This window comes from Ictidomys tridecemlineatus, chromosome 3 (assembly GCF_052094955.1).
Source record: "Ictidomys tridecemlineatus isolate mIctTri1 chromosome 3, mIctTri1.hap1, whole genome shotgun sequence".
NCBI lineage: Eukaryota > Metazoa > Chordata > Mammalia > Rodentia > Sciuridae > Ictidomys > Ictidomys tridecemlineatus.
The window spans coordinates 57,848,251-57,920,339 of record NC_135479.1 but is presented as its reverse complement, the minus strand read 5'-3'; the positions used below and the strand labels follow the sequence as shown (position 1 = coordinate 57,920,339).

General features: G+C 43.0%; 1 protein-coding gene across 1 annotated transcript; it reads right to left on the bottom strand.

The window, feature by feature from the left end:
- Positions 1-24,933: 24,933 nt before the first annotated feature.
- LOC101968186 (heparan sulfate glucosamine 3-O-sulfotransferase 3B1) lies at positions 24,934-66,104 on the bottom strand. Its single transcript, XM_005338857.5, has 2 exons — positions 65,072-66,104; positions 24,934-28,397 (listed from the first exon to the last, which is right to left on the bottom strand). The coding sequence occupies exons 1-2, from the start codon at positions 65,623-65,625 to the stop codon at positions 27,779-27,781; spliced, it is 1,173 nt and encodes a 390-aa protein (XP_005338914.2). The 5' UTR covers positions 65,626-66,104; the 3' UTR covers positions 24,934-27,778.
- Positions 66,105-72,089: the final 5,985 nt, after the last annotated feature.

The following is a 72,089-nucleotide window of genomic DNA, read 5'->3' as shown; positions in this document are numbered from 1 at the left end:
CTCTGGGCTGATATAGAACAATCTTCTAGATATAAAATGAAATTTTAAAAAAATCAAAGTTAAAACAATATTTATAGTCTATTTATTTATTTCTAAAGGTAAAATGTATCTATGCATTTGCTTTTCTGTATATGTCGCAGCTCCAGAAAAATGCACAGAGAAGTAATGGTGCTTCAAAAAAGAAGAGAGAAGGGGGGGGGGGAACTGGTAGCAATAAATAAAAGATTGATATCTGAGTTAAGCCAAAAATATGAAATATCACACTAGAACAACAAATGTAATTTCTGGGTGTTGTTTAAATGTGATATACTTTCCCCGCTTCCCCCTGTTTGTTGTTGTTCCGTGTCTGCATGGTTTGATTATGTGACCACCACAGACATTGTCCTGTCCCTTACCAGCTCCTAGCTCTAGAGGATGCTAGAAGGGTAAGTGTGACTGACCCCTTCACACGTCTGTGGCTTCTCTACAAGAGTCATCAGAAGACAGGAAGGAGCTGTCTTCTGATGCCATTTTCTTCTGGCAAAAAGCTGGTTATGAAAACATCTGATCATCGAACCCATTTTCTGGGTTCTTAGCTGTTTCTGCTGAAGGATCTCTAAGTTCAAAAACTGTGCTGGAATTATCTCAGTGTTGGTCATTAGAGCTGATATTCTCAGGAATGTGATGACTCTCAACACGTAGTTTTCAATCTATTTTTCTTGATTTTGGGGAGACTCGTTTTGAGTTGTAGTTCTGAGCTCCATTCCACTGCTTTACTTTGTGGGCTCAGATGGTTTATCTGAGTGTCATTGAATGGCCAAGTGGCTTGTGCCCTTCTCTCCTTTTTTGTGCTTTCTGGATCAGAAAGGAGGAAATGTTGGGTGCCCCTCACTCAACACATACCTGTCAAATGGAGGAATGTGATGCTCTCAGGTATGCTGATGTTAAACCCACTCACACGACACCTCTGTCTTGTGTCCACCTGACTCATACCTCACTTATGTAGCTCCTACTGAATATAGTCCTCACTTCTCAATTTCCTCAGTTTCTCTCTCTCTCTCTCTCTCTCTCTCTCTCTCTCTCTCTCTCGCTCTCGCTCTCTCTCTCTCCTTTCTCTTGATAACATGTTTTTTGGTCTCCTCTCCCTAAAATCACCAAAACCTCTTGAAAAACTGGCACATGACCCTACCCACCATTTCTATTTCTCTACACTGTCCCCACACATCACAGCTCTGAGCTCCTTGTAGACATATATTTACCAACTATTCTTGCAATTGAATTGGGTAACCTCTTTGCCCTGAGGCCCCTCTGATTGGCTCCCACGAGATTGTAATAATCCTCCTCTTGCAGTGAAGTAGAGAATGTGATATGGGGTCTAAAAGCAGAAAGCGCCTTTAAATTTGCAGTGGGTATCTGGGGACCACGTCACTGGTTGTCTCCTCCTGCAGGCCTGGCCTAATTCACTGCCACAATCCTGGATGAAATGCACTTAGCATTTATTCTGCTAAAAATTTCATTGTTTAGTTTAAAAAGTAGTGTGTCGCTTCACCTATCAGGAGGAAGGGCCATTAATTTCTTCTACTCACACTTGCTGGGTATATGGTCATTCATGTCCCCTTGCCTAATTTGTATATTCAATATGTTTAGCATTTTTCTCACAATATAGTTGTTCCTGATTCTGTTCCATAAAACGAGTATGTTTTATTTAATATGATTGAAAACAGTCTCTTATTCTGCCTTTGATTAACATTGCATTGATCTCAAGTAATTAAAGTGATTTTTGAGGTAGTATTTTTCACCTATCAGATTTAAATAACTTTTTTTTGTCATTGGAAATGGGGAATTACAGAGAACAAAATGTTTTAAATTGTCTTGCAAGTCCTCTAATTTTGTGTGCTAGAGCTCCTTCGAAAATGATTCAAAATCTAATAAAAATTTAAAGACAATTAATATAACCATCATGGAGTACTAATACAACTTGTAAAAAAGAGCAATGAAAATACAGATTTCCAAGACATGTTCTAAGTGAATAAATAAGAGTGAAAAAAAATTGAAATAATTTTTATCATTTCTCATTTAGAGCTCAAATTAGATTGTTAGAATCATTTTCTTCGAAAATTGTCGTGAACAATAATAGGGTTTTCAAACAGTTTTACTTGCATAGCCCCAAACAGTACTTTCATAAAACATTTATTAAAAAAACTTTCATGCTATGTTTATACAATAGCAATGAATATCATTTCCAGAGCTTTGTATTTTATGCATATTAAAATAAAACTGTTACAGCAGTTTTTCATTTTATTAGAGCATTATAGTTATATATAGTAGCTGGGCTCATTTGACAAAATCATACATGCATAGAATTTGATTTTGATTCCTGCTTTCCACTTTTTCCCTTCCTTCCCATACTCTACTGATCTTCCTTTGCTCCTTTATTTATTTATTTTTGATTGGTACTTTATACATATACATAAAAGTGAAATTCCATGTGGTACATAAATATACATGTAACATGATTTTTTAAAATTTGTTCCATATTTCCTCCCTTTTTTCATCCTTCTTCCCTCCCTCTTGATCTCATTCTATTCTACTGCTCTTCCCTATGTATTTGATATCCCAATCCTCTGTCCCAGCACCTTCTTTCCCTCATTTTGCTCTAGCTTCCACAAATGAAAGAAAACATTCTACTCTTGATTTTCTGAATCTGGTTTATTTCACTTAGTATGATACTCTCTATTCCCATCCATTTACCCACAAATTCCATCATTTCATTCTTCTTTATAGCTGAGTTATATATATATATATATATATATATATATTTCTTGATTCATTCATCTATTGAGAGGCATCTGGGCTGATTCTATAATTTGGCAATTGTGAACTGTGTTGCTATAAACACCGAGGTGGCTGTATCACTATAGTTCGATGACTTTTGTTCTTTTGGATAAATATCAAGGAGTTGGATGGTTGGGTCATATGGTGGTTCCATTTGTAATGTTTTGAAGATTCTTCATCCTGCTTTCCAAAGTGGTTGTACTTATTTGTCATCCCCCCAGCAATGTATCGGAGTGCCTGTTTCCCCATATTCTCACCAACATTTGTTACCATTTGTGTTCATGATAACTGCCATTCTGACTGCAGTGAGATGAAATCTTAGTGTAGTAGTTTTAATTTCCTTGATTGCTAGAGATGTTGAACTTCTTTTCATACATTTGTTGGCCATTTTTGTTTATTCTTTCAAGAAATGTCAGTTACTCCTGCTATGAAGGCAGACTCCCTTAAATACACAATTTCAACTTCTACACAGCAAACTCTGAGCATTCGGAGTCTTTGGACTCTCTTCATAGCTTTAATTAATTTTAATAAGGAAGTAGGATGCCATTGACCAAGTGCTCGGGGGCATGAGTACTTGTTGTACACTTGAATTTCTCCAAACTCCATCCTGCCAACATTCTACCCAAACAAGAATAGTTGTCTAGCCAAAGAAAATGAGGAGTCCCTCAGCTTTACAAGGAATGTAAAAAACAATGACATCGAGAGACTCAAAATCCTTCTGATCCAGGATGATGTGCTCCTCGTCACAGAAATGGCAAGAAAGCACCAGCCTGAAATCCGGGTTTGGTCATTGTTTCAATGGACATTCATTGAACATCTCATGAACAGTTATGCTGTACCATTTCTTCTGAAAACCTATTAAGAAAAAGTATCCCTTTTGAGAGTAAGAACGCTGTTTACACATCCCTTTGTCCTGACCAGATTTACTCAGGAACGTGGAAATCCTGATGTGATCCATTTGTAAACACAGTGCAATCAACCCATCCTGGTGCTGTCCATCAGAGGCCCCTGGGAGTAGGTTCTCGAAATCAGTGAGCATTCTACGCTGGTGAAGTACATCAGTCACAAATAGACAAACAGTGTATGATTCCACTTACGTGAGGTACCTGGAGTAAAGAGAGGAAGCCGACTAGAGATTACCAGGGGCTGGGGGAGGAAGCAATTGGAGTTATTGTTTAATGGGGTGTAGTTTGTTCTGCAGGTGAAAAGCTCCTACAGATGGTGGTGGTGGCAGCTGCCTAGCACTGTGAGTACTTAACACTGTAGAACTCTATGCTAAAAAATGGTTGAGTTAGACAATTTTATACTATGTATCTTATACCAAAATTTTTAAAATGATAATACTGGTAAAGCATACATGGGAAGAGAAGAGTTTCAGATTTCAGATTCTTTTCAGACTGGGGAGCGTGTGCATACCCATAATGAGATATTTTGGGGGATGGGGCCCCATTCTAAACATGACATTCATTTATGTTTTATGTATACCTTATACATAGGTGGCAGGTGATTTTATAGAATATCTTTAATAATTTCACACATGTAAAAAAAGTTTCCTGGTAGGGAATTTTTCACTTGTGTCATTTGAGCATTCAAAAACTTTAGATTTGGGAGCAGTTTGGATTGTGGATTTTCCCATGGGGGATGTTCAACCTGTAATTTAAAAAAGCAAAACAAAAACATAAATCTATAGTGTACTCCATTTTCCTCTCTACAAATTTGGAATACAAATAAATGCTCAAGCCCAAAGAAGTGAGAGAAAGTTAGCCAGAATTTTTCTATCTTCAAGAAGAATGCAGGCATTTGTCCTATGCACTCAGTTATTACTCAGAAAAACCCAAGGACTATGGAGAGCTGAAAAGCAAAGCTCTGGCCTGTGGATTGTTCTCAGAGTGGAGAGAGGAAGAGATTCTAAAGTTGAGGAAGAGAATCTAAAGTCATACCTGCTGGGGAATTTTAGTCTTCTGTGCCTCTCATCAGTTTACAGTGCCAGAAACTCAGACTTCGGAAGGAGAAGAAGGCATTTCAGCAACACAGAATGAACCCTTGAACTTCTGAAGGTTATCTGGAGGATGTGCTCTTTGACTTGGCTGTCATCTGGCGAGCACCATGCGTACATGTATACACAAGTGTACTAAAGAGGTATTACACAATTGGACGGAGAATGGGCAAAGGGCAAACACAGTCAGAACAGATCCTCCTTCTCAGAAGACAGGCTAAAACAAACATCCCAAATAAGGACCCCAGCACTTCTCCGAAGCAGAGGTCAAAGAACGGCATTTGACAACTGGGCGTTCTCGTACACTTCGATGGGGGAGTAGATAGATACAACATTTAGGGGACCATTAGACACACTTTTTTTTTTTCTAAATACATGACAACCGTGGAATGCATCATACTCACTATTACCTATACACAGCACAATTTTTTGTAACTCTGTATATAAAGTATGTTCACGCCAAATCTACCAAATCTACTTCCAAGAATTTACAGTAAGGAAAAAAATGCAAAAATGTATCTAATAACTAATGTATAGTAAAAGTGGGTACAGAATCTTATAATAGGTAGCCTAAACCAATGGAGTCATCTGATCTTGGATGGGAACCTCCAGAACCATGACAAAATAAATCTGTCTTTTTACTTCCTAAGTATCCTGTGCTGAGTATTTCATTATAATGATGGAAAACTAATACGGGCGACCATTAGGCTTGATTAAAATAAGTTTGGATATGACCAATCGACGCAACACAAAGTGCTTGCTTAAAAACTATTTACATTTGTATAAAATACTTACTAATATGGAAAACTATTATCCCATATTGTATACAAAAAAGCATGTTATGCAATAATTTGTTTAATAGGATTCTATTTTTTTATAAGATAAATATAAAGCCTGGGCTGTAGCTCATGGGAGAAAATGTGCTTAGCATGTACCAGGCACTGGGTTAGCTCTCCAGTGGGGGGAAAAAAAAGTAAATAGTTAGATGTAGATATAGGTATTTACCTGAAAGAATAGATAGTAAAATATTACTAGTAGTTATTTTATAGACAATAAAATTATTGATGATTTATTGTCATTTTTTGCTTTAGTTATGTTTCTTTATAGGTCTATGTTATTTTTGAGCAACAAAAATAAATCTTTTTAGCTGGGCATGGTGTAATCCCAGCTACTTGGGAGGCCAAGGTGAGAGGATGACTCGAGCCCAGGAGTTCGAGGCCAGCCTGGGCAACATGGCAAGATCCTGTTAATCAATCAATCAATCAATTTTTTTTAATTTTTTTTTTTTAGTACCTAGGAGTGAACTCAGGAGCACTTTACCACTGAACCACATCCTGGCCCTTTTTATTTTTCTGAAGGATCTTGCTAAGTTGCTTGCAGCCTCACTAAGTTGCTAAGGCTGGCTCTGAACTCGTGATCCTCCTGCCTCAGCCTCCCAAGCTGCTGGGATTATGGGCATGCAGCACCGTGCCTGGCTCAATCAACTTTTCTTAAACAAGTAGAGAAAACACATGCATGTTCTACACATATTTGAATTTTTCAGCCAAGCGGTATTGCATTTGCATTGCTTCTCAAATGATAGCCCACACACCCTCGGCATCCCCAAGATAACTTTCCAGATGTTTGTGAAATCCAAACTATTCTCAAAAGTACTAAGTTGTTTTTGGCATTTTTTCCTGTGGCAATACCTCCACAGATGGTATAAAAGCAACCATAGATAAAATGCTGGTGTCTCATCACAGGTAGAGACAGTAGCCAAACTTAACAGGTAGACATTACATTTTTCATTTCCAGATTTATGAGTGTACTCGATAAAATAATAGCAATTATTAATTTTATTAAATCCTGACTGATGCTGGAACACCTGTGTTTTGAGTAATGTGTGTAATGAATTGGGGGCACACTCGAGACACTTCTGCTGCTTACTGAAAAACAGTGGCTGTCTTCAGGAAAAATATTAAAGGCAATATTGAATCTTGAATCTCTCATGGAACTAGTAGCTCCCCTCCCCCATGCAATATTCTTATTACATGGAAAACTACAAAAAAAAAATCCATGCTTTGGACTTGGGTATTTGGTAGACATGTCCTTGGAAACAAACAAAGGAATCTTGTCACTTCAAGAGAAACAATTGACAGTGTTTGTTGCCAATGATAAAACACAAGCTTTCAAGTGAAAATTAGAATTTTAAAAATGTATCAGTCCCCATGAACTTGACAGTTTCACAATGCTTTAAAGACTTCTCTGCTGAATATATCAGCAGTGATATTAATGAGTGGGATTGTTTTATACTGTATTAAAAATGAATCTTTATTTGAAATAGCTGCATAACCCGGTAACCAATATTTTCCAAATGACCCCTACATACTGTTTTAAGAATCATGCATGGGTTAAAAACTAATCAGAGTGCAAGACAGACCGATAAATAATAATGCAGCAGCAGATCACAAGAATCAATTCATATGATTTCTGATTTCATATTGTTAGTAAATTTTCTTTAAAAATTATTACTTAACCGTGTGACATTTACTCAAAGAAAAATTAAAATAGAACAATCTAGCAATTCTACTTCTGAGTATATATCCAAAAGAACTGGAAGCAGAGACTCAATTGTCCAGCCAAGTTCATAGCAGCAAAATTTACAATAGCCAAAAAATGGGAGCAACCCAAGTATCCATCAACTAATGAATAGATAAACAAAACATGGTATATACAAGCAACGGGCTGTCACTCAACTTTAAAAAGCAAGGAGAACACCTGGTGTAGTGGCTCATGCCTGTAATCCCAGTGAATTCAGGAGGCTGAAGCAAGAGTGTCTCAATTTGGCCAGCCTCAATAATTCACAGAGACCCTGTCTCAAAATAAAAAAAAATGAAAAGTGCTGAGGCTGTTGCTCACTGGTAGAGTGCCCCAGGCTTAAATCTTCAGTAGTGGGAAAGGTAGGGGGCGAGGAGGAGAAAATCCTGGTATATGCCCTAACATGATGAACTCTGACTATATGATGCTAAGTGAAGTCAGCTAGTCACAATGACAAACACTGCAGGAAGTCACTTACTCCAAGTACGGAGAGCTGTCAAATTCAGAGACACAGAAAGTGGAGTGATGGTTGCCAGGGACTCTGGGGGGTGGAGCAGGGAGCTAGTGTTTAATGAATACAGTTTTCATTTTACAAGATGGTGAAGCTCTGGAGATGGATGGGGTGATGGTTGTATAACAATGTGAATGTGCACTTTAAAACAGTTAAAATGGTAGGGAGGGAGGGAGGGAGGCAGGCAGGCAGTCCTTGTCAAGATGGGTACCACATCAAAGGAGAAGATCCATAATTATCAGGAAGCTTGCTAAAATACTCTTCCTTTGCCCAACCATTTATCTGTGCAAGACCAGATTTTCTTCGTATACTTCAACCACATCAACATACTACAACAAATTAAATGCAGAAGTGGAGATGAGAATCCAGCTGCCAGACATAAGACATCTGTGAAAAGGTAAAGCAATGCCACTCTTCCTGCTATGTATTCTTTTTTGGAGGGAGAAAATACAATAATTTTTCCTAAAAACATGTTTCGATATTTAACATGTAATGGTCTTACTATGATTATTTTTGAATGGATTCATAATAAATCTTAACATCCTTCTCAGTTCTAATTTCTAAAATGATTAATACCAATACAGAGAGCCCACTTAAACAAAAGCACTGTGTGATCTTCAACAATTTTCAAGAGTGCAAGGGTGCCTGAGACCAAAACAACCACTGGTTTGGTACATTAACATATTCTCAATAAACTTTTGATGAATGGTCCTCTTCTCCCCATTGGACAAGTCAGGACTTCTTAGTCAATGGAATAGTCCCTACCAGAGTAGGCACAGGTAGATAGGAGAAATACCTTCTAATGTTCAGTTGACAAAAAAATAATTGAACATTTCAAAATAGCCAGTAGAGAGCTGATAGATGTCTGAGATGATAGATAAGTCAACTATCTGACCATTTCACATTGCAAACATGTATTGAAATATCACTTGTACTTCATAAATATGTACAATTACTATGTGTCTATTAAAAACATATTTTTTAAAAAAAAAAAAAGAAGTCAGGGCTTCTCAGTCTCCATGCTAATCAATAATTTCTTTTCTTGAGAAATCTGCAAAGGCTTTTCTCTGATCCAGAATCCCCTCCCCTTGATACCTGTTGGAAATCTGCTCTGTCCTGCTGCCTGTCAAAAACCTCAGCTCCTACTCTTTCAATAACCATTTGCCAAAAGTGTTGTCAAACAACTAACTGCACGTAATTGAGCTTCTGAAAGAACATGCCCTCGGGTGAGTTTCAAAGAAATGTTACAAATTAAGATAATAGATGATTATGTGAAGCATACATCAAAATTGTCAGAAGACTGCAATCTCAAAAATTGATGCACTTGGCAAATGGATAGATGTGGTTGCACTTGATGGCCACTGAGCCCTCTCCTGATTTCTCCAGATTTTTTTTTTTTTGCTGCTGCAGAAGTTATGAATCACGCTGCTTTGCGATTTGTACTAAGGAGTGGTTAACACAGAAAAAGGGGCGGGGGGAAACCTCATTATTAGAGACTCCTTCCTGAAACTTACAACAAAATTGGATGGAAGGGCTGGAGATCAAGACGCCAGAGGAAGAATGTTCTTGTCTCTTCTGATGAATGAAATCCATGAGATGATCATCAGAGGGGAGGGCTCCCATGGCTGAATTTTGAATATCTCTGGGAGCCGGATGTCAGATTTTCTTCATGACTCAGAATATATGAATGGTTCCCACCACCTGCACCTGCACTCTGGCTCTTTGCCTTTGAGCTCTGCCTGGTCACCGAAGTTCCCTTGTCCAAAATAAGGACAGACCAGGGAGATTTCCTTCTGGGGAAAAAAAAATCCCTCTACCAATGGCTCACAACATCTGATGGACAAATGGCTCCGTTTCCTTTCCCCTTGGGTGGGGTGAGTCCAGAACTTGCTCTGTACTGTCCCTCAGAGTTCCCCAAGGATTTTGAGCCTAGTCACCCAGGGTGGTCATCTGCTCCAAAAGGCATACTTTTTTTGATTTTCTTGGGGACTGATTCTAGGACACTCAAGTTCAGCACTTGGTATGGAGAAGCACATGTCCAAAGCGGAATCTTCAATTTGTTCTACGAGGTCTCTCTCTTGCAGATTCCACTTAGGTATGGCCAACTATGAATGAGTCCAGTTCTGACAAGTGGAGAAAGGTGCTCCCCAGGAACCCGCACCCCCTTCAGGAGAATCCAGCTGTTCCTTAAACTAGTGAGCTGGGCAAGAAGCAATAAAACTCATTCTTTCCCCAAAGCAATAGCAGGGCACTGCCTTTGCCAAAGGTCTGATTTTCTGCTGCCTTGCTCCCACCTGCCAGCTGCATTCCATTATCAGCACCTTCAGAGTTCCCAGGCGGAACCCAAGAGGGACTGCTTCTCACCAGGGTGAAAGAGGAGAGAGCACAGCTGGGCTGGGCCAGCAGATGCCTCCCCCTGAGCAGCCCAGGGAGGGGTGGTCCTGCGCCCAGCCTGCCTAGGCAGCTCCTTAGCTCTCAGCCACTCTCCTGAGAACTGAATGTTTGCATGGGCTTTGTCCCCAGTTATCTCTGTCCCTTGATCTTGATTTGCTTTTCTGGCCTCTGACCCCCACTGTCAACCCAAACTTCAAGTGTTATCTTGCTCTTTTGTCTGTGTCACCACTCTGTCTCAGCCTCCTCCACCTGCCATCAGCAGGGCACAAACACAGAATGAGAGGAAGAGGGGAGGATTTCATGGAGTCAATTGAGCAGTTAAAGGGAAAAAAAAAAAAAAAAGGCTGCTTTTATTTATTTATTTTCTTCTTCTTAAAGCAAGTGACTTGTTTAACTTGCATTGATTTCACCTCAGTGACTCATGGGTTCCAACGGTCAACCTGACAAGAATAGGTAAATAAATGAGGGGCAGCAGAGGGGGGTTCAAGGCCTCCTGTCCTTCCATTTCTGCTTCTGATTCTGAGCGTACAGTCCCAGCTTGTACCAGGAAGGGTCAAAGGCGGTTTTTAGTTCATTAAAAAAAAAAAAAAAAATAGTCACATTTGAGGAAGCGGCTCCTCATGCCATACTTACCATCTTTGGAGTTGAAGCACATTCTGTTTCAAAAACAAATACTTTCTAACATTTTGTTTAGAAAACAAAACAAAACAAAAAAATGCCTCCCTAAGGGATCCGCACTTGGAGTATATTATTATGTCTTCAGAAATTATCTCCTCTCGAATATAAATGGGCCATTCTGAAGGAGGTGAATCCCCTCCCCCCAAAAAATACTAGTTAAAAAAAAAATCAAAGAAGAAAATCTACCTATACCAAGAGTAGAAGGCAAAATTTGGAGAATGTGCCTGTCCGGTGTGACAGAGGCCACGTAGACACAGGTATATGTGTTTTCCCACGTAGACTCAGACAAGGCTCAACTTCAGTGACCTCAAAAAAAAAAAAAAAAAAAAAGACTAGGGACTTGCCAAAAAGATGAGAGAAAATACTTTAATATTCTACTCTTTCAGTTGAATCTGTGTTTAAAAAAAAAAGTGTTGGTGAAGTATCCAGCAGATCTTAGCTGATATTTTTCATTCTCTTTTCCCAATAATGAAAATATAAAATATGAATATATAGCAAAATTTAATTTTACTGAAACAGATGGATCAATATAAGCCCAAGAGTTTGAACAGCTTTTAAAGAAATTTGTATCTATAATTTAATTTTTTTTAAGTAATCTGATGGCATTAATGAAAAGCCCCAAAATATGCAATCCTTTTAACCCAGATGTTGCAATTTTATAAGTTTCTACCAAGGAATGTTTAAAAATTCATACCCAGGATTGTACTCAAGATATGAGAAAGTAATTTTAAATAAAAATAAGATGCAAAACTGTGTATTTGGCATAATTTCAACTATGAGAAATATGTTTACCTTTGTGCCTTTACATACACACGTACACATGATCCTGACCTTTACTGGTGACCACAAAAATTCACATGCATTAGCCACAATACCAAATTTAAAACTTCTCTTCCAGCACATAAATAAAAGTTCAATAAATCATACTAACTAATATTCCACTATTTGGAAACTGAAATAACCTTAATCCCTGGAAGAGTTCAGGCTCCCCCATTATGCACTTACCCTGACCTTCTCTTATGTAACATTTGTCAATATTTTAACAACTGTCTGTTTCTTTGTTTAAAGTCTGTCCCCTTTCATATATGAGAACAGAGTTGGTATCCAGTTTTAATTTTAGTTTTAGTTGTTACATAATATCTGTACATATCTATGGGATGTGGTTACAATATTTTGATACATGTATACAGTGTATCGTGATCAAATCAGCATAGTATTTTTTTGTCTCCTCAAATATTTATCGTTTCTATGTATTAGGAGCCTTCAGTCTCTTCTAGCTATTTTGAAAAATATCATGAATTGTCACAGATGATAGTCTACATAGGACAGAACACAGAGTCACTCTGTAGCGTAGAGCACTAGAACTAATTTCTCCTCTCCATCTGTATTTTGCTACCCATTATTTCTATCTGTCCCCTTCCTCCCTACCTTTCCTTGCCACTAGTGATCACTATTCCACTCTCTACTCCTGTGGGATCAGCTTCTGTAGCTTCCCCAAGAAAACAAGAACACGTGGCATTTGTCCTTTTTTTGTGCCTGGCTTCTTTCACTTAACATGATGTCCTCCGGTTCCATCCTTGTTGCTGCAGATGACAGGATCTCATTCTTTTGTGGCTGAATAATATTCCATTGTACATATGTACCATCCTCCTCAGCTGTTCATTCCAGGTGCTCACCTTGGCTGATTCTGCCCTAGCTAATTGTGAGGGATGCTGCACAGGAGAGCAGGTATCTCTCTCTGCTACAACAATATCTATTTTGTGCTTCGCTATCTCATTCCAGGCACAAGCACCATGAGGCATCGTGGATGCTGACAGTACCCAGCTCCACGTCACCTTGGACCACCTATGAATTCACCTGCAACAGAAGCACTCCTGCAGCAGATTGCTTAGTTTTAGCTAGGCATTTACTAGAGAGAAGCAAGCAGGTTCATGCCTCAGCACCAAGTCTCAAGTTAGAAGGGTGAAGATAAATGCTAACCTCCCTCCCTCCCGCTTACCTACCTGGGCAATGTTACATGATCCACATAGTTTTTCAGAATATCCACAGCAGGGCTGAGTCCCACTCATTAAAGTGATCTCCTCCCTTCTTTGTCTCACTTTTCCCCTCTCACCCTTGATTTCTGGAGTTGCCTCACAATTAACCACCTGCACGCATATTCCTCAGCCTGTGCCCAGCTTAGGGGTGAGCCCAAAGGAGGTACTGCTAGATTTTTGACAGGTATTTGTTGGATGGATGGACAAGTGAATACTTTCTCACCGTGACTCATCTGGGAACGGTGTGCAGCAAATCATTTTCTCATGGATGGTGTGAAATCATGGGCATGAGCAAGCCTGTAAGAGGAATCAAAAAAAAAAAAAAAGAAAAAGAAATTTGAGCATGCACTCATATCTACTGATTTTTTATAAAAGAATTTGATGCTGTTTGTTCACAGAACTAAATAAAGCAGTCTCCAAAAATCTAGGTCTTGCCATGTTGGCTGTATTCTTCGGGGAAGAGAACTATTCACTTCATCCAAGAAGAAAGTCACCATTTTCAAAAGGGTCCGGTAGGCAAAGCATTTTTTTTCTTTTTAACTCTCTTGTTTCTAAGCAAATAAAGGTCATGGATTAGGCTCAATTGGAGGTTAAAAAAAAAACCACAAATAGTTCACTTTTGAATAGTTCCACATCATTAGGAAAATATCCTCAGCTTCACTCTTCACGAGACTCTTTGATTTGCTGGATGGCCCTTTTCAACATCTGTGAACAGCTGGACAAGCTGGCTGTGCTGGGTTCTTGCATGGCCCTAATGTAAACAATCAATAGGACACTGATTAATTTCTCAAGACTGGAAAATAATTAAGGTAACAATAATCCTTCACCCACACACACACACCCATTTTTACAACCATTTAAAAGGGAGGTAGCAGAGGTCAGCCATAACATTCCGACCAGAACCCCCATTACTGCACCATTGCCTATAACATCAGGCACTCTGGGGAGTCATTATGAGAAAAGGTCCTCATGATGCCTGTGCTTATAAGGGAGAGGCAAAGACCCTTAGCCTCATGTAAACTCTAGAGAGTTTCCACCCCAAAGTAATCCACTTCCAACCATAGTTTGTGAATCAGGGGAGAACCATATGCCTCTGAGCTTCTCAACTTCAGGGGAAAATTTCCCTGTGTGAACATGCAAAAGAATATTTAAGTGTAGATAGGCAAGCTCATTGAGAGCTAAGACTTAGACATTTATACACCCACATCCAGAGCAGCATTATTCACCCCAGCTAAAAGGTGGAAGCCACCCAAGTATCCACCAACAAATGAGTGAAGAAATAAAATGTGGTATATGTATATGTCTCAGTTCATTTTCTGTAGCTGTATCAATATACATGAGACTGGATACTTTATAAGGAAAAAGTATTTTATGTAGTTTGCAGTTTTAGAAGCTGAAAGTTCAACATCGGGCTGCACCAATCTGTTTGATCTCTGGTGAGGGACTTTCTGGTTGTGTAGCAACATTCAGAGAAGCAAGGAAGGAAACTACATGTGCAGAAGATATGTCTCATAATGAAACAGGAAGCAAGTACGTGTGGCAAGAATTAGGAATTAATTAATTTATTTATTATATGACAGCTAAAAATCCTGATGCTACTAATTACCAGCTAAATGATTTGGAGAAATCAATACATGTTTAAAGCCCCCATTCACTCATCTGAAAAATGAAGATGAATAAAATTATCTCTTTAACAAGTGATATAAAGTATGGACTCACTTAATATTAGGTGTTATTTCTTCTTGTTACAACCACCTGGAGAGTGTTCAAATTTTCAGTTTAGATCCCCCCAAAACTTTGTAGCATTAAAAAAAAAAAACTTTGAGAAATTATCTGTACTATACCATACTGATTCTTACCTGAATTAGGATCCTAAAACTTCAAAATACTCCACCCAGAGAGAAAAGGATTCTATGATCAAAGTGTTGGGAAAACACTGAGCGTGTTTTCATAATGTCATCAAGTTCATGTTACAGTGTGATTTTAAATTTCCTTCCTTTTTAAGGCTGAAGGATATTCCATTGTAGCTGCTATGGGATAGATATGTTTTGAGTGTGTCTTTGAAAGTTTCCCGGGCGAGAAGCTTGGTCCCCAACGTGGTATTGTTGAGGCAGTGGGGTCTTTCAGAGTGAAGGGTGTTAAGTCACCAGGGGGTGCCATCAGAAAGGATTAATGTAGTGCTCATGGAAACCCAGTTAGTTCTCATGAGAAGTGGGCTGAGCACAGAAGGCTGAGCATGGTCCCTGATTCGGTCTTGCTTCTGACCTCACTATTCGATCTCTCTCCTTTGCATACAGAGTTTCTCCATTGTTTGACAACCGTTGTCCAGAATACGATTGGTCAAACATATCTCCCAAATAAATGTATTTGTTAAGACATTTTAAAAGGTAGCATTGCTTCAAGTCTTTGAAGGAATCATACACAACGCTGTACTTTTTTTCTCTTTAAAGTTAAATGGTGCTTAATCATGGATTGACCTGATCTTGGCCATCCACTCAGCTTGAGAAAAGCTCATTTTAACTTACCTTGAAATTTTTTTTTTGACATGAATAATGTTAAGAATACGTTGAGACTTCAGCAGTAATTTGTGTTCACTCTGATAAAATGGGATCTCAGGGTCATTTGTCATCGGAAGAACTTAAAGGATTTGAAATGTAAAACAATTCACACACACACAAAAATGTGCTGAAACTAAATGTTTCTGAGAAGGAAGGGAGAAGGTAGAAGAGGCCAATGCCATTTGGGTTATAAGTCTCAAAGCATTAATTGGCATGTATTAGTTTGATTTAAAAAAAACTCAAAAGAGCAAACAAAAGAGTAAATTAAAAATAAAAATGTAAAAATTAAAATTAAAAATAAAAGAAGCTGGTGGGATGCACCGATAGAGGTGAGACTCGGGTATTATAGTGGCATATAAAGTATCAAGTAGGGACTGGGTGAGAAAGACTGACCACAGGAATCCTTATTATTTAAAAGTTTAAATCTAATGTAGTAAAAAAGACAATTTACCACTCAGAGGCAATCACCGACATACCCATCCAAAATTTCCTATGTGTTTAAATAATTGAGATAGCCATGAAAATACAATTTTGCATTCTACTTTTTTAACTTGATATTATAGAATACCATTTCTCCCCCTATAATTATTGCTACAGAACAGAACACCATTACTCGAATTCTCCATGGAGGTGACAAACTTAGAATCTGTATTCATGCTACTGATTTTATTGATATTTAGACTAAGAAAATAACCCAAAATAGAACTACAAGGTTTTCTTTAAAACCTGGTTTTAATATGGGAACATCTAGAATTTCCAATAACATGGAAAAGATGAAACAAGTTATGAGACATCCATAACATGAACTATCTCAAAGTCAAAACAAAAATTAAGTTTTCTAAGAATGTGTATCAATAAAGGATAATGATTCACAATGTAAGGTTAAATGATAAATGAAACAGAATCTAAAACTATATTTTTTCAGTTTAATAATGTTCACATGTAAATATATATATACAACTATACAAGCAAAAAAAAAAAAAGAAGAAAATATTCCTGTGTTCAACATGATTATTTCCAGGTAGTAGGAATCAAGTGGTTTTATGTTTTCATTATATTTTTCTGTAATTCCTAAACTTCATATCATGAGTAGATATTAATTTTTTTTATCCAAAAGGAAAAGATATTATTTTTAGAAATGCCCTTGATTGAGTTAATGCACAAAAATCATTAGGCTTTTTTTTTTTTAACTTGGATCATTCTACTTTATACATGAAGGATAGCTGTAAATAAATCATGATTGTATGACAGTCCTTAATTAGGTGGAAATAGTAGTACTTAAAAAAAAACTTTCTTGGGTTAAGTTTTAAAGCTTTGGATTCATAAATTCCAAGCTAAGTACTCCATCTGTCAGGCCTTCCAGCTCAATCACTGTGTAGCCAGGCCAAGTTTCCAATGACATCTTGAAATGTTATTTCACCAACTTTGGAACTGGGGATGATCGAGATGACGAAAATGGAATTTTTACAAACTCTTCTGATCACAATTTATTCTTTCAGAGACTTGTTTATTTTCATCCTCTACATAATACCTTCTAGTCCATTCACAGAACACCAGGAAACATGAAAAGATGTCTACGGCTTGTAAAGAGTTGGGACGGGTTTCATAATCACAGTATTGCTCCACAAAGTAGCAGCACAGCCCACAAGACCCATGGAGAACGGAGTGGGGCACAGGAACAGGTGAACTGCCCACAAAGGAGCAGGTCACCTAAGGACTAGACACCTGGCCCCAGGAATACATGGTCCACATTTGCTTTAAAAGTTGAGGCAGAGACATGCTCTGCAGCATCTGCTGCAGGCATGAAGACTAATCTCAGCAATCTCAGCAAACCAATCTCAGGCCGTTGGCATTCCAGAGAATGTTGACATCACTCTGAGGGATCAGCCATTGCCAAGGTTCAGCAGGGAACCCTGCAGAGGGACTTCAATCACATCCATGGACAACTCGGTATCCTTGAAAAGAAAAGAAAGAGGCTCCAAGGGTTAACAAATGGTGGGTAAATAGAAAAGAACTGCCTTATGTTTGCACTATCTGGAATCATGTACAAAAGGCAAATCTGGGTGCCGCTCTGGGCTTGGGTTACAAGATGAAATCTATATGCACACATTTCCCCATCCACTTTGTTATTCAGGAGAATGGGTCTCTTGTTGGAATCTCAAACTTCTTTGGTAATAAAAAACATCCACAGGGTTTGGATGAGTCAGGTGTTGGTTGTTTGGTATCTCAAACCTGGAAAGATCGTTAATCTGAAAGGCATGGTGGTGCAGGCCTGTAATCCCACTTACTCAAAAAAGCCCAGAGAGAGGGATCACAAATTAGAGATCAGCCTCTGCCGCTTAGCAAGACCTCTGTCTCAGAATGAAAATTAAAAAGGCTGAGAAGGTAGCTCAGTGGTAGAGTGCTTGTTTAGCAAACACAAGCCCTGGGTTAAATCCTCAGTGTATTTGAGGGGAAGGAGGGAGAAAAAGATGAGTTAACCTTTAAGGAAATGACAGTGACCTTGTTTTTAACTCCAGCTGCTTTGATTCAGCAAGTCACAACAGTTAAAAGCAAGCATGTCAGAACATTTTGGGGTGTCTCTATAAAAAGACAGCTTAGTAGGCTGATAGTAAGATCTTAAAGTAATCCAGCTACAGAAACTGGATCCCAGATTATAAAAGCAATTTGTGGCATTATAATTATGCAGTAAAAGACCTCTATTAAAAAAATTTTTTTTTTAAAGTTGAGGCAAAGGATCCTACTCGAAAGAATATAGACTTCAGAATTCGCCTGACATCTACATCCTTGCTCAGCTCCCTGGAAACAGGGTAACCCCTTTAGGTATCTACTTCGCCAACCTCAGACTTCAGTTTGCCTATAATATGGTAATAAGGACTCTACACAGTCCTGTAAAAAGTCTCCGATTTCTTTAAGATTGGCAAATGATTTTTTTCTTTTAATGCCAGAACCATGGTTGATCCACTGAACACACATGATCCTATGAACAGACATGTGGGAATCTGTGGTTTTGGGAGTAAGAATCTGGCCAGGGCTCTCCATCACGGCTCTGAATCATGCCTTCTTACTGTATGATCTTGGGCAAGTGACTTAGCTTTTCTGAACGATGGCATCTGTCTCCATAAATGGGGACGATAAGACTGCTTCCCTGGTGAGAATTTTGGACCATTAAATAAGATGACACGTGCGTTCAGCACACTGTCTAATCCAGAGGAAGCCCTCTGTAACTATAGTCACTGTCATTGTTGGTGTTGAATGTCTGCATGGAGACGTTGACAATCTCCTAGCAGAGAAGGGAACACTTAAATAATACCTCAAATGACCAGAAATAGTCCAGTAAACATGCAAACACATAGCACAAACCTTAAGGACCTACTACGTTCCAGGTACTGTGTAGGTTCTAAGTAACCAGCACTGAGCAAAATAAGGTCCTTGCTCTCACGTGATTTACATCCAATTGGGTGTAACTCAAACTGGGAATTCTTGGACCTTCAAGTTTGAGCTGTAAGTGTAAACACAGTAACCTTCCTGGGCTTGCAGCTTACAGATGGCGGATGGTAGGATTTCTCAGCCTCCAGACTCACGTGAGTCAATACTTTATAATAAATCTCTTTCTATATATAGTCAGCCCTTCCTACCCACAGATTTCACAGGATTCAAACAACTGCGGATTTAAAGTATTTTTAGAAAATTAAATCTGTACTGAACATGGACAGATGTTTTTCTTGTCATTATTCCCCAAACAATACAGTCCCACTGTTAAAATAGCATTTACAGTGTATTAAGTATTCTAATTATCCTCGAGATGATTTAAAGCATATGGGAGGATACGCCTAGGTTAAATACAAATAATATACCATTTTATAGAAGGGACTGGTACATGCACAGATTTTGGAATCCACAACGTGAACTGAACTGGAACCAAGCCCTCATGGATACTGAGGGATGGATGTTTGGGGATCTATAAAAGAGGTGCATTTCTATATATGCAGATATGTGTATATATAGATCTGCATACAGATAAATATATTTATATAACGCACCACTGACTCTTGTATTTGCCGGTGAACTTTGACTAATACAATCACAAAAGGCTAAAAAGTACAGTACAGGGAAAACCTGCAGCAGATGTTAAAAAACAAGTGTGTATACTTTAATGTTCCAAAATGACTCTAAAAAGAAGTAGAATTTGAGCTGGGCTGTAATTGATAAAGGGTGAAGGGAGAGTCCATCAAAAGTGCCCACTTGGGAAAGATCGAAATGCTTCCAAATAGGGACTGAGATCCTGGCTTAGCACTTTCCACCTTTGAAGGCATAGGTTGCTTCACATTTGCATCCTATCATCACACCTGGGCAGCTGTGACCTTCCTGTTCACAGCACTCCCCACAGCCCCCTTAGTGGTGGGAGGTGAAAAGCAAGAGTGAGAGATGTGGAGAGGCTCATGGGGAGGGACTGGGGAATCTCCCTGACTGGAAGCCAGTCCCCCAGTGCCATGGGGCAGGGCCTCACCAGCCCTCATGGAGTAAACACCCACCCCGCAGAGAAGCACTGGGCAGTGCCACCATGCTGTGCTGCCTCGCCACAGGTCCAAGAGCAAATGGGATCGATTGATCATGAACTGAAACTGTGAATGCAAAACGAACCTTTCATCTTCATAAGTTGATCATTTCAGGTATTTTGTTACAAGAATGGAAAGCTGCCTAACACAGATCCCCAGATGATTAGAATCCAGGATAGTCTTTAATTAGAAAGGAAATATGACCTCCAATTATTTTTAAAACCAAAAAAAAAAAAAAATCCCACTACGCTGATTTTCTCTAGCTCCCAACAGTACACCTGAACCTCCAGGTTCCCAGACACCTCAGAAGCTCATACTATCGGATGGTACCCATATTGTGACATTTGGAAAAGCAAGAAAACTGGAAAAGCCGGGGATAGTCATCAAATCGAAACCCTACCCTGGCCACCACCCCATCTAGGCTCTTACTCTTAATGTCTGTGTTTCTGCCACAACAGGTTCCTCCTTGTTCCTTTCCTAACCTTTAGCCTCAATATCCACCCAAGGGTTTAAGTCATAAACCTGTTTGTCCTCCTTGGTGCCTCTTTGTCCCCTAGTTCCTTCAGTGTGTGCACTCTGTGGTTCCCAAATCCATGGACTTTCCTCCATCTCCAACCCACTTCCATGTCCTGCTTGGACAGGTGATGACCCCGCATCTGGTGCGGTCTCTGAGGGACCCCTTTGCCTCTCCTCCCAGCTCTTCTGTCCATTCCTCACACCAGCTACCATCATCTGCCTCAAGTGCTAATCTGCTTCTAACTTGAGCTTCTCCCAAGTTCCACAGCCTTTCCAGTTCCTGCTTGTCTTTCATAGCCCAAATAAAACAACTAGGACCTAACCGCAGGATCTCCATGCTTGTCTTTCCCTGTGGAGGTTAGCGTCTCCTCAGGGTCTGTTGTGATGTCTCGCTTTCCTCTCACACAATTCTCCAAGACCTCCCTTCATTCCCATGGGCAGAGCTGAGGTCTCTGATAGGCCCTTTCTAAAGGGTCTCAATGCCTGCAGCAGTTCAGAAATGCTTTGGGGTTGCACATAGGAAGGCATTTAGGGCACCTCCAAATAACTGCTTATGTTGAGTGTCAGCCTTGCTGTGTAGGTTGAATTATGCCCCCCACCCCAAAATATGTTGAAACACCAGCGCCCCCCCCAACACCTAAGGTCATGACCTTGTTTGGAAGTGGAGTCTTTGCAGATGTAATCAAATTAAGATGAGGTCGTTAAGATGAACCCACATCCAATCTGCCTTTTTTTTTTTTAAAGAGAGATAGATATTTTTAATATTTATTTATTTTTTTAGTTCTCAGCGGACACAACATCTTTGTCTGTATGTGGTGCTGAGGATCGAACCCGGGCCGAGTGCACAACCGCTTGAGTCACATCCCCAGCCCCCAATCTGTCTTGATGCTGGCTTTGAACTCACAATCCTCCTGCCTCAGCCTCTTGAGCCGCTGGGATTGCAGGTGTATGCCATCATGCCCAACTCTGCTTTATTCTTATTTGACTGAATTTCAAAAGGATGTGTCCTTTTGATGTCCTTATTTTTAAAAAAATGGAAAATTTGGATCCAGGCCCATACAGGGAAGAGAATGTCATGGGACCAGAAATGGATGGAAGAAGTCATAGGAAGGCAAAGGCCAAGGATGAAATTTTTATGCCATAAGTCAACGAATGCCTGAGGATCCTAGAAGCTAGAAAAGGTAATGAGGGACTCTAGGAGCTTTGAGGGTACCATGTCCCTGCCAACACCTGCATTTCAGATGTCTGGCTTCCAAAACTATGAGACAATAAATTTATGTTGTTGTATGCTGCTCTATTTGAGATATTTTGTTAAAGCTGCTAGCAGAAACTGATACATATCCTAAGCACTCCCCGTTCCTCCATAGGGAACATTCCTGTTTCCCATTGAGACCTGGCCATCCCCAGAGAACACTCTCGAGACCAACTTTGTCTCCTTGTCTTTTTCTCTAGGTCTCCCTGAAAGCCTACCACTCTCTCTTCAAGAACATTTAAATCCCTTCATTTACTTTTCCCCTCCCCAAGGAAGTCGTGTTTTACCTATTTTTCAGTACATATACTTCTTCCCTGTTCCTTGCAGTTCTGGGGATGAAACACAGGCCCTCATGCATGCTAGGCCAATGCCTATCACTGAGCTACATACTCAGTCCCCAGTATGTACACTTTTAACTTTCGTCTCATCCTTTCTCGCCCAGACTTAATCCCAAAGTCTTCTCTTTTCAAAATCCAAGATCCTTACTGTTTCAAAACCATAAGAAAAACTCTTAAGACATACTATACCCCATTTAAAAAAAAAACTTTTAAAATATCACTTTATTTCCCTCCATTTGAAACTATCTTGTCACTCATCAGTTTAAAACTCTTTATCCTTTTGCCCTCAGGATAAAATCCAAACCCCTTATTCTTCATTCAACAGATAATTATGTAATTCTTAGGTTCCAGCAAAAATACTGGGTTCATTAAAAAGAACTATGATCATTTTTATCGTGCAGATTGTAGGCGAGGGCTGCAAAAAGTAAATCAAACACACAAATACATATGTAACTACAAAACGTGGCAAGTGCTCTCAAGGAAGGGGATTGAATATTCTGGACTGATATAAAAGGAAAATCTAATTTAGATTACCTGCCTGTAATCCCAGCCACTTGAGAGGCTGAGGCAGAAGGATCACAAATTCAAGGTCAACCCCAGCAATTTAGTAAGCCCTGTCTTACAGACTCATTTTTTCATTTTTTATAATTAACTGGTTTTTTTTTTTTTTTTGGATGGTGCTGGGTTTTGAACCCAGTGCCTTGCACATGCTAGGCAATCACTTTACCACCAAGTCACATCCTCATCCCCTTCAAAACCATTTTTTAAAAAATGAACTGAGGATGTAGCACAGTGGTAGAGTACTTCTGGGTTCAATCCCTAGTACCGCCCCCACACCAAAAAAAAAAAAAAAAATGAGCAATGCTCCAATTAACTATCATACTTGTGTCAATTAGTGACAGGAAAAGTTTTTGAGCCATGACTGGTTATATGATTTTATTGTTATGTAAATATCCTAGGGTTACTTGCACAAACCTAGGTGGTGGTTGTCAATCTCTAAATGTGTCCTTTCGATGCAATCAAGAGATGCCATCAACACAAGATGTTTGAGGCTGCTACAGGTCACACAAAACACAGTTTCCCAAAGTGCAAGAGCTCTAAATGCTACTGGAAATGATTTGGGGGAAGGAGGTGCTCAGATTTAATGCATGCACGGGCTCAACCCTAAGCAACACAGAGCAGGTCATGACTTCTTCAATTCTTTCATTCTTCATGGCAAGCTGCAATTCTCAGCACAACTTCTGCCAGCAGCATTGAGCCCAAGGCAAAGTCTAATGTGGCTTAAGTTATTCTCTCCATCTAGAAATGTACAGCATTGCTTTGTTTTCGTTGCACTTATTTTTTCTTTTATGAAGACCTACTTTTATAGCAAGAGATCATGTTTTTTTTTTCCCACTGAAATTGTAACACATCCTTTTGAAATTCAGTCAAATAAGAATAAAGCAGAGCTGGGCATGATGGCACACACCTGCAATCCCAGCGGCTCAAGAGGCTGAGGCAGGAGGATTGTGAGTTCAAAGCTAGCCTCAGCAACTTAGTGAGGCTCTAAGCAACTTAGTGAGACCCTTGTCTCAAAATAAAAAATATAAAGGGCTGGGGATGTGACTCAGTGGTTAAGTGCTCCTGGCTTCAATCCCTGGTACCAAAAAAAAAAAAAAAGTGAAGCAAACATTTAAAGTAATCAATAATAATCATACAGGTGTATAGGTGATGTATCAAAAGAAAACAGAAGGTTGTTAGAGACCAACTCAAGATAACAGATTGTCTTGTCCAGTCCCTTTCTGTCTCGATCTCACAGAGGATCTCCATACAACAGAAGAACACTGCAGATGCTATTATACAGTGCCATCCAGCCTTGGGTGCTTGCTCATATCACACCTGTTGTGTGACATGTGGCTGCCTACATGCAACCATCTTGGCTTGAACATGTGGCTCTGAAAAACTTGACACACAGTCGCTTTAGTCTTCTTGGAATCCCATGTAATAGATACTACTTAGGGGGTAGGGAGCTAGGTTTAAGCTCCTCCAGGGTTTAGGACTCCTCTAACCCTATTTTATGTTCAGAGCCATTTGCAAAAAAAAAAAAAAAAAGAAGAAGAAGAAAAGAAAAAAATGGAAAGAAAAAAATATCATCCCAAGTACTTGTAGATTAATTGGCTATTGAATTGAGCCCTTTATAATCTCAAAAAAAATCAACCTGCCTAAGAATTACTTTGTGTGTGTGTATGTGTATGCATGCACGTGTGATCAGTTATTGAATAAAATATTATACCTTTTCCATCTTCAACCCATTATAAAACATAAAAGTACCCAAAGTTGGTAAAATATATTTTATTTGTTCATACAAAGAAATAGTATGAATTACCAGAATTTCATTTTCCTAGAAACATCTTTCTCTGTGTAAAATTAATTTGTGTTATACATAGGACAAAATACTTGATTTAATTTTTTTTGTACATATTGGCTATTCTAACATCCAGGTTATAGAAGACATACTGCTAGGATTTGCTCAGTATTTTTTTAGATTACTGGGCTGAATGTAACTCAGTCATAAATTAATGTTACAAAACTGAAAAAAAAATCTAACCACACCTTTAAGTTTTATTAACCATTCTTCCTGAAAAACAGAAGGGAAATGACATGGACTTCTGAATCAGCATTTCAGATACTTACTAAAATCATTCTAGTTTATTAGAACCTTCCATTTTCCTTTCTTATGAGAATATCCTGCTAGGACCTGCAACTGTGTTTTCCAAAGGTCTAAAATTTATATGTCACTCAAAATGACTCCCCCAAAGAATCCCAGGAAAAAGACAATTTCTGCTCTTCTGTTATCCAATTAAAATTTTATTCCATAATCCCTATACCTAAAATATCTTGCCAGGTACCACCTTTTAAGTTAACAGACTACTGTACACAACGCCTCAAAGAAAACATTGGAAAGGTAGAAATAATTTTTAAAAATCTCCAATTTCTTGTTAACCTTTTTAATTTTTTTTCTTAGTGAGAAAAGAAACAAAACTGAGAGAAATAAAATACTTGGATGAATACCAGAGCTTTTCCTGTAAATTGGAAGAAAACCAAACATATGTTGGGACAAATTGCCTAAACATGAAATGGTATTTTTTTCTTCTAGCAGCTAAAACGTTAAGCTTGGTGGCCTTGCAGATGGCCAGAACAGGAAGAAACCCAAGGCTTAATTTTCCGAGTTGCCTAACTTCCCTAAGAAGACAGGCGGGTCCTATAGTAACTATCAAGTGATGTGGTGTAAACTGGGGGCAGAAGCTGCATCCGGATCAGCCAGGAACTACAAGCTATCAGAGTCCTAGGAAGAGATGCATATGACATTTGATTTATTTGTCTCACATAGAAAAAAACTTGCCCTGCTCCATCAGTACTAATTATCGACATCTGTTTGGATTCAAGGACTTGACCCAGAATAGAATTTTGACCCACTTCAGTGTTCATGACTAAATGACCCTCCTATCTGAAAACTTCCTGTTTCATTCTTATTTGAAAGCAGGGGATAAACAACTCAATTAAAAATCGTCCTGTTTGGAAAGAGGGCAGGAACCCGAAGGGAAAGGAAAAATTCATACATATTGTGGTACAGTTTTGTGGCATACCTTTCTCTGAACTTTTCTGCAATCTCCATGGTGAGTCATGTCAGACCATAAGAGTGTCCGGAAGGCCGATGGAACAAGACTAGGTGAAGGACTTGCATACTGCCTTCAAGGTCAAGAGAGGTTATGCTGTAACTGAAAAGAAGTGTTCTCACTTTGATTTCAAATGAGCCTTCCAAACAGAAAAATGCACAACCAATTAGCACCCTGACGCAGGTGTTTTTCCACACTCAAACAGCAAGAGTGGAGAATTATGCTATGATTCTGGGGTCGTCCTAAATGCAGGCTATAGTTGGGCTAAAATTCGTAGACAAATACAAAACCAGATGATCAAGATATCACTTAAAGCCCAGGGACATCTCTGGTTGGTTTCCAAAGATGAATTCCTTTGTCTTCTCCTACAGCTTTTCTGACTTGGATCTGGCAGGTTATCCCATAAAATATACAAAGAAATCCTTTGTAAATATCAGACCATTTTGCCAATGTGAGTGTCTTCTTACATATTCCTTGATGTAAGTGTAACAACCATTCCTTTGTGGTAGAAGGACTCTGGATTTAGGAAATTGAGGAGGAACTACATATGTTGTTATGTGATATTGCTCTATGGTTACCCACTGGCTAGTCATAACAAAGGATCCCCCAACCACTGTGCCAACACAGAGTTATAGAGAAAGCCTTTTACACCATAGTAACAATGTCCCAACCCTTCTGCCAAGACCTGGCTAAAACATGGGATGGCTGAACAAGTGTCAGGCTCAAGAATCCACAGGCAACTTGGAGCCAGCTTTCCCAACATGTCCTTACAAAAGACACTCTGGATTCTTGCAGTTTGGTCATCGTCTTCAGACCATGTTGTCATACTGGGATGAGCTAAGGATTCCAAAGAGATATCAAGCTGCAGTGCTAGGGATTTCCTTTCTCTGCCAGGTTGCCTATCATTTTGGAATCTTTTTGCCCTGTTGAGGCTTTGAACCTATGATCCAACACTGGACAGTTCTGTACCTTGCCACACCTTGGGTGATGGTGAGGGATACACTTGACCTTCATGGGTCTTGACACCCAGGCCCTGGGTTTGTGCCAGTGTCTTCAAAAGCCTATGGGATTCTTTGGTGTGTCGCAGCAGAACTATCTGCCTGGAGAAAGGAGCATGGGCACTCTCATGCAGATTAGAAGAGACCATCTTTATTTTTAAAGCAGCACCCAAGCATGTCACTACATGTGACCTGGGAAAGAAGGGCTAGCATGTGCATACACTTCAAGGTGGTAAATGGACCAAGGAATGGGGCAGAAGGGGACACAGGGCCAGCCTTCAACATCGAAAGTTAAAGTGAATGGTCCCTGTCATTCAGACTCTAAAAGGATGTGATGTCCCTATACAGCGTGGCGATTCCCCCATGTGCTGAGTGGAGGTGGGGAGGCACCCTAGTGCGGTGCTTTGGAATCCTTGGGAATAAAACCACATCAACGAGGGAAGCCGCTAGGTGAGGTCTGACCTTCAGAATGGAGGCAACTCAGCGCTCCTAGGAGGTACACCGGGCAGGATGAGTCGCAGAAGCTGGACCGTGAAACCCAAGACACCAGGGGACAGCCATTGAAGGCTGGATACCCGTAACAACAAAAATCTCAAGTTGTGCTTTTCTTTCTTTTTAAATATAATGGGGAGAGGAAGGGGGAGGAAAAAAAAAATGGAAGCACCATCAATTGTGAGGACTCGAACAAAATCTCAGAGTTAAACACTTTGGAATGTTAACAGATCATGAAGCTAACTCTCTAAAAAAGAGTGTGGCTAGGCAGCTTAGTGAATTAATTGCTTATGAATTAAAAATAAATTATTATAAAATAGATTTCTGTACATTTTACATACATATAATCTCTCTCTCTCTCAATATATAAGCCACATGGTTAAATGACACCGCCCGGGTCCCTTCAATCCCAGCCGAAGTCGTGCCCGGTCATCTGGTAGAACTTCAAGTTGAAGGGCCGGTAGAACTCGCGCAGCCTCTGCACCACCTCCTGGGCGATCTCGGGGTGGGTCCTGCCCTTGGTCTTGCCCAGGCAGTGGGGTTTGCTGCTGCCCTCGGCCTTCTTGAGGCAGGGGAAGCCCTTGGTCTTGTTGAAGTAGAAGTGCTTGTCGGTGATGATGCGCTTGAGGCCCAGGAAGTCCTGCACGCGGCCCAGCTCGCCGGCCGGGTCGCTGATGAGCCGCTCGCCGCTCACGAAGAGCATCTGGCCGATGGGGAAGTGGCGCAGCCAGTGCTCCAGGTGCTTGGCGTAGATGCCGATCTGGATGGCGCTCCACGACGTGTCGATGAGGCCCGTGCTCCTGTTTTTGAACGTCAAGCTCTCGAAGGTGGGGATGTCGGGCCGCTTGGAGAGCGTCTGCGTGTAGTCCGAGATGGCCCTGGTCACGGGGTCGCGCACCACCACGATGAGCTTGGTGTCCTTGGACATGGCGGAGATGCGCGCGGGCGCCTCCCGCGTGACAAAGTAGCTGGGCGTCTTCTCCATGGTGATCTGCCCGTCCAGGGTCCTGGGCATCAGGTCCCTGAGGAAAGCAAACAGAGCAATCTAGGATCAGAAGGTGGCGCACCCCTCTTGAGCCCCACCTCTCAACATCAAGGCTTCCAATCCTGGCCATCTCTTATTAAAGAGGGTGATGGCAGAGACATAAAAATGCAAACTGCAAGCAACATTTAGAGCTAAAGGTCCATCAACGCCCTGTGGGAAGTTTGAAAGCCACATACTCTCTGCCTGAAATGGGAAGACATTCTCATGAAAGATATGTTTTTCTCTAAGATCCCTCTAAGGGTGTCACCTGTTCTTTATTTTTCAGGGTACCCAGGTTTCAGATTGCCCCCAAAGAGTTGATGTCAAAACAAACAAACAAAAAAAAGCCCTTGGCCTCTGGATGTGCCTTTCCTAAAAAGTAGCACCTGGGTCTCAGAAATTTCCTTACCCTTGAGTTCCCAACAAAACACAATCACCAAGCCCAGGCAAATGTTCCATAGGTTTTTTTAGAAAGCAAAGGTCCCTGGATCAGGCCAGTTTGTACCCATGGCCTGGGGACAAATACCTTTGCTCTGAAAAACAGCAAAGCAACAACAACAACAACCAAAAAAAAAAATCAGTTGAAATCAGGAAAGTGTAAACTGATACAAATACCTATGAGAAAATCCCCTAGGCACAAGTCTGGAAACTTCCAAAAACACTTTAAGAAAAAAAAAAAAGTGGAAGATATCTATCACAGCAAACTCGAGCAGGAAACAATACTGATACAACCTGTAAAGGAACAGTTCAGAGACATAGGCCATGGGATTTGGCCCATAAAGCAGTTTTGTGGCATCAAGTCACAATTACACTGATTGCACAAATCACTGGTGTCAGGCCTTGGTTATAAGACAGTAAGTCCAAAGGTACATGAATATAGCTGATCTTAAAAAATAATGGTTTGCAACATTTTTGTTGTTACAGAAATGCTATTACGAGTCTTATACCATGGTTTCTGTGAAACCATGGATAGACTTGAGTCCTGAATGTAGAATTTAGGAGTCTGTGGACGTTGCTATTCTTTTTGTAGAATATTTTCAAGTAAATCTGGAGGAAGAGGCTCAAGGTGAGCAAGGATATGGTGGGAGAATTGGAGAAAGGAACTAGGAAAGAAACCCTGGGATGGGGAGAAGGATGACACATATCCTGTGTCATAAGTTTCTGCTATACCTCAGAAGGCGGGACACATATGTGTGTATGTGCCAGTGTGTCTCTATCAAAAGATATATTCTTACCCACAGGAAGATAGAGAGAGAGAAAGAACACTGGGTAAGATGTCCTCCTCTGACAAGAGACATCCAGATGTTTGCCTTCAAAAGCTCCACGAAGGTGGAGGCTGTATGCATATCTGGTCCCCTCCTCTGTTATTTCCCTACCTTCTAACATGGTTCTTAGAATGACAACAGTTGTCTACTAAATATATGCTGAAAAATGAATAGTTAAGTGATCTGGGTTATTGGAAAGTCCTATTTGGAAATATAAATGATTAAGAGTACGTCAGGGCTGGGGTTGTGGCTCAGTGGTAGAGTGCCTGCCGTGGTCAGGTGGGGCCCTGGATTCAATCCTCAGTATCACATAAAAACAAATAAACAACAACAAATAAATAAAGGTTAAATTCTTAAAAAAAAAAAAAAGGGTACATCCTTATAAGTGGGCTGGGGTTTGAATCCCTCTGTCTCCTACACTTATTAGCTATGTGATCAGGAGACAAGTTATTTAATCTCTCTAAGCACTGGTATCCTATTATGCAAAATGGGAATAATTCTGTCTATCTCATCCAGTTGTTAAGAAAAGTAAATGAGGATTGCAGAGCTGGAGTGGTTTAGCTTTACAGTTAAAGAATGTGGGCTTGGAAGTCAGACTGTCAGGTTCAAATCTTGGCTCTGCCACTGAAAGCTGTGTAACCTTGAATGATTAAACTTTTCTGGGCCTCTTTTTCCTCACTGGTGAAGATGGAGATAACAACACCTATTGCATGGGAGTTTAATAAAATTTAAATAATAATAATCATAATATGCTTAAAATATATCTGACATACATTACCATGTCTGGTATCTGCTTGTTAAATATCAGATGCCAGTACTGTTATTATCATTAAGTTGCTCAATACCCTGTTTATGGAGGTGGTAGAGCCAAAATTAAACATCAATGTGTGTGCGCTGATGTGTCCATATAAAAAAATAAGTGTACCAAAAAAAATTAAGTGCAATAATTAACTGGGTATTAAATATTGGTCACAAGCTGGGCACAGTGGTGCACACCTGCAATCCCAGTGACTCAGGATGGCTGAGGCAAGAGGATTGTGAGTTCAAAGCCAGCCTCAGCAACTTAGCAAGGCACTGAGTAACTCAGCATGACCCTATATCTAAATAAAATATTAAAAAGAACTGGAGATGTGGTTCAGTGTTAAGCGATCAGACTAAAATCATCTTTTAGCTATGGGACAGAGACTTATGATTGATTGTCACACCTGGGCCCTGGAGTGAAAAAAGAAAAAAGAACCCACACAATTTCCACATATTTTTTTTTTACCAAATATTTACTTATCAATAGAACATTCTAAACTTCTGGCTTTAAGCCATCCTAACCACTGAGATATAGTTTGAGCACATTGATAAGAATGATGGTATAAACTGTTTATCACATGAGCCAGAAAGGGCAGTTCCCTGGAGAGGGTGAGTCCCCACTTCCAGAACACTGCCAAGAAAGAGTTCAGGGGAAGAGCACTTTGCCCTTAAGGGAGCCTGTCGCCGCAGCTCTGTGGCCATGTCTGGTGGATATTAAAGCTGGATTGACCCACTTTGCCTATTAGCCACTTAGATTAATGAAGCAGTGTCATCAGGCTAATGTGATCAAGGATTAAAGAGTCCCTTCTCTCAACTTCTTTTGCATGTGTCTATAAAGCAGCTCAATCCAGATAAAGGCCAGGTTTCTTCCCTGTGCTAAGCCGTCTCCAATTGGAGGGTCTATGAGAGGTTGATATTCAGAATTAAAATGTTATCCCCTTGCTTTGAGAGAAATCCAATCCCCCCCAAATTCCCCAGGGCGATTGTGGAAGGGTAGATCTGTCTGACCTTATGGATTCTGCAGTCTGGCTTCCAGTTGCGGCTCTTGGTACCACCATTTACTGAGGCCTGTGATCCTTGGATGGGTCACTTATTATCACAGTTTTGTCATCTGGACAGTGAGACCAAGGATGGCGTCCCTTTTCTAGGGTTTTGGAGAGGACTAGAGAAGTTAACCTCGGTACCCAGCCTGGTAGATTGACAGTGCTAGGAAATTGTGGTCAACGTGTCCTGCTAACAGCATTCTGGCAAGGCTGTAAGGAAGCAAGAACTGCCCAGAGGGGACCAGTCTCTCATTGGTTCTGCCCCCACAGAGGAGCCAACAGGGAGGTTTGGTTCCCCAGATAAGCCAGACACAGGAATACTAGCACCTGTTCTCAGCCTGCCTTGAGTCTACAATCATCTCTGAACCTCTCTGCCTGCATTGCCTTAACATTCCTCCAGAAGGATCTGGTATAACCAAACAAAATGGCGCAACTTTTGTGAATAAGAGACCAGTATAGGACTAGTAAAAAGGAAATAGGAGATTAGCCATAAATAAGACTCCCTGAGCTGTGGGCAGATCTACTGGGCTAGCATGCCAGCTGGTCCCCAGACTATTCGGGAATATCATCTCTAGAGGACCCCTCCCTCCACCGTGGTCTGGAATGTGTCGACATGTGTCAGAAAATACTCATGCAGCCTCAGGACTTGGGGGCTCTGGGACTGCTCTCCCCTCCGTGTGCCTGGAGGCCAACAAGCAGCAGTTGAGAAATAAGATACACAACTGGTTTCTCCATCACCAAATGACTCCTGTGCCCTCGCCACAGGCTTCCAAGGGCTCATCTGTAGTGGGTACTGGGATCAGATGGAGCCCAACATCTCCCCAGCACATCCCTAGGGATCCTTCTGTTAAAGAAAAAAAAAATTACTTGATGGCACGACTTAAATCACCAGCAAGGAAGACTTTATTCAGGTCCATCTTGATAAGAATAAAATATCACAGCCACAGAGCCCAGCAATGGGGTCCTACAATGGAACCTGGTAGTGCAGGGAGAGAAATGGGGCTCCATTTCAAATGCAGCATGGGCACTGAGTAGGAATGCAGGATCAAGGAGTGGGGTTGGGGATCAGCATTCAGCAAATAACTAGGAGGAAACATCCAGGGTAAGGAGACAGGCCAGGGTAATCAGACACCACCTGGGGGACAGTGGAGGACAAAGAGCCAATCAGATATCGAGGAGATCAGATGGGGGTGGGGGCGGAGCGTTCTTGATAAAAGAATTTAGCAGGGTTCTTTGCTGAAACTGGATTTTACAAGGAAATGCACAGATGGGCCTAGAAGAAGTTTCGGTAGTCTGATGAAAGTTTGGTCAAGGAGAGACTCTATGTCACACCAAGTCGGGAACACGGCATGACCCGAGAAGCTCCTGGCACAGAACCTTCAAGAAGTTATAAGCAGTTACCGATTTTCTGCTTGAACTGCTCTTCTCTCCCCATCCCCCACCCCACAGACACCAGCAAACCCCAGAGCAAAGTCCTCTCCATTGCTTCCTGACCCCACTGTCTCCTCTTCCCCTTCTCTGGTCATACTTCCTTGTCCTCGTGCTTAGTGACCTCACCAAGTTCAACGGTGGCTCAGAGGGGAAAGGATGAGGATGTGGCTGACACATGAGATGTAGTGGAGGATGTGGTGAAGGCTCCCAGGCAGGCCTGCTTTTGCCCACCCCACAACCCCAGCAGCTGCTCCAGCCCTAGGCTGGCCTGTGGGAAGAGCACACCATGAAGGTTAATTGAGCTGCTCATTTTTAAAAAGCCAGTTTCTCAAAGGAATAGTCACAGCTAATAATTATAGAGTACTCTGGAGCTTGCAAAGAGACTTTCACATGCATTATCTGATTTAATCCTTTGCCAAAAAAACCTTTGAGGTACGTACTAATCCCCAACTGGCTAATGAGGGAACTAAGGCTAGAGCATAGTTGGTGGGTGACTGTTTTGGAGCCTCCAAGTCAAAGAGCTGGGACTTGGAGTCAGCTCTCCAATGCAGCTCCATCCATCCATCAGGACAGTCTCCCTCTCAGCCCTCTTTATTTTCTTCCCAGTATGACCAAGAGCACGTAGACCTACACACCTATTCTTTCTTTAAATAGACACCAGTATCTTTTTTTTTTCTCTCATTCATAGATTAGGATCTTAATAGTAGCTATTTCAGTGCTAACCAGATCACTGCTGATCTCAATTGTTCAAATATGAATCATATTTCAAAACAATAAACCTCTTGGGTTCACAAAGTCCCACTGTTAACTGCATTTTATGGGGCCTGGAAAATCACCTCTTTGCCACAGGGGGGGTAAGAAGGGATGCCTCTTTGCAAGGACAGAAACCTGTCACATACCACTGGCTCATGGGGAACGACAGCATCTCCAGTCCTAGACTAAGGAGGACACATGGCTCACAGACCATGAGAAGAGTCCCCTAGGACAGCCTAGGAGACACTATGCAGATGCGTGCCCACCACTGAATGCAGAAAAGATGCCCTTCTTCCATTGAACCTAAAGGGTGAGGCAGACTATCAAGGCCTAGGAAAGACAAGCACAGTGAACCTCCAGGAAACCCTATGGCAGGATCCTCAGCCAGGTGAGTCTGGAGGGAGCCCTTCAGGCTTTCAATCGGTTTGATGATGCTTATAAGAAAGCCATGTGCACAGTCTAGGACAGAAGGTCTCAACTCTGCTTGCATATTAAAACCACCTAAGGTGCTTCCAACAAGTAGAGGCCTGGGCCCCACCCCAGGCACAATGAATCAGGCCCTCAGTGAGTGAGGCCCAACACCAGAATCTTTTATGATTCTAATGTGCTGCCAAGACTAGAAAGCATTAGTCTACAGGCCTGGAATCTGCTGGTTGGGCATTTATTCCACTGATATTTGTACCTATGTCAGTGGAGACACTGTGTGGGTCACAGAAGGCATTATAGAGGCCAAACTGTGAACACAACTAAAACTTGTTTAGTTAATCTAGGAATTCTTTTTTGAGTCGAAGGCCCAGAACTAAAGCTGGAGAAGAATCACACTCTCATCTAATAGTAGATCACAAAGAAATGAGAGCATAAGCCCTATGGTCTACAAACTGCAGACACAAGAACATAATACACAATCAGGTTTGACAGAAAGAGAATAAAAGGATGTTTTTTTGCCTCTAAAACACACATACAGATGCACAAGCACACAAGCTTACCTCAGTTGGTTATCAAGCACAATCGGGGTACCAGAAAAACAAAATGATTGGGTGCACAGTGGTGCGTATCTATAATCCCAGCAATTTAGGAGGCTGAGGCAGGAGGATCATACATTCAAGACCAGCACGGGCAATTTAGCAAGCGTCTCGAGATAAAATAAAAAGGGTGGGGATGTAGCTCCTTAGCAAAGTGGCCCTGTGTTTAAGCCCTAGTCCTGCCAAAAGAAAAAAAAAAAAAAAGACAAAGAAACTAGAAGCAGGATAAGCCCATGTCTACTCATGCGATAAAGAAATCCTAAGAGTTGCATCTTATCCTTTCATCACCAAAAGTTAGACCACATCATCCGAAGCAGAACAATGAAAAACAGGTGAGGAGTAATGCTATTATTAGATTATCTCATTTATGCCTTTGTCAAAGCTTGTGGATTAAAATTAAATTAAATTCTCTTAAAAAAAAAAATTCCAGGGGCTGGGGTTGTAGTTCAGTGGTAGAGTGCTTGCCTAGCCATGCAAGGCACTGGGTTCGATCCTCAGCACCACATAAGAATAAATGAAAGAAAGGTATTGTGTCCATTTACAGCTTAAAACAAATTTTTTTTTTAAATCCCTTAAGGGCTGGGGGGGGGGGGTGTAGCTCAGTGGTACAGTGCTTGCCTGCCTAGTTCATATAAGGCTCTGAGTTCAATCCCCAACACCCAGAAAGGGGAAGGAAAAAAAAACAAAAACAAAAACAAAAAAAACCATCTCATGATTGGGCTGGGCTGTGGCTCAGTGGTAGAGCGCTTGCCTAGCACATGTGAGGCACTGGGTTCCATCCTCAGCAGCACATATAAACAAATAAATAAATAAAGTTATGTCCACCTACAACTAAAAAAAAAATTTAAAAATTATGAAACTAAGATTTAATGTTAAAAAAATGATTATAATCTTGAGGCAGGGAGGGTAAGGAGAGTGGTTTAATCATATTTGAGGATTAAAATTCCAGCCTCCAGTCAGAGAGAAACTGGTCTGGGCCCTCTCTCTCAGGACTGGAGAAATCAGCCCAGAAGCTAGGTCTGTTTTCCTGGGAATGCTTGTCTAAGGCTTTTCAGAAACACAGAGTTCACCAGGTCTTGGTATGGCTCCTCCGTGCTGCAGCTAAGAGCAGACGATTAAAAACAAACCTTAAGCCTTAAGGAAGAAGGGGAATAAGAATGAATCAGAGACGTTCTAAAGAGTCCTCTGATTCTGATATTTTCTAGTTCCAAATGCTGCCCTGATTTTTCTTTCTTTGCTTCTTCCTTTCCTGGGGTGACACCCCTACTCCTAGAGCCCAGCAATTGAACTTATTGTTTGAACTGGTCAATTACACAACAATAAAAGGGGAGATTATTGAAATGGGCGTAACCTAACTCACTACAGTCAAACAGATGCCCAGACATTTACGCAAAACAGATGATGTAAGTTAATGAACTTCAGGGAGAAGAGGATGCACACCCACTTTGAAATGGGGTTGGTCCAGTCTTCCAACCCAAGTGAGAGGAATTGGGAAAGGAAAGGGGACTGTTCAGCCCCCTCCTTTTTGCTCTTCCATTGGGAGATATGATCCTACATGATTCCTAGTTTTTCTAGTGTTTCGAACCTGAAGAGGGTCTGTATTTTATTGAATGCTTTTTCAGCATCTATTGAGATAACAGATGAGTCTTGGAAACCCATATGTCGCAAAATGAAATTTTAAAAATTAGGAGAAAGATTTCCCAACTTAGTTGCAGAAATATCCCATAATTTTGGAATTGCAACAAAGTTTTTCCCCCCTTCTTTTTAAAACTTTAACATTTTAACTTACACATAGTAAAGGTTATTCTTGGTGTCTAAGGATTTTGACAAATGCACATCATTATGTGACGATCACTGCAATATACAACAGTTCAACCAGACCCTAAAACTCCCTTGTGCTTCCCCTTCCAACAAAAACCTAACTAATGAAGGGCTGAGGCTATCCAATTCCTTGTTTTGATACTATTCTGGGGAAAATATTCTTGAAATGAGAAAATGGTCAACAGGGACTTAGAAATTTTGATTTAACAGATACATTTACTGTTGATTTTTTTAAGAGACTAGTTATTTTTTGTGAGGATCTTAGCTTCTTATTGGCATGTCCCCTTGACCACCATTCCAAATTTCTCCGTCTCATCTTTTTCATCTGTAAAGTTAGCCTTGCATGGAGGCTGAAGTGGTTCTCCCCCTTCAGATAAACCGTTCTGATAAGAATGCCAAGGGCCCAGGCCAAGAAATGATGATATCCCATCAACTTTAGTTTTTCCAAGAAGTCCACACCCAGCCCACTGTCAATTCATAAAACCAAAAACGTGACTAAGAGAAATTCTCATAAACAGAACTGAGGTTTCTAGGAAAGTTGTGTTCCAAGCCCCTTCCTACGAAAAAAAAACTGGTTCCTAGTATCTGCAGTCCTAAGTCAATCTAGTAAATGAGGGTACTGCCTTTAAAAAGGTAAAACAAATAGTATCATTTCTGAGTGCCTGATAAACCCACATCAGCAGCCAAATTCAAAAACACTGGGGATGGGGAGGGGGGTCAATAGGTGGAACAGATAATTAAGGGCCATGAACTTCTCCTTAGAATACTATAATGACGGACATCTGTCATCACACCTTTGTCCAAACCCAAGGATGTACAATACCAACAGTGAACCTGAATGTAAACTGCAGATTCTGGGTCATGATAATGTGCCATGTACATTCACAGGTTGTCACAAAAAATCCCACTGGGGGTGGGGGGGTGGGGCGGGGTGTTGATGATGGAGAGGTTCTGCCTGGGGTGGGGCTGGAGATATATATAGAGAGATCCCTACACCTTCTGCTCACCTTTGCCATGAACCTAAAATTGCTTTTAAAAGTAAATTCAATTAACAAGAAGAAGAAAAGAAAACACTGACATCTGGCAAAGTTTCTCTCCCTGACCAAATTCTAATCAGGCCCGTGAATTTTCCAACTAGGTTACCAGAGACCTTGTGCTGAATCTAAGCTGCCTAGGCCCCTCACCTAGCTTCTTCTCCAAGGCAAGCGGGTCTCAGCTACTGCTCTATCTGTTCCCTGGTGAAAGAAATGCACCCGGTAAGGGAAACTAAGGACCCAGAAACTGATGGAACAGAAGCTGGGGGCTTTACATCAAGCTTAGCATTCTCTGGACCAGTGACCTCCATCCCCCCCATCACAGAGAGGCCCAGGAAACCTACTCACTTGGTCAACTTGAAAGAACAGAGAAGGCTGCTGTATAGTTGAGATCAATTTGGGGTAAGAGGAAGGGAGGGGACACTGCTTCCCAGAAGCAAGCTTGAAAGCTGTCAGACAAGTCTGAGAGGTGACAGCCGCTGGCAGGTTTGGGGGAAGGGCATTTAGTTCTCTAGGCCAAAGTGCTAAAATCAAGAAGAAGAGAAAGAGTAGGATCCTAAGTCATTACAGTCCTAATCACAGGATCTTCTATATCAATACGCATGTGCTAACATTTATTATGATCTCTGAAGATCAATCTATCAACCAACACTAAAAGTATTCACCACCCCAAACTCCCAGGTACCTTTCCGCCTCGTGACAATACACATCACAGGGGACCTCAGAAGTCAGAAGGAGGAAATTAATTCTATTGAAGTCTCCCCTTTTTTCTTTTCTTCTCCTACAGAAAGATAAGACACCCAGCCAGGGATGAGAAAAGGAGATTTTCGTGGAAACTTAATACAGTTGTGGGGACAATGACAGCAGAGAGGTGTAACCTGAACTGTAAGCCTTAACTCGCGGAGGTTTCTTCTTTAAAGCAGCTTTTCTTCCCAGGGGGCTCAGTTTGGTGGGGAGGAAGATGCTATCAATCCAGCCTCTCTTTATCTGGGCCCTGCTTCCTTTCCTTGGAAGCCTCAAAGTCCACCAGCTCCAGCTCCAAGCTTCCCCCTTCAAAGGGCCACATCTCCATAAATAATTATCTCCATTTGGGAGAGATGTTTGCATATCAAAGCACTCCTTTGGGAGAGTTTCAAATAATCTCAACTAAAACTGTAAATAGTGGTTCTCAATTTTCAGTTCTCAAGCTGCCTGGATCCTGGGGGCTGCCCGGAAGTGATGTCAAGATGCCCTACAAAAGTTTATGGACCAATTTTTGCTATCCTTCCCCCCTCCCTTTTTTTTTTTTTTTTTTTTAAGGTAATGGGTTGGAAAGAGAAACACAACAAAGGATGGACTCCCCAAGCCCTCCTCCTCTTCCAAATCGGCTCTCCTTTGTCCACCCCCAGCTCCCAACCCCCACCGCAAGGATTTGGCCTCCATTGTCCTCCAATTTCAATACTGCTCAGAAAATGAAAAGCCTTTGTATGCCATGAAGGGGGTGGGGCGCAAAAGAGCATCTCAGGGCCCTGGGTCAGCTCGAGACCCCTTTCATTTGGGCAGAATCCTCCTCGGTTATAAGGCCCTGCTTCACAAAGGCCCCCCGAGTTCCTGTTCCGGGAAGGGGTTGGGGCGGGGTGGGGGGACAGGGGGGCAGGTTTCAATTAAAAGCTAATAGCCTTTTGTGTAGGAGCCCTCTCGGGTATTGCTGGTGTTTATTGGGCCTCACTGTGGGCCGGGAGGGACAAGTCCTGTGAAATCTGAGGGATCTGAGTCCTGTTTCCTGGAAAAAAGAAAAAAAAAAAAGAACAAGAAACTTAAAAAAAAAAAATCATTGCAAAGAAAGAAAAAAAATGTTCTGGGAAGCAGACTTTCTAGAAAGTAATATCAGCCTTGCCAATGGTGTGGGTGCAGGGGGCAGAAGTGAGTGCACAGAGAGAAGGCAGGTGGGAAGGTATCTGGTCCCAGGCACCGCACACACCTGTCTCTGATGAGTTTGTGTTTGAAATGCGCTCCTCTTGCTCCTGTTTTTCACATGCCCCTGGATGTACCCTTTCCCAGCTCCAACTTCATCCGCAGACAGAGCTGCCTGCTCTTGGGAATGGGAGTAGATGTCTGTAAACAGGCCCTCACCCCAGAGCTTTAGAGACAGGCCTTCTCAGTCCATGGATGAGAATCACTACCCATCTGCACCCCACCTCCATGTAGAACTGGACCAGGGGACTGAGCTCTAGGGGACCGAAACCTCTGGATTCCTTCCTGCCCTGCTGCAGGTAGACAAGAAGCTGAGACATTGGACAAGGCACTCCAAGCTTTGGGCTCATTCCTCTGCGTATAAAAATTAATGGATTGAGGCTCAGCACGGTGGCACAGGCCTGTAATCCCAATGGTTCAGGAGGCTGAGGCAGAAGGATTGCCAAATTCGAGGATAGCCTCAGTAATTTAGCAAGGCTCTAAGCGACTTAGTGATACTTTGCTATAAAATAAAAAAATAAAAAGCGCTGGGGATGTAGCTTAATGGAAAAGCACCTCTAGGTTCAATCTCTAGCATCCCTCCCCCGCCCCCCAAAAAAGCTAATGGATTGGTTTTAAAAGGCCTAAAATTTTGTGAGGTGATCATTAGAGTCAGCATCTTCCTACCCTACCCTCATTCCACCTCCTCCTATGCAAATAGTAAGTAAACTGGCACAGGTTGGCAGGGAGTCATTAGAACATCCACACATACTTGGTACAAAATGTACTTCAGGCGCATAGGCATAGATCTCCAAGAGGTGCAATTCAAGTGGAGGTCAATGTCAAGTGTACCCCCAAATGAGGCACCTACTTGTTACAGCAGCCTGGTCATTAACAAGAAAAAAAAAGGGGGGCTGTGAGGCTTTCAGACAATTAGCAGGTTGTCTAATGTCTCTGTGCCATTTTTCCTCATCTGTAAAATGGAAACATTTTACATTGCTACTCCCTACCCATGCCCTGCTTTTTTGTTGTTGTTGTTGTTTTGTTTTTTAGGATTTAATGCAGTCTGTAGGTTAATGAGCTCAAAAAACCAGCAAAACTCTGCCCAAAGGTAACGTGCAATGAATCTCACTAACATCCCCTCTTGATTTCTCCCTTCGCACATGGCCCTAGGTGAAGGAAATACTGGTAAAGAAAAAGAGAAACCAAATGGGTTTGTAAATTCAAAGGCTCCTATAAAAACACATATTTGAAAGGGTTCTCATTTCCCCCGCAAGTCTTCCTTTGTGCTATGAAGACTCTCATTTTGTGTCTCCCCTGCCTGCCCCTCCTATTTAGTCCCCCCAAGAATTTTGGAAACTAAAGAAAACTGAACTTCCCTTCTTAGTTTGGCATTACTGAAGACGATTCAAGCCAAAGAAAACTGAGAAATGACACTGTGTTTAAAACACATGTGATCTGGGACTAGGACTGGGATTGGGGCTGGGGCTGGGGCTCAGCGGTAGAGGGCTGGGCTGTGAGGCCCTGGGTTCGATCCTCTGCACCACATTAAATGTCCAACTATAACCAAATACATATGTAAAACACATACACATACACAATCTACTTTTCTTTTAACACGGTGGAGATGTGGTTGGCTGAAACAACCTCAGTTTCATATCTGAGGCTCCTTGTAGGAGACTCACAGGACAAATACTCTCAGTTACTCTCTCTACCTCCTGGGGGCAGGGCAGGGGGTGTGTGGAATTCCAGTTAGCACTGGACTTAAGGCCAAGATAATGGCTTCATTCACTCTCTGCTTCCCTTCTGCTCAACAAACAGAACCCCATTTTATGGTAATCAACTGAAAACAGTATAAGGTAAATTAGGTCAATAAAAAAAAAAAAAAACTTAAGACTGTAAGCTTGAGTTAAACTAAAATGAAGGGAAATGAATACAAATAAACTCTCCTTATCACAGGCTTTCAATAGCCCAAGAACATTTGAGAGAAGAAGTACTTTCTAACCAGAGAGAACAATCAAGAGGGTGTAACACTTGGAGACACTGCTGATAAAACACTGCTATTTCTTATCTTGCATTCTTCATTAGTACTTACTTCTTCCCAGTTGGTGGGTCTCTGCTTGAAGCTGGTTAAGAGTGATCTCAGGAACGTTAAGTGGCATGGCTCGATGACACCCTAACTGAAGACCCATCCATGAAATTCTGCCATTTTTGAAAGTCTCAGCTTACAAAGTTTGGAAGCTTCCCAGAGTCAACCTTCACTGGGAGAAAATGTCCTGCATTCTCAAATTCTTATCTTTCCATTGTCATAGTTAACCATTTATTCCAAAAGCTCCATAAATTTTCAATGGATTACTACAGACAGGCCAACTTGCCTGTTTATTTCATATCCAAAGATACAACGGAGGGGAAGTGTTGGAGGCAGAATATTTTCACAAATATTCTGAATGATTCGAATGGGTCCCCTCATTATTTGTGACATTCTTTTTGGTAGGTGATGTTGCCTGACTGATGAGTCTTCAAATACAATTTCTAGCAACACTTCTGTGTCTTAGACAAAGCACCCCCCGACCTGGTCCCCCACCCCCAACTCCAAGGGAACAAAACTGTAATCACCAAGGAGATCAAATAACTAAATGGTTACTGAGGGAGCTGCTAAGAATTACAAGTGAGATTAGCCTTTTATCCTGCATTAGCCTCAGTGAAACACTAACCCAGTAACTATCTTCAAGACCAACGACTCTTTCTAAGAATAAAATGTTTGATTGGATTTTATCAAGCCTTCCATGTTTTGCTTAATATTATTTTGTGAATTTCATTTTATTTTTTCATACTGGGGGTTAAACCCAGGGGTGACCCACTGAGCTACACCCCCAGCCCTTTTTATGTTGAATATTGAGACGGAGTCACTAAGTTGCCCAGGCTAGCCTCAAATTTGCCATCCTCCTGCCTCAGCTTCCTGAGTTGCTGGGATTACAGGTATGTGCCACTGGGCCCAGCTTGACTGTGAATTTTGAAGACTTCTACCTTCAAAATAAAAATACAAGAAAATAGCAAGACTCCAGGCAGACGAAGCACTTGAAGATATTTGTTGAAGAGACAAATGAAAAATGAATGAAAAGGAATCAACTAGCTACGCGGAAAGCTAACGACAGGCAGTCACGAGGCGTATGTGCAAAGGGAATTGGGGGCAACCTGGAATTATAAATCACCATGTGATCCAGGTTTGAAACTGGTGATGGTCTCAGTGATGATACATTTATATATCACCATCCTCATTACATTAAGTGACACAATTATATTAAGAGGCCATCAACATAAAAAGGTCTGGAACTTGAATGCTAATAAGTAGCACCAAAGAACAAGCGAGCTATAAGATCAGAGTTCCTAGCCAGGCTCAGGCCTGTAATCCTGGCACCTCAGAAGACTCGAGTAGGAGAATCACAAGTTTGAGGCCAACCTTGGCAATTTAATGAGACCCTGTCTCAAAAGGAAAAATTTTTTAAAAATCAGAATTCCTTATTTTACATGTGAGATAGAAGCAAACCGTGTGCAAATCAAACTGTGTTCCCACAGAACTTTGGATGCCCTACCTCTGGTGGTCAGTAATAAAACCACACCTTCTTGTGATTACAAGTTAATTTTAATGAGAAAGTGGCTCTAATGAGCAGGTGTCTATTAATTATTCTTTTGCTTTAATTATTATTAAAATCAGTTATGATTAAAATTAATTTGCATCCCAGCCAGTGACGTCAGGTAGAGATACACCATGTGTCTCCTAGGTCGCAGAGAGGGGAGAGCAGCCTGGGATTTAAACCTCATGCTCCTCGTGGGTGCTGGAGGAATCAATTCAGGAGCATGGACAAAACATACTCAGTGAGATAGCAATTGAGCCCACTTAGCCTGGACTGAAGAATATTTATTTATCTGAGAAATGTTGGGAAATAAGGTTATAAAGACTTCATCCACCCTGTCCATCCCTCCACCCACTGACCCACACATCTTTCCCACAAATCTCGAGACCATCACAGTATCTTGATGTTGAAAATGACCTTCAAACTCTCACCAGGTCCATGGCCTTTCTCCAAGAGAATTCTAAGTTCTCCATGGCTTCATTTTCAACTGTCCCTTGCATCTCTGCCTCATCCTAGTTGGGGGCAGGAACCTGCTATTTTTCTAATGGGTTATGCTGTTTCTTGTCACCCATGGATAATATTATTTCTAATGAATTTCTCTGAAGTCCTTGTCCCCTTCTTATAACCAGCACCCTCCCAACATCCTCCCTGAAAACACACACACACACACACACACACACACACACACACACACACACCCCTACCTGAATCATCTATCTATCCACTGTTCTCAAGGGGTCTGACGACTGGACTGTGCCTTAATTGCACTGTGGCAAAAATAAATGATTGCTCAAGGAATGAATAAACACACACAGGCAGAATCTGCGTTTGACCTGAGAGGTGACAGGAAGCCACATAAAACATAAGAGGTGAGCAGCATGAAAATGTTGGCTTGGGATGGGGGTGGGGGACAGTGCTTAACAGCAGCATGTCTTAAATAGATTTGGGCTTTTAGCTGATTATAAATTCCATGAGCCTGCTGAAGACTGATAGAAGAAAATAGAAATTTGGAATAATAAAATAAAATAGATTAATGGGTGTCTGTGGTGGAAAGAAAAGCTGTACGTTGTTAAGAGCATGACCTTCAGGTTGTCTTGACTCCTGCCCTTTATTACCTTTGAGATATTTTGCAAAGCTATAAGTTATAGATAATAATGTAGCAATATAATATAACTCTTTCCCCTTTCTGGGGGTGCTGGGGATTGAACCCAGGACTTAGAATGTGCTTAGGTAGTTAAGGACTCTACCTCTGAGCTATACCCCAGAGTATATATAAGTCATAACCATAAACTTATGAATAAATTATTTCTGGCCCAGGTTCTATAGACTTCCCTTTCCATATCTCACTCCTTGAAAAAGACCCTTTCTCATTTACTTGCAAATATATGTCAACATTCCTTATTCCAAGTAAATGTATAAATTCCTTGGATTTTTTTCTTTGAACTACTGGTAACATTTGCGTGGTTCCTTCATTAAGAAATAAGTGAAATAAAATTCTTAACACCATCAATGTATATGTGGATAAGAATTATAATTTCAACTTTTTTTTTTCTTTTAGAAAAATTGTCTCTTAAAAAAAAACTAAATTAACTGTGTGCTTCTTGTAGGGGCTCTTTCTGTGTCAGTATCCATTCTCCCATCTTAATGTCAAGAACAGACACATTGCTGAGCGGGTGCCATGGTACACACTTGTAATTCCAGCTACTCAGAAGGCTGAGGCAGTAGGATCGCAAGTTTGAGGCCAGTCTCTGCAATTTAGTGAAAACCTTGGCAAGACCTTGTCTCAAAATAAAAAGTAAAAAGGGCTGGGGATGTAGCTCAGTGGCAAAGCACCCTTGGATTCAATCCCTAGTTTAAAAAAAAAAAAGTCACACTTGATTTGAGCAAACACCTCATTATTATGATTCCTCTCATGGAGGTCTACCTTTGTAAAGACTTCTAGGAAGCTGCAGATGGTAAGCACCGTTTTTTGAGCTGCTTTTGTCTCCATTGTATATCCCTACTACTGAATTTCTTTTATTCTCATACTTTATGTGGTTGTTATCCTTTATTAAAAAAAAAAACACCTTATGTACTTTTCCAGTAAGGTAGATAAAAATAAATGAAATTATGTAGCTCTAAATGGGGGTGTACGGGTAACAAAGAAAAGGATAGCTCATTAAAAAATTTTTTCTTTGAAAGAAGAAAACAAAAACTAGTAACAGCTAGATAATGGGGAAATCAGTGGGGACAAGTAGCACTCTGCCTTTTTAAGTAAGCAAATGTACTAATGGGGTCATAGACAGCACATCTCCTATTGGCAAGACTAATGCAGGGTGTGGCACCCAGGTATTCCGAATTTGTCCACGCAAGTAGCAGCTTTCCAAGAAGTTTTTGGCATGGGGGGACATTGGCAGAATTTATATGTCCTCTCAAGATATGCTATAAACGATGGAAGATTTGGGTTCTTGGGTTCATTTATTGACATAGATAGAAAATGAGGGAAAGGTAGGATCACCCCGGATTCTGGGCTAGAACATATTCCCTGGAAGGCCAGCTCTGTGCAGATGGATCCGTTTGGCTTGGGGTGAGTTAGTCTCTGGAGGTCAGCCAGAGCCAGGGCTCTGAGATCAATGGCTGCCTCTCTCTGAAATGCTCAGTGGTGTTCTCTATTCGCTGACAAAGCCAAATAAAGACCTTTAAGCTGCTACTTTCCCAGATAAATCCACTTCCACATCCCTGGGCTGGGAGCGCAGGGCACTAAGCCCATAAGCAAACACTACCTAAAGGAGCCAATAAGAGATGTGCTCTCTATGGCCCCATTAGCACGCGCTGGAAACTAATCAAGCTCAAACATCTCCAAGGGCGATGTTTTCCAGAGTTTGCTAGATGCACACACAGTCACTTGTCACTGGAGGCAGTCAGGGCTCCACCTTCACAGACTGAAGCCTGGAGTCAACTATGCTAAGACGCCCTGACTCTGGTCTACACCTTTGTGCACCCATGTAAAATCTCCAGGAAGCTGGAATTCCAAGAGCTTTTCCTAGGCTAGTCCTTTCTGTGAAGATAGACGGTTCATCCCATTGTTCAGAAATGGGGCTTGCTACATATCGCAAGAGAAATGTTCTCCTGTCTGGCTGCAAAAAGGGTATGCAAATCCCAAGGATCGGTGACCTTTGGAGAAGAAACTTTAGCTCTTTGGAGCTAAAGAGAATCTGAGAAAAGAAATGGATCTTTTGCAGCAAAATTTCTGTATGCAGCAAACATGGAGCTCAGTTCTCAATGTCAGGTATTGACAGACCCCAGGCCCACCCATGGGCCCAGGTTAAGATCTCCTGATGCAGTCTATCAGTTATCCACTGGCTACTGGCCACTCACTGGTCAGCTATGCCACTGGTCAAAAGCCTCCTCGACATGATGTGTGCCAGGGGTCAATAAATGGGTAGGATGAACATGTTCTGGCTTATCTAGAGTGTATTCATATGGGGTGTATTCATGTGGGCTCCCTAAGATTTGCTCACCATCCAAATGCTTTGCCTGAACCACCTATATTTGGCTCTGCCTTTATATTTTATTAAAAATTGAAATGATGACCTGGTGCAAAAATGGGTCCACATGGTTTTATAAAGTCACAGACACTCGAAGTTCAATGTCACAACTTTTGAAGTTCATGCCACGTAAAAATTTGTCTGTCTTTGATAAAGAATAAATAGGCTTCTATTTTTATTAGAATATGGTTCCCAGGCTCCTTGTTCTGCCTGGGCCATGACTATATTGCCTCTAAGACCTGTTGAGCACTTTATCTGTGACAAGGGGCTGGACAGCGGGCTTCTCACGGGGTGCTCTCCTCTGTTTTACATGTGGGAATAATGAGTCTGAGAGCAAGTAGGCTGAGTGGCCCCCAACTCAAATGGCAAAGCAGGAAACCAGACTCCACAATGTTACACTTTGAATCTCATGTTTATTAAAAATCTATACAGTTCTATAAGATCAAAATGTTCAAGGAGACTGATCATCCCACCTCCGACCCACCCATGATCAACCCCCTCCTTTCTAAAGAGCTTTCCTTCTTCACAATCAGAAATGAAATGGTTTGGTTTTAAATTAACGTGTTTTTTTAAATTAATTATGTGGGGCCATAAACGATAATGAAATAAGCAGCACTTTGTAGATATACATAATACTGTAATATCTATACCGCAGTCCTTTTTAATTTTTATTTTGAGACCTTCTTAAGGAGGTGCAGTGATCAGTCTTCCCCAGACCTAGCCCTCACTCCTCTGGCCCAATTCCTACTCTGTAGTGTGGGGTTCAGCTTTTGGATTCTTCAAGTGTGTCGGTGTTCTACAGAAGGAAAACCACCCTTGCCCCCCAATCCTGGTCACAGTCTTGCAAGCCAGAATTGCTCAATGCAGCTCACCCAGAAGATTCTGCTGGTCATACAGATGCAGCTGGAATAAAGGCAAGAACTGGAATTTCACAATGGGCTTTCCAGGTATCCTGCAGATAAGTGGGCCTGGCCTTATCCACTCTGCTCTCCTCCTTCCCTTTAAACAAACCAGGGTGTAAGGAAAAGAGCTCGTTCTAAATGCTCTCAGTGGCCAGGAGTCACAGCTCAATCCATCTTTAGAAAACGGAGACCCAGGACGCCGTGCCAGGCTGACCAAGCCTCTCAAACCATGGAACAAACAGGCTAATAAATTAGCCTGCGAAACCACTGAGCCGAGGAGCAAGAATCAATCCAATAGGCTGTCTTCTCTTCTAGCTCATTAACTATCTGAGATTACCATCATATGGGGAGTGGCCTCTCAGCTGGAAATTAAATTAGCCTAGCTATAAACCAGGAATGTGGAGTGGAAAGTGTCTGATGAGCCAGCCATTCTGGGAAAAAACTCTGCCCCCAAAAGCTCTCCCAACTCTATCCCCTGAGCCCTCCCTCCTTTGCAATCTCTCTTCTGAACAATCAACAATGTCAGGGGTGACACTTTCTTACTTTAGTGGTCAGATAAGAGCTCAGTAAACTGAAGTTATTCCTGTTAAAATCAAGAGGTGGCTTCTTAAGGAGGTGCAGTGATCAGAAATCTGGCTTTGATAAAAATACATAGAATAAGAAATGTTCATATTTTAGAAAAGGAGTTGCGGGATATAGAGAGAGAATAAATGTGCCTCCATCCCCTTCCACCCTGTGCATATAGATGCAGAGCCACAAGCTCAGTAAGAAGGGCAGCAGACACTAATTGCACATTCAGAACAGGTGTGTGCCTGCAAAGCCACCTAGTAATTACCAGCTTGGGCATTTTGGCTCTAGCAAGCAGAGCCCTCTTTAGTGCCTCAGAGAACTGAGCGTCCATGGGAGCTGTTTCTTGTTGTAGGTCCAAAGCACCAGAGAAATGGAATTTCTAATTACTGGCTTTCTCTTAATGAAAGGCTACATCCAGACAAGCAAATAGCAACCGGCTATGAGGACCTGGATCCTACAACCCATGCAAAAAGGATTTCCAGTGTTGGCTTTTTATTCTGAGTGGCATCTTTTCGGATCACCAGCAAAAGCAATTCCCACTGAATATGATTCAACAGAGTCTTGTAATTCCCATTTCCAAGTGAAAATATTGGAAGGACTAAGAAAGTGCGGGATAACTTATACTAGTTACTCTTTGAAGTCATGATGTTAATTAAGGCTTCCTCACAACAGATCTCAGTCACCTTCCTGCTCCCTTAGCCCCACACATTTTCACTTCTCTCTGGGGTCCTTCCTTGCATCTACCGCACTTTTCTCATGGAACCTCCTTATCACTTGCATAAAGACCTTGCCAAGGGAGAGCTTCCTCACTTGGTTTGCTCATGAACTCCTTTTCATCCATTAGCATCACACTCTGGAGTCACCTCCTCTGAAGCCCTCCCAGTTTAGGTCTTCCGCCACCTTGATATCTTTAATTATTCCTTCCTCTAATACCACACATAGCACCTGTCCCCTCAACAGACTTCCCTGGGTGAAGAAAAGCCAAAGGATTTTATAATTAAGAGACATACAAGCACTAAATCCAAATCAGAATATAACTGGTAAGCAGCAGCTAGAAAATTCTTTATGAAGGTCACGTGTTAATGGTGAGTTGCGTGAGGTCAATGTAAGCTCCTAACCCAGTTGATTTTGAAGGGTGCGATCACAGGAATCCTCTCTACCTACAGCCAGATCCCACTGCTGTCTGCTAGGAGCCCCCCACATACACACAACACATACACCCTGTGTTTCCGGGCCCCACCATCCACCTGCCACATTGGGAAGCTGATGAAGTTCATGATCAACTACAAAGATCATGCTAGGTGACATGTTCTTGCCCACACCACCCAAAAAAGACAACATCTGGGTAAGATGAGGTGACTTTGCTCAAAGTCCTCAAAAACAAATGAAAGCTTAAGTCTCGAGGAAGCTGGCACATCTGTTCCCTTGCAAATGTTCTTCTCACAGAACACAAAATAGTCAAGAGCCTGTTCTGTACTTCTGATTCCAGCTGCAAATGGAAAAAAAAAACAAAACCCTAAAAATAACTGTGAATGATTGAACATTCTCTCAGAGGAGACAGATGGGCCAGCTCATCAACAGCCCCCCACCCAGGATTCCCAGGCTGGCACTCCCGAGAACCCTGCTTGGTCTCTCCTCTTCATCTCCTACAAATAGAAAGACTCTGGTCAGGGGAATACCATTCTAAACAAGATCTGATCAATTATTTCAACCCCTTTTGTATGCTATGGTGGAAGCTCCCTAAACTTAATTGAATTCCTCCAAAATGAGGGATAGGAATAGGACTCAAAAGCTCTGGGAATGCTGACCATTGGGGGCACCAATGTGGCTTCTGCTGATCTGAGGATTCTGAGACCCAAGAAAGAATGTTCACCCCCCTGCAGAATCAGTGAGAGCTGGCCATGGGATGTTCCCTGGTCGCCTGTTCACTCTCCTGGATTAGAAGCCCCTCCCAAGGAATGACAGGGATCCTCCCTCTGCAGAATTGGTTAGGGAAAGCAAGAAGAGGAGGGCAGGGCCTAGCCTGCAGCAGCTTGTGAACCATCTGCTGCTCCGCACCAGGCTGGAGAAACTGGCCTGTGAAGCAAAGCAAGGGATTAGAGAAGAACAGCTCTCTTCCCCCTGGAAACTTCCAACCACAGAACAAAATCCCTCTGGGACAGTCCTCCAGGTGCTTGGGGAGAGGGATGTGCAGATTTTGCAGTGAGAAGGAGTGGGACTGAGGACACACGTCCATTTTCATGAGCAGCATCGGGACCAAATGCTTGTCCCAGTAACTCCACGAGCCTCAGTGCATTATCCAGCAGGGTTGAGGGCAGTTCCTCTTAGGAAGCCACCTATGTGTTTTCTTGCCTTCTCTGTCTTGCAATTCAAATTATTTCATTTTCCTCAAAAATGCATGAGAAAAAAAATTCAAAGACATGTGCATGTGCACGACTTGGGTAGAGCTTGTCAATGCATTTAGTAAGGGAGGCTCTGCTGGTCTGAAAAACGTCCTCTAGCCTGTGGGATGAAGGGCCTCTCTTTTAACGTGGCATATCAGCCTCTCCACCTCTGACCCCTCTCCTCTCCAATCTCTGATGTCCTCTCTGCTCCATGCAAGGAATTTCTGTCGCTCTCCAGGCTTCTCTGAGCCTTTTCCACATGAAGCTTCCCTGACCTTAATGCTTTTATGAACTTTCTGGATGATCCTATCCAGAGACTCCTATCCATCCTTCAGAGCCCAACTCACTAGTAGCCTCTACTTTGGGTTCCCCTAGTCCCCCTACTCCGTAGCATTTCTCACTTTCTTCTATATATTGCTCATCATGGCCCCTCTACCAAGCATATGAGCTCCCCTAGGATTCAGACAATGGCTTAGCAGCTTGTTTTCTGCTTACTGTTCAACCCATTCTAAATGTTCAAGAATTGTCTAGTGAGGAAAATCATGAATGGATGGATAAGTGAATGAAAGGCAGACACATTATTTCATTAGGAGTACCACCTAGATGCTCTGGTCATGACTGGCAATAAGGCTGCCTTGTTATTGCCTTATTTTCACAAGGCCCTGCAGAAAGAGAAGGTAGGGTTCAAATATCCCTTTAAAAGGTACGTAACTTTATAGGAAGGGAAGTGTGATAAGAACAGAAAACTAGAGGGTACATGCAATAGGGGATCCTACCCAGGTGTGAGACTGTTCACCTAGACCATGTGCAATGACCTTGGCAAAGTCTCCGGGCTGAGCCAGGGCAGAGGGAGAGGTGAGGAGGTGACCCAAGCAGGTGTTAGAATTTCCCCAAATAGGAGGAGTCCGTGATAGTGCATCAGGAGATAATAGGATCATTGTAGCAGGCTTAGAGTGCTCCAGGGGAATCCAGATACTACTGCAACTTCCATTTTACACAAACAGGTAAATCGATCCCCATCTCCCTCTGTTAAAAGGTTCCGCTTACCTCCTTTCCCAGTGACACCTAATCTGAAAGTTTCCTTTGATTCCGGTGCTCTGTGACTATAGAACACTTTTAAGTGTCCCCCCTTGGCTCCAGACACAGAAAGAGAACGTGCATTTTTTTTTTCTAACTTACTGTTAGAAAAACTGCTGCCAATGTTTACATCTAGCGTTCACCTTATTTAAGGAAGACTTCAACATTACATCCAGAGTGAGCAATCGTCTCAGTGCGAGGATAAAACATATACAGACCACAAGAGAACTCCCTGCCAGGCAGGGTGGAGAAGACCTTCACCTTTTCTAACACTATCAAACATCTTGCTCTGTCAATACCACCAACACAGAGCACTTACTTACCTATGAAAACAGACACAGCTGTTTGGAGGAAAGCAGAACCTGCAATTAGCCTGCTAACAGAATAACAGCATGTGGAAGGCTACGAAAGAAGCCCTCAGCAAGCTTGGACTTGAAATCCTAATCAGCAAGCCTGTTTCTCTGGCCTGGGCCTCAGCAACTTTCTAACCAGGATCTTTGATTTACTACAATTCCACCTCTTGTTCTTGATTCATTCACTTTACAGCAATTATCTTGGGGGAGGAAGGAAGGGAGGTGTGGACCCACTAGGTTTGAGATGACATCCCATGAGAGAGATGTGTGGATTCTAACACAAGCAACAAGAGGGGGCAGCCCGTTCCAAGAGTGAAAGTGGAGAGGGGTGGGGGAAGGGGGTAAAAATGTACACAAAGATACACAAGCACAAGTTCAGGGATCAAATTCTTAGAACTGCAAGAAACCCTGGAGACCTGCTCCATGGCAGGTCCCCTGCTCCCCAAATCCGAATCCAGACAAACACCTCTCCACTGGATAATGAAAGGTATGAATGAAAAGAGGATTTTGTACACAACGGGAAATGTTAGTTGAAAAAAAAAATTAAACACATTGTTTTTTCTTTTTAGCTACAGTGCTTTTCAGAACCTTTAAGAGAGCTAACGTGGAATCATTTTTTTTTCCTTTACATCACATAGTAATCTTTCCAGAACTTTCTGTTCTATAAAAAGAAAGGGGACCCACAGACTATCCACAAAGTGTCCTCAGGATAGAAATATAAAAACCCCGGGGCTGGGGATGTGGCTCAAGCGGTAGCACGCTCGCCTGGCATGCGTGCGGCCCGGGTTCAATCCTCAGCACCACATACCAACAAAGATGTTGTGTCCGCCGAGAACTGAAAAATAAATATTAAAAAATCTCTCTCTCTCTCTCTCTCTCTCTCTCTCTCTCTCTCTCTCTCTCTCTCTCTCTCCTCTCTCACTCTCTCTTTAAAAAAAAAATCTTTAAAAAAAAAAAAAGAAAAAGAAATATAAAAACCTGACTTGCTTAAGGTCATCAAGTGTTTGTAGCCAAGGGCTGACCTAAGAATTGGCAATTGGAGGGGGATGCAGATGGAAGAAGAGCCAATTAGGGAAATAAAAGAATTAAAAATCGGAGGGGAGCTAGGGATACAGCTCAGGGGTGGAGTGCTTGCCTAGCATGCACAAGGTCCCAGGTTCCCTCCTTAGCACGGTGAAAATAGAAGCTTGTTACTGAAAATGAATTTATGATAATGATTCTAATTATAAATAGCATCCAGCTCAGCAGACCTCCACAAAGCCTCTCCTGAGATTGAGATCCCTATGAAGGCATAAAATGAAGTTAGATTTTAAAAGCTAATGCCAAAATCTAACAAGAATGTCCATGATGAACTGGATTGAGGACATTCGATCCTGAAATGTGCATACCTAGAGTTTGCAGCTCCTCTTATTTGCTTGGTAACAAATAAATGAAGGGCACTAAGAAAGCTTGAAGACCTGCTTCACTACAGGTCCCCTGCATCTCACAAATGAGATGGCAGGGGACAGTGATGGGGATCCTCAGGTGCAGCAGCGTCCCCCAGCTAGCTGCTACCATGAGAAAGACAGGGTTACTCCCTTTATAAAAGAAGCAGCACATCTGGATTTATATGTGGAATCTCCTAGTTTGTCAATAATCCTGATAAATTCCCATGCTTTTACAGGATTTCATTACATTAAATTGGACAATTGTAAAATGAATCTGTAGTGGGAAGAGGCAGGATAGTGGCTGTCCTTAGAATGGGGATAGTAACCAGATGGGGTACCAGGGTAGCTTTGGGGGTTGGTTTTGTTGCTTATTACCAAATACCAATATGTTCACTTTGGGAAAACACATCAGACTGCACACTTCTGATTTGTAGACTTTTCTCTAGGCATGTAAATAAAATTTTGTCTAAAAGAAACCTACAAACTAGGTTTAAAGATGAAATGGTATGAAGTCTGGGATTTTCTTCAAATTATATCTAAAAGAGAGAACACATTTCCTTAGAAATGATGGAGGGAATCCTTGAGAAAGCTATCAAATATTACCATGTTGAGAAAAAGTGGTTACTGGAGTAAAATTCATATAAATATCACAATGTCTCAGAAGGTCCCCCCACCCCCACCCCGTGGAGAAAGAGTTCAACTGAGTGGTACTTGAAGAAGAGAAATGCTTTGTGGAAGGAACAGCACACACAGAGGGTCTTGGTGTGAGCAAGAATAGGTGGTCCTTTCAGGGCCAGGAAAGCACAGCACAAGAGCTATCTATGCTTCTGGTTGAGGACATAAGCTCAGGGTAGACTGGGCCTGCTTTATGATCATACCTTCTTGTACACAGCTGCTGGGGACAGTATAATATAAGGTGTCTCCAACAGACGCAGATGAGGATGCTTAGGGTTTTGAACAATGCCGTAGGGAAGCAACAGGCCACAAAGTGTAAAGTGGGGAGAATTTCAATGTGATCCTGATACAAGGATCCAAGCTTAGGTAAAAAGCTAATGCCAAGTGGAATCCTAAGAATCCAAACAGTGTGGAAGTGGCCAGCAATTAAAAGGAACAGGTAAGAGGGAAGGGATGGGGACAGAGGAGGCTGCAGTAGAGAGGGGTCAAATGCACAGATGCTATAGCAGGAGCAAGGTCTACAGGATGATGCCAAATAACAGGTTGGTGCATGGATGACATGGATGAAGACTGCCACCAACGAGGTGGGTATGGAAGCCACAAAGATGGGCTGAGAAGTGAGCTTGGAGATTAGAAGAAAATGTAAGTACAGAGACAGAAAAAGAGAAGGAAAATGTAATCTAGGGGAGACATTTATATGGAAAAGTCTTTGTCTTTGGGTGGGGAGAAAATAGAAGAGATGGCTTGAACTGGCCCAGGAGGAACATCATGTCAAATTTCAGCAACCCATAAAATCTCTAGGTTATGGAGTCTGAAGGGTCCCCAGAGAAGCCTTCTTTTCTTTGTATTCAAGAGGCAGAGTCACCAATAGCTATAGCTAGATGAACTCAGGCAGCCTATGTGAACTTCCTTCTTTGCAAAATAAGGGAAATCACATGAAAGGATCGCTGTTAAGATTAAATAAGAGCCTGGCCCACTTGCTTGCATATGGCAAGCCCCACTGACTGAATCCTGAGTCTTTTAACCCCTATTGCACCTCAAAGTAACTAATAACTTATTCTTACCTCCTTACCTGGAAAGCTCCTGGAAAAGTATCATTAAAAAATCATACTTAAAATTTTGTGTTATAGGATCTCGTGCTTCCTCCTTTACCTAAAATGTTTTTAGATATCAGTGATCTGACAGGGCTAAGGATCTGTTTTTTGTTTGTTTTGTTTTGTTTTTAACACTCAGTGCTTAAAATGCTTTGAGACCTCTTTGAGCCTTTAAATTTTAATCAACTTCTTGACTCTTTTACTTCTTTAGCACTTCAAAAGCTGTTTTGTATACCACATGATAAAAGCAAATGCCCAAATGGGATTTTTAGGGAGGTGAAATTACTCTATGTGATACTTTACTAAAGGATACATATCTTTATGCATTTGTCCAAATCCATAGCGTAAAACTCCAGCAGAGAACTCCAATGTCAACTTTCTAACAAATGGACCACTCTGGTGGTAAATGTTGGAAGTAGGGGGAGGCTGGGCATGTGAAGGGGTACAGAACAGACGGGGAATCTTTGTACTCCAGCTTTGCTGTGAGCCTAAAACTGCTCCAAAAAGTAAAGCCTAGTTTTTAAAAAAGCAAGTACTAATAAATCCTTGTTGGTCACTGAAATAAAAATAGGTAAACATCATTTATAAAACTGTATTATGGCTGGGCATGGTGGCACATGCCTGTAAACCCAGTGACTCTGGAGGCTGAGGCAGAAGAATCCCAAGTTCAAGGCCAGCCTCAGCAATTTAGACCCTAAGTGACTTAGAGACTCTGTCTCAAAATAAATTTTTTTTAAAAATTAAAAGGAATGTATTATTCATTGATTATATAAAAGGCTTAAAATAGTCATCAATTGCTTCCTCATTATTTCGGGTCAATGATAAAACAATGAGTACCTTCCTACCTCTGAGTACCTTCCTATCTCTCTGTCACTTTGCTCCACCTCTTCCCACACACCCACTCACCCACTTGGGGCTTCCTCAAAAGCTCTTAGGTGGGAACAGGATGTTTACTTCTTTGTGTATCTGTGTTAACTGGCAGCACTAGCATATGCTAAGTGCCTAGAGACTGGAACAATCAGACAGGAGGGCACCAGGGACCAGCCAAAGAGCACTTCAAGAGGAAGGATTGGGGGCTGGGGAGGGTAGGGGAGAGAAGCCGCTCAGCTGGGGGAAGGCACCAGGAGCTATCTATCAGGGAATTGCTATTCTCTAATTGTGTGCTGTGTGAAGTCTCCCCAGGGAGACTGCACTTTAATGGAAGTATGGAATAAACCTTGCATTTCTTCAACATCTCTTGCAGCATCAAGCAATCCCCTATGTGTGTTTGTCGCCTTGTTCATACCCATCATGTACCTATGCCCCCAAGAAAAAAAATCCAGAGAAAGGGTTTGCTTCATTCAATTCCACAACAAAATTCTCAGTGCCACAGAATAAGTCCCTCCTGAAAGGAAAAGGCTTTTGAGGGTTGAGGCCCTGGGGCAGCATTAGAAGGTGGTGAGCCTGTCTGTAGCCAGGAATGAGATCCCTTCCTGACCACCCTGCAGATTGAGGGTGCAGAGAAGCTCAGAGGTTGCCAAAGGGGAAGGGGGAGTTGGAGGACCAGCGCAGGGCCCCTAAACGAGGTTGAGCTCAAGAGTGGGTATGAGGGAGACTCCGGAGCATTGGAGATCTGGGGAGGGTGTACACAGGACACTTGGTCTTAGTGCAGGTGAGATTGAGGAATCATTAGAAAGGGGCTTCATACTGTCATTTGACAGACTCTACTGTGGAAATGAAGCTATTTTCAATTAGTTATCCACCGAGTTTGCTGAATCACCTTCCAGGCACCCATTACAGAAGTAAATGCACTGAGGGCGGGATCCTTCCTCCAAATTACAAGGGAGGGACGTGACAGCTGGAAACTCAAAGTATTCACCTCCCCTTGGTCTGCTCCAAAAATTAAGGCCCTAAAAAGTCAGTGTGCTCTGCTCTTAAAGAACCCACTCAGGCCACTACCCTAAAACTACCACGAATGCAGGGGGAGGTTAGCCTGCCTCTGTCCCCATGCTTACAGACACTTCCGCTCTAAGAGGCTGGGAAGTTTTTGCAGAAGGTGTAAAAGGGGCAAAGTGAAGAAACGATGAGAGCACAAATAGATCCAGCTGATAACCCAGGCTCAAAAAGCGAAAGCGCTTCAGAACCCATTTCTGCTCAGAAGAGACGCGAAGCAGCTGGAACAGCCAGCCCCACCCCGGCGGGGGCGGGACGCGCGCCCTCAGCCCGCCCCCTCTCTGGGACGGCATTGGTCCCCCGAGCTGCCACTCCGACCAGTTAGCGCCGGGACGAGTCCCGCCGGCTCCGCCCACCTCCAGCGCCGGCCACCCGAGCTGGCTCGGCCCAACAGGTGAGGCCGGAGCGCTGCCCTGGGGCAGGTCACGTGGCCAGCGGCGGCGACCCTCGGGGCGGAGGGGCAGCCCCCACCCGTCCGCCGGCCCCGCCCCCAACACGGGCCCGCTCGGCCATCTGTCTCCGGGGCTCAGCGGTCCTCGGACCAGATGCATTGATCCCACGCGACACAAGTGCCAGGCTGACTGATCCCCGAGGCCCGCCAGCCGCGGAGCCATTTTCTGTCCCCGGCAGCGCCCTGGGCCACCCTTCCAGAATGGGACGTCTCCGTGAACTGCCAGAAAGAAACGGACACGTGGCCACCTCGGGGACCGGTCTGGGGCCATGTTGGTCACTTCTGTCACCAGATCTGAATAAAAGGGTTGGGGGAGGCAGCTCTTTCCTCCTAACCTCCACTCCATTCATTAAATCAAAAGCGTGCGTGAAAAATCTGTTTCTTGTCACTTCTCTTCCCAGTGTGTTTCCACTCTGCATTTGCTCCCCCCCCCCCACCTCCGCCCCATCTCATATTGCCCAGAACCATCTTTCAGCATTTTATGGCTTTCTAAGCCAGTGTAACCGTGCTAAGTAGAAAACAGGGATTCCGAGTCCTGTGCTCCAAGTTCCTCACGGACACACATGGAATCGTTCACCTTCTAGTCAAAGGGGCTTCAAAGTCTGACCCCTTGATGAGAAATAGTCCACCCTGGACGAAAACACCATCAACCTCAGGTTAAACCAGTCTTCTTCTTCTTTTTTTTTTTTTTTAACACATTTATCATATTTAGAAGAAAAATATTTTATTCCCACAACATATGGTGATTATTTTAATATCAATAAAATACAAGCTCCCCGACAGTCCTCTTTAACCATATCTATTTCTATTGCTCTGAACTCGTTTTATATTTACTGATGTAATATTTGTAAATAATTATGATAGACAATGATATTTCGATTTATGTATACATTGGGCAGTGATCAATTCATGACAGCACATCCATCACTTTAAATTGTTCTCTACTTGTGGGTACATTTGATTCCTCTTTTCTAACTCTTTTGAATATATTGTGCATTATTAATAATACACTGCTGTGCTACACTAGAACTACACTAGAACTTTGAGAGGCAAAGGATGTTCTGTACAACTTTGTTATTTAAACATGTTCCATCTGTGACAAAAATGAAGTAAAATTTTAAAGGACACAGTATTTTTTAGTATTAGTTTTAATACTAATCAAGTCTCAGGAATCTGTATTTAAAAGAAGAATTTAAGATATATATATAATATATATTTATATATATTTTTCACACACATACACACAGAGGAAATTAATACTACCCTTATTTATGTTCCAAAAAATTTAAATATGGTTGTTATTAGCATTAGGAAAATTCTAACACATAGCCCTTGGTTGCAAAGAAAAATTATTTATTATCATGTTACTAAGATGGTAATTGCTCCTTAAATCCTAAACTTTTCTTCAAATATTTTGAAAAGAAAAATCAGAACGAAAACCCCATCATGCACTAACATCAGTTTTATTTGAGGTTAGTTTTATTTTGGCATAGTTTGAGAGGAATATGAGAGTTTTCACAAGGTACTGTTTTAAATATTAAAAAAAAAAGTTTCATGGTCTATGTACAATTAGTTTTCAAAGATATCAGTATCTCATTTCTTTTTGGTCATGGTAAATGTTTTCATTTGAGGTAGGCAGCATATTGTTTTCATTACCCTTGAAAATATGCCACATACTTGGGGAATTCATTTTGCTGGGATTCCTGACTATCTCAGCAGCCAAGGGCTGAAATTTCTCTGATGGTCTGAAATCATCCACTGTTAAATGAGAGGTAGGGCCCTATTTGGAAACTATTCACAGCAAAAGAAATGTTTATTATGTTCTGAGTTTAGGGTGGACATTTTATATTTCTGTCAATCAACTTAATTTCCTTGTTCATACAGTGAGAACACAAAGTATTTTTTTAAAAAAACTACTGACATAGAAAACAATCTTAGTCTTATATTTTTAATTCTGAAGTATTAAATAAATGGCACCTCCTTAATTCATAAGAATAGCTGACTCGTAGGTTTGTTGTTTTAAAAATTCCTGGTGCACTTTTTAATTATAAATAATTTTGGTAACTAAAATAATCATTTTATATAACCAGAAAATTTTATGTGCTATGACATGTTTTAAACCAAAGGGCAAATTAGCATACATTATTGGAAAAAGATTTTGTGACGTGTTGATCTTTCCAAATATTAAAAAAATTTCAAACAAAATTAAAACACCAACCTAGAAAAACAGAAGCTGTGACAAGTCACCTTGAAATGTCAAACAATACAACTTTATCTGGGAAAATATCTTTCAGAAATATTGATCTATATTAAATTATAACTTTTTAATAACCAGATCCCATCAAAAAAGCAAAATCTGGTTTAGTCATCATTTAATTCCTAATTGTAACAGTCTATCTTTTTAAGAATGTTTTTTAAGGTATGTGCTGCAACCTAATTCTTAGAGCCTTATTCAATAATAAATGTATCATTTGGAAGATAATAAGTGTAATTTAACTCATGCATTTCAGCATTTTATTTATCTAAAACAAATAGATTGCTATTAAATATTGACTATTTTATTAACTCAGAGCATCTGGGAAAACACTTATGATTAGGTTAATTTATGTTATATTTTCCCCTCAACTTGTAAAAGATTAATCAACCATTTTATGGTCTAATTTAGGTGCCTAATTAAAAACAGAGTTCAGCACATGCTACACTGTCTTGCTAATAAATCTTGACAGCTTTGTAACATAATGGTTTGTATTTCAAATTGTTGCATATAAATGTAGATCTTTGGTCTTCACCCAGTAGTTTGGAAGTGAGTTTCATTCTTGGTTTAAACTCCAGGAATGAATAAGTGCAATTATTTCAAAATGGAATTATCTCCAATACGATCTTATCTTACATTTCCCTCAGTGAAGACAGGAACAGGCTTGGCCACCGGGTTTTTAGAAAAAAGACTGGGGAAATTCATTTTCTGAATATTCATTAAATTAAAAATATAGGGGATTTTCTTTTTTTCTTTTTTCTTTAGCTATTACCCTTTGGGGGAGTTTTCTGCAGTTTCTGGGTTTTGGAATCTCATTCTAAAGAAATCTGCTCAAAGTATTAGTTATAATTGTCTCTTGGTTAACAAGTCTAATTTAATTACTTGATTTGGGGACACTATATATTTTTTTAAATTGATTCCAAGGAGTTTGGGAACACATCACTTAACCTATGTCCTCTTAGACTTCCCAGCCTTAAAAAGGGCAAGTGGCAGAGCATAAATCTACTCTTCAGGAAGGATACTATATTTTCTTAGCCTCTGTACTTGAGGGGTATTTTTGTCATTTTAATGACTCCTTTGATTCTAGCTGTCCTGTGCAGAAAAGTAAAAGTGTCACAGTAGTGTGATTATCCTCAATTTAGTATATACCAATTGGGGATATTACCAACTAGTTTGTTTTGGAGTTGAAATTCTTTTAAAGTGAATGACAGCCAGTGTGGTGGCACATGCCTCAGTGGCTCCAGAGGCTGAGGCAGGAGGATCACGAGTTCAAAGCCAGCCTTAGCAACTTAGCAAGGCCCCCTTAATCCAGTTAGTGAGACCCTATCTCAAAACTTAAAAAAAAAAATTATAAAAGGGGGCTGGGGATGTGGATAAGTTGTTAAGGGACTCTGGGTTCAGTCTCTGGTACCAAAATTAAATAAATAAATAAAGTTAATGACAAAGTGAGCAATCCCCACTGAGATCACTGGAGGCAGTCAGAAAACTGTCAAACTCTTAAAGCAAATGCAGTTTTGAACTCAACATATATAACTAACACAGTGTTTTAGTCACTTAGTGAGGGAGCGTGACACAGGACAATATTTGGAGCAGGACTGCCTGGGTGGTATATTAGCTTTGCCACTTTCCAGCTGTGAGAGCTTGGGCAAGTTGCTTAACCTCTCTGTGCCTGTGTTTCCTCATCTGTAAAAATGCCTACTTCACAGGACAGTAATGAGGATTAAATTGCTAATCCTGTAAAACTTGAAACAGTGCCTGGCACACTGGGAAAAAAAAAACATTTAATGTTACACACACACACACACACACACACACACACACACACAGAGATTTGTTTAATGTTGGCCAAATCATAGAAATGTCAGTTTATTTTGTGCAACCAAAAATGGAAAGGGGAGTCAAGATGAAGCTCATATCTGTAAAATAAATAATAATCACTGAATATTTGGCTAAATTAATCCCCAAACTAAGGTCATTAATATTCATAAAAATCTACCAAAACTTAAGAGGAAAAGGGAAATCTTAAATGTGTTTGGCCATCCGGAAGTTTAAATCAATCTAGGGTGAGTGGTTTCTGCACTTTTGCATTTGTTAGTTCTCCTGAACCACACCCTGCTATTTTCAGACACCATCCCATCCAGGACCTGAAGGTAAAGTCCAGGGTCACTATATAGCACTCATATGTCTGTCATTCCGTGAGGGCCTCATCAGCACTTGCTAAGTTTGGGAGTTTGATTCCAAAAATCTGAATGATGAACTGGAAAAGTAAGCCCAGAAGAATCTGAATTGCAGACTAAAACAAACTTGAGTTCAGGCTCAGACAGCACGAATTAGCGGTTAAGCAGTGAGTGCAAAGACTCCCACTCTCTGGCCAGTGGCGGGGTCAGCTCCGCGCTACCACCTCGGTGGTCTCCATCCAACCATGAACCCTCTTCATGTGGCTGATAGTGTCTCATTAGGACAAGTGGAAGGAGCTGCAGTCAAATTCCGAGACGTCATGCAAATCCGTCCAGGCCCTGGGCTACTGGGTTAGGCCACTGGCGGAGCTGTGGATCACCCCATTAAACCCATTAACGACGGCTCAGACAGCCATGACCTGGTTCTCCAACAGATTAGGAGGCTGACCCTTGGGCTCAACCATCCAGGCTCATAGATTTTTGTCTTAAATGCCTTTCAAATGTCTCCCTTTCTCATAGATTCTCATTTTGAGGACTTGTTTAAAACATTTTCGGAATTGCATCTTTCTTTCTGCTTAATTATTATTTATACTCTTCTCCAATTGCCCGCCTGAGCTTACCGACAGCTCAGGTACAATGGAGCTCACGTCTTAGGTGGAGCAGGGATTTTTCGAGGAGAGGGAACTCCAGCGAGGGCCAAGGGTGAACCCCAAACATTGGCTCTTACGTATAGCACCCTAGGTCAGGCGTCTTAACGGTGTTGGGTTTAAAGTTAAAACGGTCACCTTCAAAATAACTGTTAAGTCCACATATTTGCTCAGAATATTTTAAATTAGTTTAAAATTTGTAATTAAGCAGATAGTATTTAAAATATTTAATTTCCTTAAAAAAATAAAAAACCGACCAACCCTGCGGCCGCGCCAGACACGCCTGGTGGGACAATCAGGGAACACTGCGAGTTTGCAGTTTGCTTCTCCCAGGTCGCGGCCGCGGGCTCTGTACCTCCTCTGGTACCTCCGCGTTGCAACAGTCCTGCTAGTCAGTTTTTTTAGTTAGATAGCTAGGAAGGATGATTAACCTAGCGCCTCTGGCGACTTGCCTTAGCCCGCTCGGCCAAATGCAGCCACTCCCAGGGCAGCTCCCAGGCTGCGCTCCCGGCTGCAGGAGCGCGACTAGGGTTTCCAGCGCGACTTTATTCAGAGTTTTTTGAATCGATCAAAAGGAAAGTGGCAGGTGGAGGGCCGCCGCCTAGGAGATTTCGTGAATCTCCCTGTGGGGGATTTCCACAGCCTGCTCCAGGTGCTTCTAGAACTGACATCAAGGGTTCGGTTATTTTCCTTTCCGTTCCTCCCAACCCGGCCTGCAAGAGTGTCTGATCTCAGAAAATCCCGGGCTGCCTCCGGCTTTGTTGGGCTCCACCTTAGAAGGGCTCTCTAGTTATAGCCTGCCATCCGGCTCCACTCCCGGAACCACCATCCCAGGAGGAGGAGGGGGTGGCTATGGTGAAGAAATAACATCCAATCAATGACAATAGCTAACAATTAAAGAGGTCCCCAAGTGCCAGCAAGCACCTGACTGCACCAATGCATTCACTTCCCGGCTTTGCGGAGAACCAGTATCATCCCCACTGCACGGATGAGAGCACCGAGGCTCAGAGTTCTCTAGTCAGGACGTGAATTCAGGTAGCGTCTTGGAAATAGTGAGAAGAGCGGCTGTCACGGTTGGCTAAACCTCTAGACTTAGGCAACTCCTGACAATAATAAAAAACATTAAAGACAATGAGTAGGGGGAGGACGCGGCTGGGAAAGGAGCGGTTTTAATCCTAAGGTCAGTCACTGTTTTTTTTTCCCCCATCCTATCCAGATCCAGAGAAATGCAGTGGAGACAGGAAGTGGGGTTCGGTTAGGTTCTCCCCTTTTGTTTTCTTAAGTCTCCAGCCTCTTAGAAGCTAACCGGTATTGGAAAAATGCCGGAGACTCGAGGAGTAGTGTAGGCTGAGGGATGGTGACCAGAGAGATGGAATGAGGACCAGTGCCTGGGCCCATTAATCAGAAAACCGGGTTTCCGGAGCCTGGAGCCTGTCTCCCACCCCAACCACTCACCCCAAAAGACCAGTAGCTGGAGGGAAGCAATAGGCAGAGGTCGTAATTATGACCTTGGGGCCTCTGTCCCTCTGGAACTGGACTCACAACTCTATTTGAGAGCACAATTTCCGGAAGCCGCGACTTCTAGGCAACCCTCATTTCTTGATCAATGGGCCCGAATATTCTTTGCGCCCTGACTTGAACGGGGGCGGCGGAGACTAGAGACCGTGTCCCTGTACCGAGGCCTGGGAGGCGGAAACCTACGGGCTGTGCCTGGGGCGCTCCGGTTCCTTCAAAGCTGCGCGCCGCTAGGGCGGGCAGGCTGCAGTGCGCGCCTTTGCCCGACAGGGACCAGCACCGCTCCACGCTCGGCGCGCCACAGCCAGCAGAGGCGCAGAGCCACCCGCCCAGCTCACCCTCCCCAGCCCTAGCAGCTCGCGAGCGCGGCGGGTCTGACCCCCTTCGGGTTCCGGTAACAAGAAGGACTGTAACAAAAAAGTTAACAGACTCGGCAGCCTTGGCAGGATGCCGTGGTCTCCACCCCCCTCCCCATCTGGGGAGCAGAAGCGGCTCTAGAAGTTGGTCTAGGGAGGAGACTGCTACCCAAGAGGCGTAGAACACTCCTCCCAGTGTCCCGGTCTCCGGAGAGGAAAAAGAAAAGAAAAAAAAACCAACACTGAATTGATTCATGGGTGACACTGCCAGGGTTAGACGATAGCCCGCTTCCCTAAGCGCTTTCCATTAGCTGCCACGCTTCCTTGCGACGAAGTCGCCTAGTTAATTTTTCAGGGCACCACGGACCACTGAGTTCTCCGTGAGAAGTTTCTGTAGGTAGTAGCCAGACTCGAGCAAGGAGTAACCTGTACCGCGCGAGGGCGGGATTCTCGACGCTACTAGCCTGCACTAGGCGGTCATCCTCTGTCCCTCCCAGCTGTGGTGCCCCCAACCATCTTCCCAACATGTGCCTGGTTTCCCTTCCTTATGGTCTGGGTCGCGGACGGTGACCCTGGCCCCGTCAAATAACTCACCGATACCAGGCTAGACCCTTGTCATAGCTGCGGTCGAAGAAGTGGGGCTCCGCGCCCACGGCGCGCACGTCGGGATGCACGCGCAAGAACTCCAACAGGGCCCTCGTGCCGCCCTTCTTCACGCCGATGATAATGGCCTGCGGCAGCTGCTTGGTCCCTGACCCACTAAAGAAGCTGGAGATGGAGCTGGGGGAGTCAGGCGTTTCGCGACTCTGCTCTTCTAGGCTCGCGGCGCCCTCCGCCATCTCCTTGCCAGCAGCCAATGCGGTGGCCGGCGGTGCCCGGAAAGGCAACCTGGGGGGCGTCCCATTTGGAGCTGTGGCCAGGGCTGGCGGGGCGTGTGCAGTGCGGGACCCCGAACCCAACAGCAGTAGCCCGGGAGCGGCGGCGCAAGAGCCGGCGCACGAGTACAGGAACATGTAGAGCCAGACGCAGAGCATGGCGAAGAGCAGCGCGAGCTTCCTCCTCACCGGTGGCGGGGGCGTTGGAGGCTGCGGCAGGAACCGCCCGGGGACATCGAGGCAGGATCGGCCGCCGCTCAGGCGCTGCCCCATGCGATGCCCGCGGGCGCGGCCAGGGACATGGCTCAGCACATGGCGCAGGTCTGGCCGGAGCAGTGAGCACGGTGAGGGTCCCTTGACCCTCTGGAAGCCGGGCTGCTCGGTTTATTGCCCCCGCGTACCCGCGGTTGCCACTCCTGCTGCTGCTGCTGCTGCTGCTGCTCTTCCCCAGGTGGCGGCGGCAGCTGTAGCGGCGGCGGCTCTTGACATGTTGCCCGGGAGGAGCAGCAACTGGAACGGAAAGTCAGAGCAGTGGTAATTGCTGGTAGAAGGGCTGTTATTGCCGTGCCATGACCCGCGCTGGGCCAGAAGAACGCTGCACTCCCGCGCCCTGGTCACTCCGGACGGTGCGCACAACCGCTCGCCGGGGCTGCCTCTTAGCAGTCCAGAGAACTAATCCTTGAGAGCAGCCCCGGCACTTGCCCGCAGAGGCTGCGGAGGAGAACTGCGCAGGAAGGGAGCTGGGGACTGAGGTGGAGTGGGCGGGACCGGTCTTCGGGAGTGACAGGCCGTTCTACCTACCAGAAACCCGGAACACCATGCAAATGCAGGCCCTTTGCCGAGGGCTAAACAGCCAATCTTCTCTCGGAACGTGGGGGTGTGGAAAGGGTTCGGGGCGGTGGAGAGTGGTTGGGGATTGTTATTGGCTGCAGGACTCAAGGGGCGGTTTTAGAGAGGCGGGGCCGGGGACTGGTGACAGGAGCAGATGGTGGGAAGGATGCTCGAGTGACCAGACCCTGAGAGAAGTCCTATTCCACTGAGTGGTGCGCTCCCGCACCCGCGCGCCTTTCCGCACTCGCTCCCCGGAGCCAACCGTGGCTGTAGTTGCCTAGATGTCTGGGACGTAAGTCCCCATCCAGATGTTTCTTAGGCAGGTTCGGGATGTGTCTGTGTTGTAGTCAGGGTTGGAGGAGGGAAAACTGGGAGAGAGAGGCACCAGCTACCCAAACCGCCCATCTCACACCAGAGATGCAGAGACAGGGCCCTTCCCGGAGAGGAACAGATTTAGGAAGTTTGAGGGGGAAATTTGTTTGGAAATAGCTGGCAACTCACTCCCCCTGGTCTTTCCCCCTCATTCTTGGCCAGGCGTGATCTCCCCTGGCTTGCCCGTGAACTGGGATCGGGCGTAGTAAACTGTCCTCAAGACAAATCTCCAACCTCCCAAGCTGGTTGGGGAGGGGGAAAGGAAAGAAGGAAAAAATAACAGGGCGATAGAGTCTGATTTTTAAAGTTTCCTGGTAGAAACATGTGAGTTACGTATGGGAGGCTTTATCTGTATATGACTTTGTTGAAAACTTTAGGTGTGAGAAAATATTCTCTTCCCTGTTTCCTGAATAAATATTAGAATCAACATTCACCACCCTCCCCCCCCCCAGTTAGGAGACAATGGCTGACATATGGCACTGCTTGTTAGGTGTCATTTTTCGCCACCAACTTTTTTGTTAAATTCAAGCGACAACTTGGAGCAAATCAGTTGACCATTAAATGAGACGCAGTTATTAAACAGCCAAAGTCTACTCCAAGCCGCCCTACCCCGCGTTCTCTTCCCCGACTGGGAAGCGGGTCTTCAGGGCAACCTACCCACTCCCTGGAGGGAAGCGCGGGCGAGAGGTGCCTCACTCTTGCTCAATTCTTGCACAGGCATTTGGGATTAGAAAGTTCGGGATTGTCAAATTCTTCGCGGTGGTGTTCAGGAAGTTTTTGATGCCTGCAACAGTGCCTCTGCGGGACCAGCTGGCCTCCAACGCCCGGCTGCCCGCAGTTCCGGGACAGAACGCTCCTTCTGACTCCAACCCCAGCTTAGCCCAGTGGCTGAGTGTTGCCCACTAGGTGACCTACCGAGAGCCGCCACCCACGCTGGAATTCACTGTTGGAGCAGGCGGGCACAACCGATCAGACCTAACCCTGGTGTCTCTACGGCTTTATAACGGACCAGCCGCTGGAGTAAATGTCACGGACACTCTCCCTCCTGGAGTAAATGTCTCCAAGCATCCCAAGTGGCTGGAGCCCATCCCTGGTCGGGTTCCCCACGGTCAGGAGCAAGCCGAGAAGGCCAGTTTGACTTTAGCATCTCGGGCTCGAAAATGTGCACGAACGACAACTGTGACCACAGGAGGATTCGGACCACGCGACCCCCGAGCCCCCGTTGGGCTCCGCGTGATTTCTTTGTAACTAAGTTAAGTCCAAGACATTTTTCCTGCAAAATTGTTAAAGGGAAAATAATTTAGAGGTTAGATTTCTCCTCCACCCTTTATATCCGCAGCTAGAACTGCACAATTTTTTCCTCTTCTCCCTGGAACTTTTTTTTTTTAAAAAAAATTTTGGAAGTGATCTAATCGCCCTTAATTTTTGACTTAATTAATTTATTATTAGTTTATTTTAAACTTCTAAACATTAACGCAAATATTTCTTAGAACTACTCCGAATATTTTGAAATGGGGTGGGGGAGATGTTCCTGTCCCGAAGGGTGTATTTTCAGATTAACATTATTTAGGCGGGAAATAAAGTTACTCATTTGTATGTATTCAGGGAGATGTTGCTCCCATGTAGCTAGCTTCAGGCCTGATTGGGTGTGAATAAAAATGGTCTCTGTCCTGTGGGTTAAGCCAAGCCCTTTGAGTGATTACAAACCGAGGCCGCCGGATATATTTGGGGTTTCTTTTTTCCGGGGGTGGAGGGAGAAAGGCAGGGAGTGGAAGCAAAGTCGTGGGCGTCGGAAATTGCGCCGAGTGCTCAGCGGAGCTCCGCGCCCCAGAGCTAAGTCTCTGCCTGGGCCCATCCGGCGCCCCTTCAATCCTCACTGCTTCTAACAACGAGGTGGTTGGTGGTGAGCGCCACGCTTTGGGGCCTCTGCAGTCTAAGGTCGGCTGGTGAGCCAGGCCCTGGACAGCGGTGTGGGAGCCGGATCTGGCTCCCAACCCGACACTTTGGTCCTTTTGCCCACCCGCAGGTCCTCCTACAGCGCTCCGAAGTTGTAGGCTGTGCCCTTAAGTCCTCACGTGCGGCGGCCGCTCTGCGTCTACCCTTGGCAAACGCCATTTCACCCACGGTGCCATCCGCCAGATGGGGAACCTGAGGCTTCACCTGGGTAGAGCTGGTAACACAAGCTGGCTGTGATCCCAGTTTGCGCCTCTACTGTTAACTGTTGCTCAGCAGTGTGGCGTTTCCCCAGCCTTGGAGCCTGGGCGTCAGCAAAGCGCCACCGCCAAAACCGAAAGAAAACTTGATCTTTGATAAACTTATGAAAATTTTTGCATTCGGAAAATACGGAGAGAATTCAATTTCTCGCATACTTGTCTGGATCGTTTTATTTTGGGTTTGTTCCATGCGGAATTACCTAAAGGGGGTGCACACCTAGGGTCTCCGAGGGTTCTAATCGGGGAAGCAGCCGATCTTCTTTCCCTTTTCCCCCAGGTTCTGGTGCTAACAACCTGTTGTGTGACACCCTCCCCCACCCCAATCGGATCACTCTCTGGTCCTAAAATTTCACGTGTGTAAAATGTCGAATTTGAGCCAAAACATTCCCGCAATACTTTCGGCGTGAAGTTTCTTCGATTCTAGGCTGGGGATAGTTGGACCCAGCAGCTGCTGGAGCCTTCCCGCCAGCCCCACCTCGCGACTAGCGGTCTTCCTGATCCCCGCGGAATCGCAAAGCAGGCATTTCCTGGGCTGCCTGCTCCAGTGGCCTCTACCTCAGTTCCTGCCACCAGAATCCCTACCCTCTTGCGGTTCCTGCAGCCAGCCAGACGGCCCCCTTGGGGTTACCAACTTGGAGCTCATTGCGTCCTGGTCTCCACCGCGCGGCCGCCGCTCCAATACCCGCCCGCAAGGGAGCGCTCTGTTCGCGCCTCCTTGCTGCTGGGTGGCAAGGACAGGAGTTGGGGAAGCGTGGTGACCAGGGTCTCACCAGCGCACGGGGAAGGGAACTTTCCCCTCGGTTTGGACGCCTGTCCCTGCGACATCCATAGCCTCCAGGATTTCGTGGGTGCCACGGTACCCCTTTTTCTCCAGGCCAAAGGCACCATTTGGCATTTGAGGGATCACTGACCAGAGGTGGGCATTTGCCTAGCTCTGAGGCTGCAATTAGCCAGATCTCAGGGATAAGAAGTGGCAGAAAGGCTTCACAGAAAGTAAAGAATCTCTTCCCAGCGTGAACTCCCACTGCACCCAGTGGGACCCTCAGCCCTGATTCTGGGCATGAATGTAGCACATGGTCACAGAAAGGATTGCTGTTAATGAGAAATTACCTGCCAACCACACCACAGAGATGCTTGCCCTTGTAAGTAAAAGAAGTTTGATGCCCAGATTGGCTTGTTAAGAGGAGTAAAGATTTACACAGATTCCAAATCCTTCCTCCATGTTGTCCCAGGAGGTTCCTTTACCCTGGAGAACAGGGCAGGGATCTGGAAGGTGGAGCTATGACAAAAGTATTTATGCCCCATGCCTAGTTGTCACCAGGTTCTGATAGAAGATTCAGGCCTGGGGTGGAAAGACAGCTTCCCCTTGCCAGAGCGAGAGTGCTATGGCTCTGTTTTTCCTGTGTTCTCTCATCCTCCTGCACTTTTGTAAGTAAGTACCCTTTTTATTATATTCTCCCCAAATTACCCACCTGGAAGGTGCTCTCTCTTTTCTGACAGGACCCTAACATATGCTACAACAGAGCCGCACTGATTTTTCCTAATCTGACTCTTATAAATTGGCTGTGTGACTTTGGACAACTTTCACAACTCTTCTGAGCCTCAATATTATGTTCAGCAGTGGTCCTCCATTCACCTTTCTTTCCTACAAATACCCTCAGACCCACTCTTCCTCGATTCTATTTTCCTAGCAACAGAAATCCTCCAGGGCAATTCTGTCTTCAGGATCCCTGGCCTGACCTGCTGAGATGATGGAGGAAAATATATTCAGGAGATAACTGATCCTACTTTAATTTTCCCATGACAAACTTCCTATGGACATATAAAAATGTGCCGCAACTCTATTGTCTCTAGGATGCTCTCTTGCTCAGGGTCTGGGACAAGCATTTCTTTTATTTCTTTTTTTTTTTTTTCTTTCTTTCCTTCCCCCACCCTCATCCCCATACTGGGGCATTGAACTCAGGAGTGTGTACAACTGAAGCACATTCCTAACCCTTTTTATTTTGAGACAGGGTCTTGCTAAGTTACCCAGGCTGGCCTTGAACTTTGGATCCTCCTGAGGGGCTGGGATTACAGGCATGCTCCACCGAGCCTTGCTTGAAACAAACATTTCTTAACCTGCTCTCCTACAAGATGTAGCATTTAAAAACATGGATGCTGCTGGAATATTGTGTATTCTTTCTACCACCCATCCTCCACACTAGCAGGCACCTGCCCCAACTCCCACTCCCCCCTGATCATGGTAGAGGAAGCAGAAGGCTACCCTGGACAGAGAGTGACACCTTCTAGGGCTCTGGGTCTCAGCCTTTATCACCTCAAGGATGTCTCTTCCCCACTTTTGCCCCTGAGTCATTAGTCTTTCCCTGTGGTGACACTGACCCTGACCCTGTTAGTAAAGGACTTGCTGTCTCAGATGCTGGCAATACATACTATCAGCACTTACCTGCAACTGTCTGTCCCTACATGATTGCAGAGAGTTGCAACCACTGTATATGTTCTATCTGTATCCATGGGCTGAAGGGCATGTCCCTTCCCAGGGTGGTCCTAGACAATGTCTCATGGCCTGGTCATCTCAGCCCAACTCCAGACATCTGTAAAGCGCTATCTAAGCTCTAGAGCTTCCTGTGGGCTTAGCAAAGGATGCTGGGGCTGTATCACACCTGGGCTTCTCCTGAAGCCCACACCTGCTTCCTCCTTGTCCCTTCTATAAGTGTTGATCCCAAGGGCATTCCTTAATATGTACCCTGTACACTTTCCTAAAACCTCAACCTGTGTCCTTCTCCCTCTGTGGTGTGACTCCCATTAGCATCCAAGCACACTCTCATTTTGTTTGTTCTTCATAGCAAATTCTATGTATAGTTGGTCTTTTCACCTGTTATTTCTTCTTTATTAAGCTACTTTTATTCTTTTTACATTTTGATTGATTTATTATAATTATACATAATAGTGGAATTCATTGACATATTCGTATATACACACAACTTAATAAAGTTCATTAATTTTATTAGTACTTCCCCTTTCCCTCTCCTCCCTCTCCATGATTCCCTTCATCTACTGCTCTTCCTTCTATATTTTTGAAATGCTTTTAAATTTGTGCATTATGATTATATATAAATTGGGATTCATTTTGATATTATTGTACATACACATATTAAGCTACTTTTATTCTTTCTGTTTTTGTTTGTTTGGGTACGGGGGATTAAATCCAGGGATGCTCTACCACTGAGCTACATTCTCAGCCCACTCCCACCCTTTTTTTAAAAAATTTTGAGGGCTGGGGATGTGGCTCAAGTGGCAGCGCGCTCGCCTGGCATGCGTGCG

What these genes read in the sequence shown, in the direction of transcription:
- LOC101968186 (XM_005338857.5), bottom strand. Translation starts at nt 65,625, where the DNA reads ATGGGGCAGCGCCTGAGCGGCGGCCGATCCTGCCTCGATGTCCCCGGG. An exon ending in AAGGGTCTAGCCTGGTATCG is followed by an intron (nt 28,398 to 65,071) that starts GTGAGTTATTTG and finishes TGCTTTCCTCAG; the next exon opens with GGACCTGATGCCCAGGACCC.